We start from the raw sequence: 72,089 nt of genomic DNA on the forward strand, positions 1-72,089 counted from the left end.
AGGTAAACAGATGAAGTCATAACTAATTCAGATGGGAGCTGTCTGTCTTTGTATTAAATAGAGTCTGGTTTTGGTGATCAGTGCAATGGATATCATTCTGATCTTTTTTATTCTTTCTACCACACATCATCTTTTACTCCTGAGACTATGCCTTGAAAAGTGGTACCAATCTTGTAGTAGTAATAATGTAATACAATAACATGAACTGGTTTAAAATGGTATGTTTTGAATGATCAGGGATACAGCTAAAAGCACAGCTTCAGAAAATCATAAACACCTTTCTCACCTGTACTTTTATGCAAATGTTTAAAAAAGTGTTTCCAAAACCCATCGTTTCTGTTTTAAAGATCCTAACGAACCTTTATCACTGCATCTGAAACTATGTTTAGAAGTCATCTATTCCAACCACAATCACCTTCAGGGCTTTTTTGTCAATGATATCAAGTCCTACCTCAAGTAAGTGTTCAGAGGTTATAACTCTTAAAAATTTATATGCATTAGTTTATACTCAGAGATGCTGGAAATCTTCCTTACCTTTTTGTCAGGAAGAGAAGTACACTTTGCAGTCAATTAACAGTTAAACCAACCTGGCCCTTTCAAGATAGGAATGAATTTTCTGATGATGACAAGTGACTGAAACTGTGACTGCAGCCATGTAGTGCAGGACACAAGGGATAATGCCCTATCAAATCACTTCCAATACTGGAGCTTATAGAAGCACCCAGGGCTGAACTTCCATTCAGCAAAAGTCATCCAAGAAAAAAGGATATGATGAGACTTCATGTTAATGCAGTATGCTTCTCATCAAGAAAAGACTGAAATTTATCTAACAGACTGCTGCTTATTTCCTGGGAGATATTTGAATTTACTTTAGTGATAGGTGACTTGTTATTCCACTGCAGAGTAGGACATAGAAAACATTGAAACCAAGCCAGAATGAGAGTTAAAGGGGAAGAAATACTCCATTTTTTCTTTGTCTCAGAAAAAAAAGCAACTGCTTTCTTTTTTTTCCCCACTCTTGGTATTTTATTAAAATAAACTTATTTTACTTAAAAATTCACCTTAGTGCTGCCAGACTGTCAATCACCAAACAGTCTAGAGCTGAAAACAGGGAATGGATTCTCAGCTGTGAAAATTTGCATCTCAGGAGTGAGACTTCTGTAAGATTCTTGGTCTGTGTTCACTAGGATGAAAGTATGCGATCGCTTTGTCTGATTCCACACGTGGACAAAGAGGTGAGTGTACTCCTGGCAAGTGTAAACTGGGGTATTTTTGAGACTCTATGTATCAAATATTTGTGCATCACCTGTTCTTTAACAGGAAAGGATATCACCAAGAGAGTGACAATAAAAATAAACTTTCCAGAAACCTGGAAACTAAGAATACATGTAGAGGAAACAGGATAACATCTGTACAAACAATAGAAAATGTAAATAATAGAAATGGAAATAATACTGGCTGTTGATGGTCCTATGAGGAAAGAAGGTAACCCAAAGGCTTACACGATCACCAGAATGTTAGTAAATGCTTACATCTGTTTACAGAGACTGTTGGTTCGTCTCCCTCACATTCTGGAAATGTAGCCTGGATGGTGTCAGTGATCAGCTGATGTTGTAAGGAACTGGGGACCCAGGTGCCAATGGCCGTGTGACTTAGCAGTGGGACTCATGACATGAGCTGAGATAAATGTCATTCACAAGAGTTCATAATAATCTTGCATGATAGCTTTGTTCAGTTGAATATACATCATGCAGACCCCTGAACCTAAGAAAGCCGGGACACAAAGTGGTTGCTGTAGGATTTCTTCCAGTCTTCTCAGAAGCTCAGTACCAACACGCAGTGGAGTAGATTGCAGCAAACATGCTGACTTTTGCAATAGATCATAGAACAATAGAATAGTTTGGTTTGGAAGTGACACTTAGAGGTCATCTAGTCCAAGCCCCCTGAAGTGAGCAGGGACATTTTGAACTAGATCAGGTTGCTCAGAGCCCTGTCCAACCTGACCTTGAATATTTCCAGGGATGGGGCATCTACCACCTCTCTGGGAAACCTGTGCCAGTGGTTCAACCTATTGTGTAATATTTCTTCCTTTTACCTAGTCTAAATTTGCCCTCTTCTAGTTTGAAACCATTGCCCCTTGTCCTATTGCAACAGGCTTTACTAAAAAGACTCTCCCCGTCTTTCTTATAGGCCACCTTTAAGTACTGGAAGGCTGCAATAAGGTCTCTCTGGAGCCTTCTCTTCTCCAGGCTGAAAAACCTCAATTCTCTCAGCCTTTTTTCATATGAGAGCTCCCCCAGCTCACTGATCATTTTTTGTGGCCCTCCTCTGGACCCTCTCCGACAGGTCCATGTCTTTCCTGTGCTAAGGGCTCCAGAGCTGGATGCAGTATTCCACGTGGGGTCTCACCAGAGCGGAGTAGAGGGGCAGGATCACTCCCTTGACCTGCTGGCCATGCTGTTTTGGATGCAGTGCAGAATACAGTTGGCCTTCTGGGCTACAAGCGCACATTGCCGCCTCCCGTCTAGCTTTTCATCCACCTGTACCTGCAAGTCCTTCTCAGCAGGGCTGCTCTCAATCCTTTCATCCCCCAGCCTATATTGATACTGGGGCTTTCCCTGACCCAGGGGCAGGACCCTGCACTTGGCTTTGTTAAACCTCATGAGGTTCACATGGACCCACTTCTCGAGCTTGCCCAGGTCCCTCTGGATGGCATCCTGCCCCTCAGGCATGTCAGCCACACCACTCAGCTTGGTGTCATCTACAAACTTGCTGAGGGTGCACTCAGTCCCCCTATATCATTGATGATGATCTTAAAGAGTGCTGGTCCCAGTACAGACCCCTGAGGGAGACTGCTTGTTACCATCTCCATCTGGACATTCAGCCATTGACCACTACCCTCTGGATGATACCATCCAACCAATTCCTCATCCACCCAACAGTCCATTCATCACATCCCTATCTGTACAACTGAGAGAAAAGGGGGGAGTGTATCAAAGGCCTTACTTACAGAAGTCTAAGTAGACGACATCCGTAGATCTTCCCTTGTCCACTGATGTGGACACTCCATCACTGAAGGCCACGAGGTTGGTCAGGCAGGACTTGCCCTTGCTGAAGCCATGCTGGCTGTCTCCAATCCCCTCCCTGTCCTCCACGTGCCTTAGCATAGCTTCTAGGAGGATCTGCTCCATGATCTTCCCAGGCATAGAGGTGAGGCTGACAGTTGCCAGTAGTTCCCAGGGTTCTCCTTTTTACCCTTTTTAAAGATGGGTGCAGTGTTTCCCTTTAGCCAGTCACTGGGGTCTTCACCTGACTGCTGTGACTTTTCAACTCTCATGGAGAGTGGCTTGGCAGCTGCATCAGCCAATTCCCCCAGGACTCTGGGCTGCATCTCATCAGGTCCCATAGATGTGTGTATGTTCAGGTTCCTCAGGTGGTCTCGAACGTGATCTTCTTATACAGTGGGAGGGACTTTGCTTCTCCAGTCCCTGTCTTGCAGTCCATCCACTCAAGAGGTGTGGGAAGAGAGGTTGCCAGTGAAGCCTGAGGCAAACAAGTCGTTGAGTATCTCCACTTTCTCCTTGTCTGTTGTTACCAGTCTGTCAGTCTTGCTCATTGCAGGGGTTATGCTTTATTTAATCTTCCTTTTCTGGCTGACATACTTGTAGAAGCCCTTATTATTCTTTGCATCCCTTGTCAAATTCAGCTCTAACTGCACCTTGGCCTTCCTGACCTCATTCCTGTACAACCAGGCAGCGTGCTTGTCCTTTTCCCAAGATACCTTTTCCCTGCTTCCACTGCCTGTGCATTTTCTTGCCCTCTAGTTTGATCAGCAGGGCTCAACTCATCCATGCCAGTGTCTTGTCTTCCTTTACTGATTTCTTATACCTGGGCATCAAGAGCTCTTGTGGTCTGTAGAAAGCATCCTTAAAGGTCTGCCAGCTCTGTTCTGTTCCCTTCTCCCTGAGGGCAGTTTCCCAGGGTGGTCCTATTGACTAACTCCTTGAAGAGCTGGAAGTTTGCTTTCCCAAAATTCAGGGTCCTGACTTTATTCTTTTCGTGTTCCCTATCCCTCAGGGCTGCCAAGTCCACCAGTGCATGATCACTGCAGCCCAGGCTGCCTCCAATCTTGACATCACCAATTAGCTCATTTGTATTGGTGACCAAGAGGTCCAGCATTACATCCCTTCTGGTAGGGCTGTCTATTACCTGGCATAGGAAGCTATTCTCCAGACATTCCAGGAGTCTCCTGGATTGCTTGCATCTTGCTGTGCTACTTTTCCAGCAGATGTTGGGGTGGTTGAAGTCCCTCAGCAGGACAAGAGCCTGCGAACGCAGTGCCTACTGCAGCTAGAGTGGGAAGGCTTTGTCAATAGGCTTCCCTTGATTGGGCAGCCTGTAGTAGACACCAGCCACAAGGTTCCCTTTTTTGCCTTGGTCTCTGGTTCTTACCCATAAGCTTTCCAGCTGCTCGTGACTATTCTTCAGAGACAGCTCTTCACACTGTACCCATTTCTTGATGTAGAAGGCAATGCCTCCACCCCTCCTTCCTCGCCTGTCCCTTCTGAATGGCCTGTAGTCATTGACAGCCACATGGCCAGTCGTTGGATTCATCCCACCAATTTTCAGTAATGGCAACCAGTTTGTAGCTTTCTAGCAGCACAGTGGCTTACAGCTCCTCCTGTTTGTTGCCCATGCTGTGTGCATTGGTGTAGAGGCACTTCAACTGGGCTGTTGGCCATGTCACCCTCTTGGACAAAAAACCCTTAATTCCTTTGAGGTCTTTCACTGGTGTTTCCCTGTTGGCTCCTAGTACCTCGGGAGCCCCTGGCTCATCTCTGTAAGACTTCAAGTCTGCTGCAGTGTAGCCAGGATATCTCAGAGCAACAGGCTGAGTGCCTTCGCTGGCACCCTGTCCCTCTAACCTTGGCGTGTCATTCCACAGATTGTCATGAGCGTGCCTGATATTACCCCTCTCATCCTTCAAGCCTAGTTTAAAACCTTCTCGGTAAGCCCCATTATCTTGCGAGCAAAAACCCTCTTCCTCCTTTGAGAAAGGTGAATCCCATCTGATGACAACAAACCAGGTGCCGTGTAGGCCATCCCATTATCAAAAACACCAAAATTGTGGCAGTGAGAGCAGTCATGGAGCCATGTACTAATAGACTGGGTCCATCTCTCTCTTCCAGTGTCACTGCCTCCAACTGGAAGGAGAGAGGAAAAAAATAACCTGTGCACTAGATTACCTAACCAACTTTCCCAAGGCCGTAAATCTCTTTTGATCACCCTTGGACTATGTGTTGCAGCTTCATCGTCCAAGGGCAACCAAAAGAGATTTCAGGGCCTTGGGAAGATTGGTTAGGGAATCCATCTGTGCCATCGTACTCCTGCTCTGTCTGCTGTGATTCCCTGCTGGCTTTGGATGCTTGTTGGGTCCTTTTGGTCCCTACCCATAGGCACAAGCCTATATGCCTAACTTCTGCTTTAACCTGATACAGAAAATGTATGGACACACTTTAATGGTCTTGCTACTCACAAACTCCTTTCCAACTGTATATTAATGCAAGGATGAAAGACAGGTATGTGTGGTGTCCTTGTTTTTGTACTGGTAGTAAACTTTCAGTGACAGTTCTGCAGTGCTGCCTCTGACTACCCACTACACCTAACTGTGATCCAAGCTGAACTAAAAGGACTTTCTGGACAGTCTGATTCTATACCTCTGGAGAGAGGGACAGCACTGTCAGCGTGACAGATGCCTGTAAAGGGAGGGGGGGAAAATAGTTAGCAATGGATCCTGAATATGAGGTATAGAGTTTGAGCATGAGATGGAATAGAGACATCTAAATCAGGAGTTAAATGTTGAGAGGGTATCACTATAAGGTGAGACAGAGCTGCCTAAAAGAGAAAGAACAGGCTAATAGGGCAAGTACACCAGCAAATGACTGCACTGCATACTCCAGGAGATGTCTTCCACTCATACTGCTACAGAAAAAAAGCTAACCAATTCACTTTAACACTTCTGCATGAAATGTATTTTTTTCCCCATGCTTTTTAGGGGGATAGTACTAAATAATTTTTTTTCTTTCAGAATTTTATTACAGTTTTGATTTTGGAAGGGATTATAATCTTCCCGTGATTAACATTTTTATTTGAACTACTATTTAAATAAATTGAATATTGTAAGTAGCATTCCGAAATATATTTGCATATCATGTTGAAGTCAACTAAATATTTCAGTGTGTCATAAAAAAAGCAAGACTTCAGTTTAAAGAGAAATAATGTAAGGATTTTCTATTATCATTATTTTGACACTCTTGCTCTATCCAAGAAACCATTTAGCAAAAGTAAAAGCTCAAACAGCAACTTTATTAGTCTCTGCCTGTTACTGAGTAGATATGTACTGAGCTATACCAGCATAATTCATAGAAATAACTGTTCATGAAGAATGTTGATACCTTGTTATTTCTGCTTCCATTGTTTTATTTGCTTTATGCTGGTTAATAATCCTTGTCATGTTATTTTTCATTTTTTGTAAATGTGATAGAGCAGGCAACATATTCTATTCTATGGGGTCCAGCTTTCACATGGTACAGTAAGCCAGAAGGAAGAAAAAAAAATAGATCATGCACACATATAAAACTAGAAACTGTTGCAAAATTAGACTGCTTATGTTCCATTCTTGTCTCTTGGTTCTATTTTTAGCTGAAGGATAGATTCATGCCACTCCATTTTATTTCCGTGTTTCATCACTTGTATTTTAGGATTGTCTCATTTCTGGATTTTTTTTTTTCCTTTTATAGTGATGTATTAAAACAGGATGTCAAAGCTACTAGTCCGTGAAAGATAACAGAGGCCACCCTGCTGCATTCACTGGCAAATCTACAGTGACTATCATGGTTCAAAGCAAAGGGAGCAGAATGACCAGTAAATCAAACAATTTAATGCTACTGATAGTATTACTCTACTGGGAAAATACTCATACAGAGATAGTATGTCTTCAGTAATTTGAAATGCAAAGATTGTATGGGTTTTCTTGTCTAAAAATCCAAGTACAATGGAGTATTAATCATAAAATCATAGAATAGTTTGAGTTGGAAGGGACATTTAGAGGTCATCTAGTCTAACCTCCATGAAGTGAGCAGGAACATCTTCAATTCAATCAGGTTGCTCAGAGCCCCGTCCAACCTGACCTTGAATGTTTCCAGGGATGGGGCATCTACCACCTCTCTGGGCAACCTGTGCCAGGATTTCACCACCCTTGTGAAAATTTTCTTCCATATATCTAGTTGAAATCTACCCTCTTCTAGTTTAAAACCATTACCCTTTGTCCTATTGCAACAGGCTTTACTAAAAAGTCTGTCCCCAAGTTTCTTGAAGGCTTAAAGCCCCCTTTAAGTACTGAAAGGCTGCAATAAGGTCTCCCTAGAGCCTATATGCACATACATGCATGTGAATATATGCACAGCCCATATCTGCATGTGTACCTATCATGTCAAATATGAGAAATTTTGTAACTGATGTGAATACCAAACTTGGTCACTTAGTTTGCTCATCTGAACTTCTTATGTAATGTAAAACTGGGAGAGAAATTGAGAGGTTTTTAAAGTATTTGTTAAAAAAAGACATGTAGACAAACCTTTACTATATTTTTCATTATATCAAAATCTACCTGTGCTCATCACTATGAGGGAAGTTGCCTATTTGTAAATGCATCTGCACAATTTGAAATATATATTAGAGCTCTCTGCTTTCCTATCCCCAGTACTACTGTAGCTGAAATATAGGAGGCAAATCCTGCAGTGACAATGTTCACAAAGTCAAGAAGTTGTTAATCCCCTTCTCTTGGTTGCATGTTTGGGAAATGTTAGCCTTTTTGATAGACAAACAGAAATACTCAATCCATTTGTTACAGGTAAGGTATTAGAAACAATTGGTAAAGTAACATAATAGTAAACGGTTATTTAGTTGCTGGCTTGGAGTGGTTTACTTTATGTGTTATTTAGTACCATTGTACCACTGTTTCAGGAGAATGCACAACAAAAACAAGAGCAGTGAGTGCCAAACCCAACCATATGTTGGGAGATAGGGACATCAAGTCCAGAAAGGACGGCTTACAGGGGGGCTTCCAGCATCATTTCCCATTAGCATAGGTTCGTATAGTAGGAACATCCATAGTACACGGTACAGTTGCACTGCTGCCCAGTCTTGTCACTGAGACTGATGCTGGAACTTTCCCACTCCAATGGGGGAGTTAATTACTTTTATCACAATTAATCTAAATCTGCATTAATGTAAAGTTTAGCACGAAGGATAGATAAAGCTTCAAGTAGTATTTCACATGTCTTAGACTCATCGGCCTAGCGCAGTTTTAGCAACTGAAGTGATAATTGGTTCTTATGAGAGCAAAATATGTTGCTCTCAGCATTGCTGAGCCTGCAAGGTACTTCTGGAGACCACCTAGTCCAACTACCTCCTCAAAACAGGGTCAGCCAGAGCAGGTTGCTCCAGTTGGGTTTTCAGTATCATCAAGGATAAAGACTCCACAACATCTCTGAGCAACCTGCTCCTTTGTTTGATCACCCTTACAGTTAAAAAGTGTTTTCTTAGGTACAAATGGATTTTTCTGTATTTCAGCGTGTGCCTGTTGCCTCTTGTCCTGTCACTGGGCACTATGAAGGAGAGTATGGTACCCTCTTCTTTACTTTCCCCATCAGGTATTTATACACATTGATAAAATTCTCCCTAAGCCTTCTGTGCTTATGTGCTCCAATCCCTTAATCATCTTTGTAGCCATTCAGTAGACTCACTCCAGTATCTCCCTGTCTCTTGTACAGGGCGGCCCAGCACTGGACTCAGCATACCACGTGTCTCATCAAGGCTGAGTAGAGGGGAAGGATCATCTCCCTCAACCTGCTGGCAATATTCTGTCTTAATGGAGACTAGGAGGCTGTTAAATTTATTTGTCACTGCTGGATCACAGTCAGCTTGGTGTCTATGAGGAGTCCAGGTACAGGACTTTTCATCTCTCTCTGTTGAACTTCATGAGATTCCTGTCAGCCCATTTTTCCAGCCTGTCAAAGTTCCTGTGAAGAGCAGCACAACCTTCTGGTCTATCAACCAGTTCTCCCAGTTTTCTGCAAACTTGCTGAGGGTGGACTCTGTCTGATCATACAGGTCATTAATTGAGATTAAACAGTATTGACCCCGGTATCAGTCTGTGAAATACACCACTAGGGGTTTTTTAATTTTTCTTCCTAGCACCCTCTCTGCATGGTGGAACAGTATCTCTATATTCCTCCTGGATCACATGCCCCTACTTCCACTTATTGTATGCTTTCTTTCTATGGTTGGGTTTTGTCAGGAGCTACTTGTTCATCTATGCAGGCCTCCTGCCACCTTTGTTCAGCTTCTTGCACATGAGGATGGACTGGTTTTGACTTTGGAGGAGGTGACCCTGGAAAATCAACAAGCTGTAATTATGAATATTGGGTGTCTAAAAGCCCAGTCTAAAGACATTCTTAAATTTATATTTGCATTATATATTTCAAACAGTGAGGAAAGAAACTGGTTAGACTATTTTTTGCATCCATTGATACCAATTGGCACAATAATCCTCTACATTTTTTCATGAAAAAATAACTAGGAAATTTTCCACTTCCCTGGCAGAAAAATCTGGTAATTTTATTAATCAATAATTAACATCAATATCTGACCTTTTAGATCTTTCTTCATAGTAAAACTAAAACCTCTGGATTTTAAGGGGATTAAATAGGTTAATTGAACATTTTTATGTTTACCTTTGGCCTTGTAAGTTCTCAAAAGAAAAAAAATCCTCATTTTTATATATTCGCTGTGCATGTCATTCAGTATTAAAGTAAATGTGTGAATTTACTGAAGTGAAGTTTTGTATTTTTCAAATATTTGCTTTCAAAAGCAAAAATCTTAGGTTTGTGAATAAGTTTCTTGTAAACAACATTTTGACAAGATTAGACAAAGATTAACCTTTTGCATTTTTTTGGGAAGTGATTGCCAAAAAATACAGTTTCATTGTTTTTTGACTAAAGGAATGAAACTTATGAATGAGAAGAACAGTAAATGATGAATAACAAATGCATAAAATTGTTCAAGAATGCTGAGGGTTTTACATGCAAAACTAAATATTCATACATAGAACAGTAATTTCCTAAATATTCATGTTGAACAAAAACTTCTCTGCATGAGTGTTTGCTAGCAATGAATATTAAGGAGTAGGAACACGATCTGCAGAAACAGCTGTGCAGAACTGAAACAAATGTTCACTTAATCCTATTTAGCTATACAGCTCAATTTATCAGGAATCTTCACTCCTTACTTATTTGCTTCTTCAAGATGCACATATACATAGAGATAGCTCTTCTATTCCTTCTACACAGTTCTGCCAGCTACTGCCATAAATCAACGTTCTACCTCTTTGCCCACCCCAGTGTTATACAGGACTTGAGGTCTCAGAAAAAAGCAAGCAGAGTAACTGATTTTTTCCAAACTGCTAGGTTGGAATTAGATGAAGCATTTTATAACATGCAATGATTTTCACTTTCTTGTCACAATCATTAAGGACAAAGGTCCTCAGTGCATGGTTATTGAGTTACAATATTGAAATACTTTGTCATTTTTTGTGGGTTTGAATTTGTAAAGGGAAGTCAAACTCTTGGTATTACAGAGGAAAGGATTAACTCAAGCTAGGTGCATTACAACACTGATCCTCCAAAGAGCTTGATAGAGCTACATTTCATTTGGTTGAGTGATTTCAGCAATTTAACATGGAACATGACCTTAGAAAAAGGAAAAAAAAAAAAACCAACAGCCACTGAACAAATGGATTGACCACACAGTATATTTGAAACAAACTGAAGGAGGAGTAGATAACTGAAAGGATAATTGTCCCTTTTATAAGCGAAATATTTGGTGGTCATGAAGAAAGCACCCCAAAAAACTTGTAAAAGATTTTTTTATGACTTTGGAAAAGTAGCCTAATGCTTCTGCCTTAGCCATCCAATACACAGAGTTTAAAAAAAAAAAGTGGAATCTGACACAGGCCTATTGATTTGGTATATGATTGCATGTGGTTTTTATCACTGGATTCTTGGATAAAACAAAGTCTTGGTAGTAGTCAAGGTTTTCAATCAGCTAATAGGATGGATTAAGTGAAAAATAGTATCTTAAATTACATATAGTTCCATTTTGCATGTAGTTTGATTTTAAGCAGTTTCAATGATTGCTAAAAATTACTATCGCCAGTTTACATTCTCCATTAAATATGTTGGTTACACCAACAATTTTTAAATATTCAAATGCACATTGTGCTATCAATCTACTGCTACAGCTGTTGGTCAGTGTCAGTAGCAGAAAAGTCATAAAGAAAACGTGGTACTTCCAAACTAGAACTGAGAAGTGTCATGGTGGGAAGGATCCTGCTGGACCCCTAGAGGAGATGAATAGAGAACTGTGGTTTCTGGGATCCAGCCTAGCTAATTTCCCTAATCAGTCTACTGATTTCACTATTTTTACAGGTAACTATCTAGGGTACTTCTAGAAGGAAACACTCTTAAAATAGAAATTTTATAAGGACTTAATTTTTTTAAAAAAATCAAAGAAAGCATAATGTAGTTACACTGAAAACAACTTTAATAACTTTAATAATTCCAAACATGAACAGAGGATTAAAAAATATTCCTTGTATCAAAGGACTCAAAAATTATCTTGCTTCAGATCCTGAAGTGGTTAATTTTTTAAAAAAATATGATGTATCTAATTTTTTCTTTCTACTTTGGTATTGAAACTCTTCAAAAGATGCATTGTGAAATGTTTTCCACATGTATTTCCTTCTGTAACATGTTTGTTTAACTAATTTGCTGAGAATGGTCAGTTTTCTTGCCTGCAGAATGTTTACCTCACCTTGTAAGTCTAATTTTGTCTACACATACATCTAATTTATTTCAAATAAAGGAGAAAATGGTAGAAAAAAGTTAGAAATACACTGCAAAATGACAGAAAAGAGTGAAGAAGGTTTTTTACTACGTCTTCCCCTTTTGTGAATATTCTTTTTAACACTCTATTCTGTCTCTACATTTTGTTAAAATACTACTGAATGTTATAATACAATTGCTTTTCAGTCACGTTTCAATGTTACTATTTCAGATTGGCCCCTAAACATAAAACCTATAATTATTTCTTTCATATTTTTACTTGCAGCAGATTTTTTTAAAATTATAATGGCCTTTTATAGTATGAAAGAACATTTGCATTTCACAGTTTGAGTAGCTCTGTGAATTTTCTGCACTTTACTAGATTACTTTTTCATGGTCCTGGAATGATAATCCAAAATTTTCAAATAACTATTTTAAAGCATGTGACTGCAAAAATCCATTTAAGAAAACCAAATTTATTACAATACAAGAGGACTTCCTGTGTTTTTCTTAGTGTATATTTAAAGTTGAGAGCTATGTCAGGTTACTTTTGAGAAGATGCAGATCAAACTTTCTAGAAACACATTAATAAGAAAGTGATTAAATTATTTGGTTTATTATTTCACTTCTGAAAATACCAAGAAGCTCTATTAATCTACTACAAATACAGATTTCATCCTACTTTTAAACAGTGTACTCTCAGCCAGGGGACTGTTAGCTCTTTGTCAATAAAAAGACACCTAGACAAAAACTTTCACTAAAATGTGTCCATGATATCCTTTATAGACATCAATATGATATTAATTACAGAAAATGCTTAAAAGTCTTAAACTGATGGAGAGGAAAGAATATCAACTAAACAGACAAGCTGGGTGGGTCCATTTTAAAGATTTTTGCACACATGTTCCAACACTATTAACTTCTTTTGTAATTCATTGTGAAGAGTCAACCATCAAAAAGAAAATTTAGTTTCTCCTTGCTTAGGTGGTGTTTACATTAAATTATTTTTAGCACAGAATAAAAAGGCATTTTGTGCCAACCTACATGCTCTAAACAAAGCAATTGTTGGAAAATTTAAAAAGGCAGCACAAAATGCAAGTGAAGACCTCAATCTATTTAATCATGCCTACGGGCTGCAAAGTCACCCCACAGACTGAATGATTGCATACAAACAGATTTTGACAGGTAATTTCACTGATACTCCACCCACATTTTAACTTTACGGGTACAGTCCTACATCCAATGAAATTAAGTGGCAGTTTGCAGCTGGTTAGCACAGGAATGCGGTTCACTTGCTTCTGAGAGCAGGGGAAAGTAAGCAGATTTAGGGGCATTTCAAGGTAAACTGTGGGGATATCAGTCCTTGTTCCTATGTGTTCAGCTCCAGCTGATACGGAACGCACAATGGATTTGGGAACACTGTTTAAGCCTGCCCATGTGTAAATTAAATTTCCAGACTGGAAGAAAAATGAAAAACAAATTGGAGAAAGGCCACAGAAAACCTGTTGAATGTGTATCCATATAGCAACTGTGATGACACTATACAAATGGCAGGACAAAATGTATTGGGGGGGGGGAAAAAATCAGAGGAAGGAAACACATCCCATATCTTCCATTTCATAGCCTCTGGGTTGTGTCATGTCTGCCTCCTCCTCACCTACTTTCCAGAATGATTTGATAGACTTTTACTTTTCCAATCCTATCGTGTTAGAGGCCAGTTGTACTGAATTACATAGGGGTGGCAGGGAGGCATTGGTCTCTGCCACATGGAGACCTTGATGCTCAGCCCCAGACACACCAGTCCCCACAGTCCTGCAGCAGTACGTGGAACAGTCATTTAAATGTTTACAGATGTGTTGCTAGTACTTGCTGTCTCCTCTTCAGCTATGTAAAAGCTAAGCCATAGGTTTGGGTCTGAAATGAGGCTTTTACCTAGACAGTTTCAAAACGAGAAAAAAAAATGCAATTAAAACTCTTCAAGAGGGAGAAAAATATTCTAGATCTTTAAAAATTTTAATATTTTCTTTTAAGACCTCTAATTAACAATGAAACCTATTCTGCACTCATAGCCCAGACAAAATTCTATTGGACTCTATCTTTAGTGGCTGTTAAATTACATCTATAATTAATATACACAGAAAATGTGAATAAGATTTAAAATGTCAGCATTTGTTTGAAGTGGCAGAAAATTTAACATGCATTTAAAATTACATTCTTATTCTGTTTTATTATAAAGCTGATTGTTTATTAAAATATATCTTGAGGCTCTATTGAGGCAGATTACTGATTTCTGCAAATTTTGACACTGGAGTCTTACTCAGGATTGAAGAGCAAACACTGACTGTCTTGTTTCTAAAGATTTTACAGTTTTCAACAACCCTAAGAGTCAGTTGCCTTCTCTGTACTAAATAATTGGCGGGGGGAATACTGTGGTTTTTTTACTGGGCATGCATAATGAGACTACTGGCCGTGGTGGAACAGTATCCCCCGGCCACCTCAGATGAATGAAGTAAGAGTTCAGGTTTGATTTTGCAAAGCGTAAGAGAAAGCATGTTAGTTCACTACTTCCACTGCCTGAATAGCTTTTTGTGCTGGTTTACTGTAGAACTACATGTACACCAGTATCCCCCACAATCATGTGATTTCATGCAGTACTTGCAATGTCCATTAATGGACCCTTATATTAATTATTTACTGTAATAAAAAAAAAAAAATCTAATCATAGCAGAAGGAGTTAACAAGAGAAAAAGGTGGCTTCCCTCCCCTGCTGGAATTATCATTATTGGCTGAAAAAATTATAACTTTGCGTATATTCATAGCAATTTTTTGCATAGTCTTATAAACTTAATACCATTAATCATTAATAATCATTAACGACATTAATTGCTGAACATGATCCCATATTTTCTGCTAGAACAAAACCCCTGATATTATATCCAAAACTGAGCAAATGAATAGATAATGGCTCAGACGACAGGTTTCCCCTGGTGGTAAATTATTACTTTACTTTATGACTTTTTCTCTTAGTCTTGAAAGCAACAGGGTAAAATAGAAATATAACTGCCTTTCAGTTCTGCAGGTAACATGAAAGCTTGAACAAGTATTTAGTGATTTTATTCACTGCAGGTGACATTTTGATATCTAATTAAATTGTTCTTTAGAGAAAGAACATCATAAAGCTGGCTTCAAAAGACCATGAACCATTATTAGTTAAGTACTTCCTCTTTAAAAAGTGCATATTTTATAATGCAAAAATGTTGGGGGCCACACTTTCAGTACAAGCGAATATCTGATATGAATTTGCCAAACTGCTCAAAAAGCTGCAGACAGTAGCTCATATGCTACATCCAGTTTGTTTTCAGAGTGTATTATTTCAGAACAAATAGCCATCATAGCAATGTCATTTTCCTGATTAAATATTTTTTCTATTTAATGATATCTTCACCTCATTACATTTAATTTTCTTTTTTTTGTTATATAAGAGAATCCCATTAAGTCCCTTTAAATAATCTATAAAATCCAGCAGAATGTTGATATTCATTTTTTCACCCAGGAGAGTTCAGGCCACAGAAAAGCTTTATTTGCTCAAAACCTGACAAAAATAAAAGTATTCAGTTTAAAGAGTTATGAAAGATGAGGCAGCAAGGGGAAGATTACAGTACTCTCTACTTCATTGGCCTTCTACATCTCACACTAGCTTTTGTTAAACATGCAGTTCAAATAAAGAGAGAATTGTAATACTTTTGTTATTTTCAGACAAACCAATCACAAAATCACAAACTCCTTAACTTCCTCAGAAGTCTTGCATTTTCTGACTTAGATATTTCAATTAAATCAGAACTTAGTATTCATTTTCTATACCCTCTGAACTCATACTCTACCTCTTTTTTTTTTTTTTAAGTCTATACATTGTTTATAACTGCAAAAGAACCATTTATTACATTCAAAGTGTTTTATTTCAGTGCTTACCTGACAGGTTCTTGTGGGACATCCAAAACACTTTGTTTCTACTACAGTAGGCACTTGCTACAAAAAGAAAAAAAAGTTTGCTTTCTCATTTTCTGCCTTGCTTTCTCCACACTAAATCCAAAATACAGGTCAATCTCTTATATTTTAGATACAAAGAAAGATGAAATCTATAGATAAATTCAGATTCTTGATTTAAATTGAGATTTGGATATAGGGTTTATTTTGTGGCAGAAACCCATCACAAAGATGGTTCAGGGTCAGGCTGGATGGGGCTCTGAGCAACCTGATCTAGTTGAAGATGTCCCTGCTCATTGCAGGCAGGGTTGGACTAGATGACCTTTAAAGGTCCCTTCCAACCCAAACTATTCTATGATTCTATTTTCCAAGTCTTCTGATATTTTAGGTTTCTTCTGACCTGTATTGAACTGCTTATTTTCTTTTTCTTTTTTTCTTTTTCTTTCAGAAAAAATATATATGAAATATCTAGCTTTTGGCAAAACCAGCAATAGATCAGAGCAATCTTCCTTCATTTTCTTATGTGATAATCCTAATGCAGCATATCTCAATGTTGTCTTCATTCATTTTAATCCCTGCTCTGTGATACAACTATCTAGACAGCTTCTCTCTTCTACCTTTGTACACTTGACACTAACCTATTACTTAAACCATCTCCCTTTCTTCTGCATGTCTGCAGAATTTAATCCATTTATTTAATTTAGCAAGATAGTGCTGATTGTAGATCCTATCTTCCAGAACAGCTGTGATCCTGCTTAGTCTGCAGATGAAAATTAAAAGCCAAATGACTCAGAATGAGGTTTAAGATTTTGCTAGGACCTACTGTTTTGCCTTTTTTGATTATTATTTGGGGTTTTTTGTTTCCATTTAGTTTGGGTTTTGGAGTGTTTCTTTACCTCCTTATTAAAATAAATTGAAATGAGTTACACCTATGGATAAAATATTTTTTTGGGGGTAGGATTCTAATAAAGTGTAGCTCAGGATGTCTCAAAGTGCACAAAATTACTTTTCCTCCTTATTACATACATGCAATATCACTGCTGGTGACAGATCTTAACAACATGGGTAAATCACAGTCAGTTGCTCACTGGGAAAAAATGCTACTTGTCACAGACATTGTATTTTTATTTATTCAGAAGCACCATAATCAGAAGGAAAATTGCACCAAACAATTCTGCCTCTTCCTAAGTCCTCAGGTGTACAAAGTTCACCTTCAGTAACTCCACCCTACTTTTGTCAGCTAAGCACACAGTTTGGAGTGATTTTTGTCTATTTTTGAAACAGACATACAGGGTCAAAAGTCTAATCCCATGGTCCGTAATACATACTTAAAGAAGAGTGTAAGGAAGAGAAAGCATTTACTACAATAAACTGTGTCTTCAGCCACCCTGAGGCTTAGATATTTCCTGAGTCAGGTGTGTTATCTTTGTGTTTAATAGCCTTCAATGGGTTTTACATCCATGAATTTATTTTGGTTTTTTGAGCTCAACAGTAAAGTTTTCATAAGCTGTAGCTGCAAGTTCCACAGTGATCAAACAGGGCTGAAAAGAGGAAAATATATAATGAGGAGCAAATACACAGGGTTAAAAGGAATAGCTAGGTTCATCATTGGGCAATTAATAGTTAGAACTTATTTCACTAATTTTCATCATACTTGGCTAGCAGTGCCAAAAAAACCCTACGCAATGCAATGGTTTACAGTCTAGTTATGGTATTGTAACTAGGGAGAGCATGGGTTTATATGCAAATTATTATTACCTAATCAATAGAAAAATAAAAAGTAGATGATGTTAGAATACTGTCATAAAGTAAAACTAGCACTTAAGTGTCAACAGATCTCAAATCTAAATGCTAGTGCTAAAACAGCAGTTGAATTTTATTTTGAGAAACATATATAAGCTCAAATTTTCAAAAAACCCAAATATCAAAACAGTCTCAAGACTGCAAGTAACATACTGGCTCATTCATCTTGTTTGAGACATTCTGCCCCTTAATTATATTTTGGAGGTATTCCCTCTGAGTGCCATTTCTCTTCACATTTTCTGTTTTCTCCATCTGGAGTTTGTTTACAGAACTTGTTCCACTTCTCCCAGGCTTGAGATTCCACTAAAATGGATTACTGACATTCATTACAACATATAATATTTGCAGCCTTTACCTTCCCCTATGATTTATCAGAGAGGGCATAATGCAGAACCTTTCCTCAGAGTTCCTTTCAGTCTGTTCTTTCAGGTGTAAAGGAAACCAGTCACAAACCATTGCAAAAGAAGGAAGTGTAATCAGAGTTTGCAAAAACAATCTCCATTCCTTCATTTTAGAATATTTTTGATGACATATCTAAAACATCCACATATATGCAAATATATTTGTATTAACTGTTACTCTTTGACTTGATTCTTGTTACTCTGCTTGAAGCAGCTTATTGAGTAGAAAGAAAATGACATTATTTCTGTGTAACATTTCTACAATAAGAACAAGTTTTTCCAAGCCCAGAGCTTAAGTGAAGATCCCTTTTTGTCACTTCCACATTCTTGCTGAAAAAAAAAGGGTCTCACAGCAGTCTAAAAAAAAATCCAAACTACAGCAGAAATTTATGAGAAAAACGCCCTAAGACCCTCTTGGTAATTCTTTTTATCTTATTGATCTGCTGAGTTATAGCAGAGTTTACTCCCTTACTGTTTATTCTAACTGTGGAACTTTTCCATAACGCATTTTCCATTACTTTGGATTCTAAAGATATCATGTCTGTGTTCAGTCACCCTGTCCATATGAGTAATGTGGGTATATGGGGGAGGGAAAAGGGAAGAGAAAGTGTGAAAGGAAAAAAGAAATAGGTAAACACTCTCTGAACTGTTTCTTTAAAAGTCTAAAAGCCTAATCTCCATTAGAAAATGCAGGAATGGATGAAAAGCTGAGAGAAGGAAAATGGCAGAAGAGTTGACTGAAGACCTTTCCCAATATTAACCAGATTATTTAATATGTCTGTGTGAACTCAGACAGCTCCATAAACACAGGCTTTTTTTATACACACAGGAACATGTGATGGAGAAAGGAAGACCAATTTTCATGAGGTCTTTGATTCTATTTTCACTGAAATCTATTGTTCTATCCTACAATCACATTTTGTCATTTTGTGGGTACTTTTTTTTTTTCATTATCAGTAAAAAATTATCATAAAATTGCAAACATGTCATTTTTAACGGCAAGTCAAAGTGTCAGGAAAAGTAAATATGCCATTGTGTTAAGATCTTTACATGGGGCCCTCCACGATAAATTGTAAATACATGCCACAACCAAGTCAGTAATGATATATTTTGACTTACAGTATACAGATCAGTTCCCACAGCCTCCCGCACTTTGGATACTTACAGAGGTATTAGCCTTCTTCCCTGAGGTGTTATTGTAAAATAATAAATAAGCATTATCATGCTGCCTGATGTGTCAGTAGTCAGAAAGTGGTTATTTCATCAGGAGTTGCTGGGTTGTTTGCTGAAAAGTATGTCTGGCTGCTAGGGATACCAGTCTTTATATAGCATATATGACTGCGGTCATTAAAAAGTCCTCTGAGCAGTTTCAGTTTTCAATGAAATTGTACCCAGCTATATACTAATGGCTGATTCTACAGTTTCCTCATAGTTTTCCCACAAGGTAAGTCATACTTCACATTGCCTACAGACCTGTTGAGTAACATTTTAATGCATAACTAAAAACTACCTAGCTCCATTGTAAAACACAGTGCAATTTGCCAATATGCAGAATTTTTTCTATACATCAGGAGCCTAAGCCTATAGATTATGTGCATTACAGATGATGTTCCATCACTGAAAGAAGAGAATTGCACTTGCCTAAGGACTAGAGAGTTAGAAGCACACAAATTCAAGGACGTTGCACTGGAAATGTATTGACACTTATTGTACTTTTCCTTTAACTCAGTAAGGTTTTTCTATATTTTAAGTGAAGAAAGAAAGTCTCCAGGGACTCAGATGTGCCATATTCTATCAGAATGAAGGAATTTTTATAGGCCAAAATCAGTGAAGCTTCTTAGAGTAATGAGTGCTCTCTGGAAGGTGGCACAAAATGGCCGTCAGCAAAGCAGAGTTACTCAGGAAATAATAGATTGAACTCCAAACTACTTGAACACCAAATGAAAGAATGCAGAGAACTGCTACCTGCAAAATATGAATGTAAGAAATGTCCTGCTATCTCAGAAGCATGGGCCATCTATTTTGTCTCCTCAGGTGGCATAAGGAGATGCTATTTAGAAATTGCAGAGCATGCAAACCAAATCATCTTCTGCTGTGTATTCTCCTCACACTCCCTGGGCAGCCATAATTGTGGTAGGGTTGTTAGTATGTTCCTGCCTAGTCCTGTTAGTATTCATTTCTGGTCCTGCTGCCCAGGGATTTATATAATCCCTCGAACCTGGTGCAGCTGGCTCCCCCCCGCAATTTCCTGTGGCAGCAAGTCACACAAGTTAATTGTCTATTGTGTAAACTATCTGTCTCAAATCAATCTCACTAGTTTCATCAAGTGCTTCCTAGTTTTTCTGTTGTGGGTATTGAAAGGCAAATCCACATCCAGTTTATATGCTGCTTCATGACTTTACAGACACCTACAACTTGCAGATTTAGAGATTTCACTGTGCCTGCCCTGCCCCGATTTTGGCAGGCTGAGACAGTACTGCCCTTTACAGAAGCCATATTATCACTTTCCCAACAGGCTGTTTCTGCATGCACTCAGTCCTCTTAATTCATGTGACAGACTCTGCCATCTTACCTGTGACAGAAATCAGGCTCACTGGACTGTGATTCCCAGAACCCTCTCTAGATCTTTGGAGTGGCAAGATACACACAAAGAGCCTCTTAAGCCTACAGCAATAAAAGAATAGTATATTGATTGCCAAAAAGTCTTAATTCCACAACATAAACAAACAGATATCCTACTACATTCAACATGACCTAAGCATAAACTCCTATGTGCTTCATTGAATAGAACTGAATAGAGCATGTGCTTAAAGGCACTGCTGACCTAAAGTAGAGACAAGTATTGCCAGCTCAGGAGCCTCCGCTAGTCTTAATATTCTCTTGGCACAACAACCAAGCAGCAAGTTCCAGCAGTAAATATAACAAGAGTTATACCTACAGTAGTGCCACAAAATAGCATGTTATTTACTGCCCCTCAAAATTCTTACAGAATAAGTCATTACAAGCAAATGTCAAAGTGTTTCTGTGGAAAAGTATAGAGTGAGGTTGAAGCCTCTGAAAACCTAGCATTACAACTAGTTTACACAGACTGCTCATCAGGAGAAATCACAGAATCACAGAATAGCTGAGGTTGGAAAAGACCTTTAGGATCATCAAGTCCAACCATCGACCTGACACTGTCATGCCCACTAAACCATGTCCCAAAGTGCCATATCCACAAGTTTTTTGAACACTTCCAGAGATGGTGACTCCACCACCTCCCTGGGCAGCCTGTTCCAACATTTGACCACTTTATCCGTAAAGAAATTTTTTCTAATATCCAATCTAAGCCTCCCCTGGTGCAACTTGAGGCCATTTCCTCTCGTCACGAGTCATTTGGGAGAAGAGACCAATGCCCACCTCGCCACAAACCCCTTTCAGGTAGTTGTAGAGAGCGATAAGGTCTCCCCTCAGCCTCCTCTTCTCCAGACTGAACAACCCCAGTTCCTGCAGCCGCTCCCCCCAAGACTTGTGCTCCAGACCCCTCACCAGCTTCGTTGCCCTTCTCTGGACATGCTCGAGCACCTCAACGTCCTTCTTGTAGTGAGCAGCCCAAAACTGAACACAGGATTCAAGGTGCCTCCTCACTAGTGCCGAGTACAGGGGCAAAATCACTTCCCTACTCCTGCTGGCCACACTAGTTCTGATACAGGCCAGGGTGCTGTTGGCCTTCTTGGCCACCTGGGCACACTGCCGGCTCATATTCAGCCGGCTGTCAACCAGTACTCCCAGGTTCCTTTCTGCCGGGCAGCTCCCCAGCCACTCCTCCCCAAGCCTGTAGCATTGCATGGGGTTGTTGTGACTCAAGTGCAGAACCTGGTACTCAGCCTTATTAAACCTCATACAGTTGGCCTCTGCCCATCGATCCAGCCTGTCCAGGTCCCTCTGCAGAGCCCTCCTACCCTCCAGCAGATCAACACTCCTGGCCAACCTGGTGTCATCTGCAGACTTACTGAGGGAGCACTCGATTCCCTCATCCAGAACATCAATAAAGATATTGAACAAGACCAGTCACAGAACTGAGCCCTGGGGAACACCACTTGTGACCGGCCGCCAGCCGGTTTTAATGCCACTCACCACGACTCGCTGAGCTCAGCTGTCCAGCCAGTTCTTTACCCAGTGAAGAGTAAACCTGTCTAAGCCACGAGCCGCTAGTTGCTCCAGAAGAATGCTGTGGAAGACACTGTCAAAGGCTTTACTAAAGTCCAGGGAGACAACATCCACTGCCTTCCCCTCATCCACTAGGAAGGTCACCTGGTCATAGAAGGAGATCAGGTTGGTCAAGCAGGACCTGCTTTTCATGAACCCGTGCTGGCTGGGCCTGATCCCTTGGTTGTCCTTCATATGCCCCGTGACCTCTCTCAAGATGAACCTCTCTATAACCTGCCTCGGTACCGAGGTCAGGCTGACAGGCCTGTAGTTCCCAGGATCCTCCTTCTGGGCCTTCTTGTAGATGGGCATCACACTGGCAAGCCTCCAGTCACCTGGGACCTCCCCTGTTAACCAGGACTGCTGAGAAATGATGGAGAGTGGCTTGGCAAGTTCGTCCGCCAGATCCCTCAGTACTGTCAGGTGCATTCCACTAGGCCTCATAGACTTGTGGGTGTCCAGGTGACTTAACAGGTCCTTAACTGCTTCCTCCTGGATTATGGGTGGGTTATTGTGCTCTCCATCCCCGTCTTCCAGCTCAGGGGGCTGAATACCCTGTGGATACCTGGTCTGGCTATTAAAGACTGAGGCAAGGAAGGCATTAAGAACCTCAACCTTGTCCTCGTCCTTGGAGACAATGTTCCCCCTGATATCCAGCAAGGGATGGAGATTCTCCTTGGCTCTCGTTTTGTTGTTAATGTATTTCTAAAAGCATTTTTTCTTATCCTTTACGACCGTGGTCAGATTGAGTTCTAGCTGGGCTTTTGCCTTTCTGATTTCCTCTCTGCATGACCTAACAAAAACCTTGTACTCTTCGTGAGCTGCCTGCCCCTTCTTCCAGAGATGATAAACTCTCCTCTTTTCCCTGAGTCCCAACAAAATCTCCCTGTTCAGCCAGGCCAGTCGTCTTCCCCGCCAGCTCATCTTACAGCACATAGGGACCGCCTGCTCCTGCACCTTTAAGACTTCCTTCTTGAAGACTGTCCAGCCCTTCTGAACCCTGCTGCCCTTCAGGACTGTCTCCCAAGGGACTCTCTCAACCAGCGACCTGAACAGGCTGAAGTCTGCCCTCCAGAAGTCCATGGTAGCAGTTTTGCTGATCCCCCTCCTTACTTGTCAGAATCGCGAATTCTGTCATGTCATGGTTGCCAAGCCCAAGACGGCCTCCAACCATCACATCTGTGACCAGTGAGACAGACACAAGTTGATTTTTATCTAGAACAAGAAAACAGAGAGAAAACGTCTGTAAATAATTAGCTGGCATCCTCTGTTTTGTGTATGGTATGTATAAAGACAGAACTCACCACTCGAAGTCTTCACTGGGGCACATGCACACAAGCACAGGCTTTCAGTATGTGGTGACATCTCATTAATTCTTAATGGTCTTGCTTGTAATAATAATTTCAGAAAGTATTGCGAGAAACAATGCCAGTCCAACTGAGCTAGGAAAACTGATTTGAAAAACCCTCCCTAAGAATCAGACTGAAATTTTGCCCATGGTCTGTTAACTTGCATTCTATCAGCAGTGCTAGCTTGAAGTAAAATGGGTTGCTGTGAATCAAACAGCAACTTAAGTAAATATAGAAACTTCCAAAAACTTTTTAAAGTTAGTTTTGTATCATCAGGAAAAGTTAATGTTTTAATCCACAACTCCTGCCCAGTCTACTGCTAATGAAAGATTCACTAAATTATCTTCATAAAGGTCAAAATGCTAATTAGGAATTTCTCTTCAGTGATAAATCAGAGATGTGGAACAAATGATTAGATCAGCTTTTTCTAGAGTTCAATTATCCTTCTCTTCATTTTAAAAACATTAGAAAATTCAAAATAAGTGCTGAATTTTGTATCATTAAATATTTCTTCTTTTTTAATTGGATGAAAACTGATCTTGGAAGGTTTGAGTTTACATAAATTACATTGTAGTTACATTTATGTACATTTTTACATGTACCATTAATTGCATTCCTGCTAATAAGTAAATACTAATGGCTATAAAATAGTTTAAAAGACATCCTTCAAGTTAATAACTGTACTAATAATATAAACTATATGCATTTAAATAACATGTGTATTTCTGAACTACACAGAGTTAAAATGCAGCAATATATAAAGAGCAAACAAAAATATAATCTAATTTAAATGACAAAATACTATTTCCCTTTTCAATCAGACTTTTAGAAAGGAAGGATCTACCAAGAATTTAGAGATATAATGATCCATCTATTTTCCTGAAACAAACAATAATTAAGAAAACACTTGTAATACCACATCAAACTGAAATACTAGCATTTCTCATTCTTATTTGCAACACTACTGTAAGGGTAAGGCTTGTCATATATATTGAAGATGCGTACTATAGGATAAAACACAATCCTCCCAAATTCCAAAACTGCAGGACACTCACAGTAAACACATATACCAAAATCCTGAAGTGAAACCATGACGTAGCCTGGAGCCTGCAGTCATATGCTCATCTATCATCTGATGAGAATTTACTCAAGTACTCATTTTTCAGTTCTCCCAGGTATTGTGAGGTGTCTAGGAATTAACTGAGCTGATAATGAAAGCTGATTAATTCATGTTTCATTAATACTTGCAGGATACAGAGTCAAAAGACATACTCATACAGACTTCATGGTTTTGGTCTTTTATGTAGATATAGACAACATGCAAATTTTTGCAACAATTTTATTGAACAGATATATGCTTTCCCTGACATCTGAGACAAATAACAAATTTAGAAACTTAATAACACCTCCTTGTGTCATGGTTTAGCCCCAGCGGGCAACTAAGCACCAGGCAGCCGCTCGCTCACTCCCCCACAGTGGGACGGAGGAGAGAAAGTGAGACGAAGTGAGAAAACCCATGTGTTGAGATAAAGACAGTTTAACAGGTAAAGCAAAAGCCGCGCACGCAAGCAAAGCAAAACAAGGAATTCATTCACCACTTCCCACAGGCGGGCAGGTGTTCAGCCATCTCCAGGGAAGCTCCAGGGCTCCATCACACATAATGGTTACTTGGGAAGACAGATGCCATCACTCCAAACATCCCTCCACTCCTTCCTTCTTCTTTGTCCCAGCTTTATGTACTGAGTATGATATCGTATGGTATCGAATATCTCTTTGGCCAGCCTGGGTCAGCTGTCCCGGCTGTGTCCCCTCCCAGCTCCCCGTGCAACCCCAGCCTTCTCGCTGGCAGGCCAGCATGAGAAGCTGGACTGTCCTTGACTACTTAGCAACAACTCAAAACATCAGCACGTTATGAACATTTTCTCATCCCATATCCAAAACACAGCCTCACACCAGCTTCTGTGAAGAAAATTATCTCCATCCTGTCTGAAACCAGCACATCTTGTAAATCTTTTTTAATGGAGTTATATTGGTTAATCTCTATTTTGGACGATGTGAAATGAAACGTGAGTACTTAGGAACTATATTCCTGGGCTGCTTTTAGAATGATAGAATCATTTAAGCATTTAGGTTGGAAAAGATGTTTAAGATCATCAAGTCCAACCGTAAACCTAACACTGCCAAGTCCATGACTAAACCATGTCCTTAAGCACCTCATCTACGTGTCTTTTTGAATATCTCCAAGGGATGGTGACTCAACCGCTTCCCTGTTCCAAAATTTGATAGCCCTTTCACTGATGAAATATTACCTAATATCCAATCCAAAACACCCCTGGCGCACCTTGAGGCCTTTTCCTCTTGTTCTATCATTGGTTACTTGGGGAAAGAGACTGACAGCCACCTCGCTACAACCCCCTTTCAGGTAGCTGTAGAGAGTGACAAGGTCTCCCCTCAGCCTCCTCTTCTCCAGACTAAACAACCTCAGGTCCCTCAGCTCCTTCTAATAAGTCTTGTGCTCCAGACCCCTCACCAGCTTCGCTGCCCTTCTTTGGACACACTCCAGCACCTCAACATCCTTCTTGTAGTGAGGGGCCCAAAACTGAACACGGGATTCCAGGTGCGGCCTCACCAGCGCCAAGTACAGGGGCACAATCACTTCCCTGCTCCTGCTGGCCACACTATTTCTGATACAGGTCAGGATGCTGTTGGCCTTCTTGGCCACCTGGGCACACTGCCGGCTCATATTCAGCCGGCTGTCAACCAGTACCCCCAGGTTCCTTTCCGCCGGGCAGCTCTCCAGCCACTCCTCCCCAAGCCTGTAGCTTTGTATGGGGTTGTTGTGACCCAAGTTCAGGACCCGGCACTTAGTTTTCTTGAACTTCATACAACTGGCCTCAGCCTGTCCAGATCCCTCTGTACAGCCTTCCTACCTCCAAGCAGATCAATGCTCCCACCCAACTTGGTGTCATCTGCAAACTTACTGAGGGTGCATTCAGGCTTGTGCAGATCATTCATAAAGATATTAAACAGAACTTGCCCTACTGCTGAGCCCTGTAGAGCTGTAGTTCCCCTGTCCCTGGGGAACACCACTTGTGACCAGCCGCCAACTGGATTTAACTCCCTTCACCACAACTCTTTGGGCCTGGCCAACCAGCCAGGTTTTACCCAGCAAAGAGTATGCCTGTCCAAGCTTCTCCAGGAGAATTCTGTGGGAAGCAGTGTCAAAGGCTTTACTAAAATCCAGGAAAACAGCATCCACAGTCTTTCCCTCATCCACTGAGTGTGTCATCTTGTCATAGAAGGAGATCAGGTTGGTCAAGCAGGGCCTGCTTTTCATAAAACCATTCTGGCTGGGCCTGATCACCTGGTTGTCCTGTACATATTGTGTGATGGCACTCAAGATGACTTGCTCCATTACCTTCCCTGGCACCAAGGTCAGACTGACAGGCCTGTAGTTCCCCGGATTGTCTTTCTGGCCCTTCTTGTAGATGAGCATCACATTTGCTAACCTCCAGTCAACTGAGACCTCCCTGGTTAGCCAGGACTGCTGATAAATTATTTAAAGAGGCTTGGTGAACACTTCCACCAGCTCCCTCAGTAGCCTTGGGTGGATCCCATCCGGACCCATAGATTTGTGTGTGTCTAAGTGGTGTAGCAAGCCACTAGCCATTTTCCCTTAGTTTATGGGGGCTTCATTCTGCTCTCTGTCCCTTTCTTCCAGCTCAGGGGCTAGATGCTCTGAGAACTGGTCTTACTATGAAAGAATGAGACAAAGAAGGCATTAAGTACCTCAGCCTTTTCTTCAGCCTTTGTCACTGTTTCCTGCTGCATCCAATAAAGAATGGAGGTTCGCCAAAAGGAGGACTCTCTTTTTGTTGCTAACATATTTATAGAAATTCTTTTATTGTCTTTTATGGCAGTAGCCAGATTAAGTTCTAGTTGGGCTTTGGTCCTTCTAATTTTCTCCTTGCATAACGTCATGACATCTTTGTAGTCCTCTTGAGGTGCCTGCCCTCTCTTCCAAAGGTCATAAACTCTCTTTCTTTTTTCCTCAGTTCCAACCAAAACGCTCTGTTCAGCCAGGCCAGTCTTCTTCCCCAGCTTGTTTTCGCCTAGCTTGTGAAATGGTACTTGAGCATTCCACCAAAGAACAAAAAGTTTGAGAAGAACAGCACATTAACTTTTGAAACAGTAGGAAATCAAGGGAAAAATATCTAAGGAAACAATTTGGCTTTTACTGATACCATTCAGAGATGGGGATCTACCTGAGGCATGGAGAAAATCCTAACTGACAACACATGGAGACAGCTTTGCAAGGACTGACTCTGAGTTAAGCTACACTTAGCTACATTAACTAAAGAATCTCATAAGTAAAGTTTTCCACCGTATTCTGAAAACACACTATCCTCAGTGATTTGTAATCACTCTTTGATGGCATATCACCACTAAAGAGATATGATCCTTGATCAAGAAAAGGTAATAGCCCCAAAGCCCAGTCACAGAGGCAAGTGTCTACACTCAACACTTAATATGGAGATAATACGTCTGGTTTTAGTGTATGTACGCTGTATTTCATGTAAGTTGTATGTAGGTTGTAGCACTGACTCAGAAAGCGTATTATTACAGCTGTACCCAGAAAGAAGTGACATGTTTATCCCATGCCCAGGATGAGGATAACCCATAGTCCAGCTGACTGTGAGCCAAGACCCAGCACTGTTGTTAAGCATTGCTGTGTGACTTTGGCCCAGCTGATTGAAAAAAATAATGCTGTCAAGCTGTGAGAAATTACATAAACTAAAGATAAAACTATGCAATAGCAAGGACTCCAGGAGAAAGTGAAAAGTCCCAGTAAAAGTGCAGGATATTGGAAGACAGCAACTCAGCAGAACTGAGGATCATCCTGCACCAAGGTGCAACAGAGCTCACTTTCCCCACCTGACTACCACCAGCTGTATGCAGTGATTCATCAGATGCCTACATCAGAAGTAACAAACATACAACTGCTTAGCCTATTATATCAGCCCAGCCAACCTACTACACATATTAGCCTAGAAATAATTGCTGTGTAAACATAATTTTTCTATATTCCTGCTATAACGCAAAAAGTTCCCAAACTACCTATTGAAGGAATACTATGGGACCTCTGTCTATGGCAAGGATTAAGAGCACTTTGAAGGGATTACATGTCAACCTGTTATTTAACCTCTGAATCTATGTAGACAAAATAAGGTCAAACTTAAGTAATTTAAAAAATGTAGCAGACTCTATGTGCCTTAAAATAGGTATAAGTCCTTTGATAGATTCTCTGTGTAGTCTGAAACATAAAACTGATAGCAATACATAAACTCCCAGGCATTATATCACCAGCCCAGTAAAGAAGCACTTCTATGAACAGAACACTGAGCAGAAGCATGTCACAGGTGTGCCAGAAATGATCTCTGAGAAGATTTACAAATGCTGGAGTAGAAATGCTAAACATAAACATAGACAGGCAAACATCCTTGATGAAACACGTTGTACTACCGCCTCGTATTTGCCATACATACTCATGTGTTTTCTAAGCTGAATGTGAGGTGCCCCCAGTGTAACAGAACTGTTCCCAATAACTCAAGCTTCTATAACTTAAATCAATTCTCTCCCCACATTCTGTTGAAAAGGATGCCTTGAGGCCTAGAAATTCAGTCTTTAATGACTAGTGCTGTCAGACATTGATAGCAAGTATCTGCTAGGTGGATGGAAAACATTGATATGATTTCATTGGAACCAATCAAGAACAGAACAGTATTTGGTTTTAATGGTCCTGAAGCTTCCTAGACATCTGTCGTAAAAGAAAACAGACAACAAAGCTACACATTGATTGTGCAGCAGTTGTATGACAGGGTACCTCCTGATACCCTCTTTTACTGACCTTTTAATCTATATGCCCAAGGTTTCCCCTGGAAATCAAAACATCATGGAAAATACTATACACATACAGAGTCAGGACGCAATTACAGTTTCAGAAAGTGCTCTGCCAACAGTAACACTCCCAGGCCCCACATGTGAGAAAAGCCAGAAAAATGCTAGCTGCTTCAAGCTATGTTTCACAGTGTTTAGTCAGTTTGGTTTTAATCATCTAAATCCTGTTAAACCTAGATGCCTTCAATAGCTTAAATATTACATGTAACCACCAGACACTTCCCCATCATATTTTTGTAAGCTGAAGAAAGGTTTGCAGCAAACAAATACCTAAAAATGCCTGTCTAGCAGGCTGAATTCAAAATTCAAGGATGGCACAAACTATGAAACGAAACACTTGAACGTTCTTCAGAAAAACTTAAGAATTACACTGGATGAGATAAAGAGTCTATCCAGTCCCACATGTTTCCCCAGTAATATCTAACAAAGGATGCCAAGGGAAGAACAAGAGTAGGCAGGGATACCTGATGTTTCCGGTAAAAATATATTTTGTCTCCAACTATTTTCATTTTAGTAAGTTCTCCCAGACCAGGAGTATTCTTACTCATTTAGCAAATCTCTGTGGATTACTCCTACATGTATTTGTCCAGTCTTGCCTGCAATCTTCATTAATTTAAGCATCTCTGTTACACTGTTGTGATGAGTTGCACTGACTTGTTCTCTGTTATGTGAAGAACCACCTCTTGTGTTTTTTGAATCGACCCTGACTTTTGAGTCTCACTGAATGCAGTGGAAGGGAATGTGAACAACTAATATCTATTTCATGTCACTTACAATTTTGTAGATCTTTATCTTATCCTCTTGTAATACCAAGTCATCTCTTTTACAGTCTCTATTATACAGTTGTATATAGAAAATTTACAACTCTTCTTATCTCTACGTAATTTCTGCATAATCTTAATGCCTCATAAATAAATGCCCCAAAGCAAAATCAAATTAGTAGCTATTGAGGTTGCCATAAACAGAGGTGCTTACAACTGATTGCATTAAATTAACTGTTTAATTGAATGCATTTGCTTGGTTGAGTAAAACAACAATTGTGTCATTTTTTTTCTAATTGTATTGGTTTCTACCTTTGGTTCACTGCCCTTTCTTAGGCTAACTATAGCTGATAGTAACAATTAATTTTATTGTTCATGAAGGTCTGATGATAAGCAGATGATTTGAGTTTTACATTATCTTCCACATTGATTGGGAAATAAAATTGATTTCCTTCTTTCCTTTCAACCTTAAAGTTGGAACTATCCTATTTAAAATTGGCATTGTCATCCTGCAATACCTGTGGATACAAGAATGGTAAGGAAATGTTATGCAGGTTGCAGAAGAATAATTTTCATTCATTTTGAAGAGCTCAGAAGACTTACTTTTAGAGATCAGTGGAAGATATTTTCTCATCCTATAGAACATCCTGAATTATATTTTTTCTTCAGTTTCTATTGGGATGAAATCAAGAGCTCTTAAAAAATTCCCCTAAAAATGGTGGGGGGGAGGATGACACTTTATACAACTTGTTCTATTCACTCTGTCAGAGTCCTCATGAAACAGAGTAGAAGTCAAACCTTTCGTCTTCACACCAGGAACTAAACTGCTTTTTTCCCTCATAGCTTAAATAAGTATCTTATAAGAAATAAGTAACTACTTAACCACTGGGTAGTTGACTAGTCTGCAGAGAGAAAAAAGGAGTTCTTTTTATCTCTCCCATTGAAAAGATTCCTACTCAGAAAAGTTAATTAATGAGATTTTATATATTTAATTAGGTACATATTAATTAAGACAAACATTTTTACTCCATACTCCAGACACATGAATAGCTACATAAGACACACAATACCAAAGTTCAGTTCTCTCTTCCTATGCTTATTTAACTAGCATACAAAGGGGCAGATTAGTTTGTTACACCCTAGGAGAGCTCCCCATTGTTGCTGTCTTTGAAGAGACTAGCTGACCTTTCTCTCTCTTGCCTTGACCAGAAATTTTCTCTAAATTTCTGTTTGTAAAAGTTGCATATATGATGCACAAAAAAAAAAGTGGTTTTTCATAAGTTATCATACCTAATGAAAATGCTTTATGTGAGAAGAATTCAGACCATCACTCCTTTCTTTTTACCTGTGTTAAGTAATAGGGTTGTCATTCAGAACTTCTACACAAGTCTTCGTGGGAAAAAAGAAGATAATATCCATTTAGAAAACCTCTGCAACTATACCTTTTCCACAAAAGCTAGCTAAAGCAGTTACTTCACACCATTAGATAAATCCTGTTTCTGAATCAAAACCCAGATGAGCCAGTCAGACAGCAAGTGTAGCACAAATAATTTTTTGTTGTGGAAAATGAAATGTTTTTTAATATATATATGTCAATATATGTTGCTCTGTTTGTAAACCATAATTTCTGTAATTCTTTCTACTCCTGCTGATTATGTTACCTCCCACATTGGTGGTGGAATTAATAAACATTCATTATACTTAGATTTTTCTGGCACATAAGGTTCTAAATAAATAAGCAAAGTCAGTAACTTATGCCACTGCTGGAAATGTACTATTAAAAGTCAGCCAGTCCCTTGACTCAATCTACAATACAGAACAAATGAAAAATGATTAAAATTATGCCCAGGGCAATGTCTATTACTTGTTCACCACGTGGCAATTAAATCCTCTTTAAAATTTGTAGTTTTTAATGAAATGCATTAGCAATTCAGCTATAAGCTCTTCCCTGCACTATTTCTGCTGTTCTCCTTTCCCTTTGTGACACAGCTCAAGACCTGAGATAGGGACATACATGGGTTTCACTTAGTGAAAAGGCAGGGTGATTTTTTCTTGGTGAAACACCTCTTTTTGCTTATTTACTTATTTATTTCCTTATTGAAATTCAGAATACTGAACAACAAAACTTGCAGGTATTTCTCACACCCTGTGAAACAGAAGAGAAGAACTAAGCAAACAACCCACAAACATGACTACTTTGATGTTTCTGGTTTATCAGACTGCCCACATCTCAGCTCTTCTCCAGCTGATAGCACACAAAACGAACTAATCTTTTTCTCATGTGGTTTTCTTTTTTCTTATTTGGTTTTCAGATACCCAAGCCTTCCCACTGAAAAATTGATACATGATTTTCTGTTTTTTTCCCTCCCTTTCAATCTAGTGATATGGTGACTTATTTTTAAATAATTGTTGCAGGGCCCATTCACCACTCTTTTGCTTTAAGCTCAAGTAATGTGTATGTTCTGAAAATCAGAGGCATTTCAGTGTCTTGTATTATGTATACAAACACAAGTATAAGATGCTGAAAAGGTCCAAACACTGCAGGAAAATCTTGTGTAGGCAAATTTCAAGTGTTCAATATAAGAAAAAAAGGTACAGTAAGACTGTTCAAAAATCTGTAATAAATGCAACATATATTATTATCCTATCTTAGAATTTTTCAAACTTACTTTCCGCAAAATATTTGGAAACTTATTTTATTAATTTCTGTTTCATATGTTCCAAATATGTAAAATATTATATTTTTCTGTACATGGCTGTTCCAGGAATCAGAGTGCAATGAAGGTTTTCTATTTATATTGTATAGGAAGAATAAAAATGTAATAACTCCATGCAAAAAGATTCCAGAAAGTCATATTAAAAAGATGTAAGTACATATATACATATATTTATGTAAATTGTTGTCTCCGCTTATGACTCAATTTCTCTTTTATTCCTCATCAGTGAGGGGAGGTTCAATTATAGGAGGTAAATATTGCATTCTTCCCTTTAATTCTTTGTGTGGGGAAGTCAATTATAGGAGGTAAATATTGCATTCTTCCCTTTAATTCTTTGTGTGGGGAAGTCAATTTTAGCCCTCAAAAAACAGAGAAGTTGCCTCTCCAAAATAAAAAAGGCTTTTTTTAAAATATATTTTTCCCTTTTTTTTTCTTCCTCCCTCCTCTATTTTCTTCATCCATAAGGGTAAGAAACTTGCCTAAACTCCTCTCTTTTGTTAGTTCCTGATCATCATTACCAACACCAGAATTTTTCTCTTCCAGTGATACCACCTCAGTTGGAGGCTGTCAGCACAGTGAATACGACTATCTTGTCTGAGACGGATTTTATATTCTGTTCAAAGTATCTGCAATTTTCCATTGTTGGCTCCAATCGGAATGAGAAGACAGGTCGAGACAACATATCTGAGGGTCACAGAAATTCCAATATAGTATATGAACAAATATTAGCTGCTTCAAAGCCCAGAGAAACTTCTAATAAAGTTGAGTTACTGAAATCCCTTAGGAAGTAACTCATTCTGTACATCTTTCTGTCCATGCCAGAAATACTGAGTAAAAACATAGATCCTTTGGCTTTACAGGGAAAGCAATACATTTTCTCAGTTACATCTTCCCAGCATTTAAGACAAGGGACACTAATTTTTCTGTACAGCTTTTTTTTTCCATTTTACCATTGCATTATTTTACTGGATATTCTTCAAAATATCAAATTCTGTATCTTGTTTCCTGGTAGCCCATGATTTTGCAATTTACATTGATAATAATGATGCTAACATGACTGATCTCTCTGAAAAGTCTATGCAAAACTTTTTTTTTTTTTTTAATTTGGGTTAGTCATCCTCAAAATATTTAGAATTGAAAAGCTTGGGAAAGCTCTGAGACGTTCTGTAGAAAAATCAGGACATCAAGTAAAAATGAAAAGAGATTGATACTCATTTTGAATTGTTGAAATAGGGTGGAGGATTTGCTGAGCTATTTTTTATTGGTTCCTCATTTAATCATTCTAATTTTCATGGGAAGAAATGAACCTAAAACCAAGGAAGATTTGTATGCTCCTCCAAGCTCTATGGTAAAATGTACTACTGAACTACATATATTCTAGCTTCAAATACAGATTTATAAGACTTATTATCTTATTATCTTTTAAAAAAAACACATTTTTAATTTTTGTTTAAAAGAGAAACATGTAAGATGATGGTGAAAAAAATCTGTAAAATTTAGATTTAACCTTCTCTGATCCTTCCACAATGACTTTGAGGATGTCACATCATCTTTATTTCAGTTCCAATCCAATCAGTCATAACACAAATGGAAGGTGTAGCAGTACATATAAGTCATGTAAGTTTACAGTATTTTCAAATAAATTTTAAGTGTATTTTTACAGGTTATGTCTGTTGTATACTATGCATATTTGTGCTTGAACATCAGTTCTTATCATCCTAGTTCCTAAAACCAGGTTTTTAATAATGCAAAATGTGTTGACTTTGTAATTACTGTACAATTTCTCCTGTCGTAGCTACCCAGCTTTGCAAACTCTTACATCAGTTGTCCTTACAGTGACGGAAATCTCACCGTGATTCTAACAATTTGCAGGCATGCAATCTATAGAAAATTACCTGTATAGTATACCTTAAAATGGCTTATTGTGTAGGATATCATTATATACAAATATATCTATATAATTTTCTTTCTCATCTACTTTCTAAGCACTCTCTGAGAATGTCACTGTGTCTTTGGGAAGAGAAATTATCCCAGGGTAATTTTCTGCTATTTTTATATAATAATAAACAAAACGTATCTGTTAAAACAGATTTGATTAAATTTTTTAAATATTTGATTAAAACACAAATACCATCTGTTTGTATTTGGTAAGCAAGTGACCAACTGCTAGCAGTGACAAAACATCAGACGACTTATACAAGCTATGTACTACCAAATCACTTATAAAGTAATGCTTAATCCTTAATCAATGAGCCACAAAATTGCTAGGCTGTCTCCAAAGTTATCTTAGACTGCAGTTGTCTTGCTACCTTCCTTTTCCCTCCTTTCCCCTTTGCAGACATTTACATCTCCGATTCACTGATCTGTTCCTCAGTCTCCTTCACTACCTTCTGCGTTCCCCTACTCATCATGCACATCAATTTTTGTTCTTTCAGACTTCACTTTCAACATAACTAGAATAGAAAAATTCCACAAATAGAAAAATTTTTCCAGAAATATTTCTTCAAGATACATGGAATTTCTACTTCTCTTCACACATATGCAAGCTTTTGTGCTTAAAAACCCCTTCCACTCCCTGTCTATAGTCTATGCCAACTCAAACCCAGCTGTATTTGTCTACAGAGAGTAAGCATAAAAAAATACTGTTGCTAAGAGTTTGCAAGAAATTTTATAAACTTACTTTCTTCCTAAGACAGAGGAACATCTGCATTTTACTCAGAGGAGTTTCTCCTAGTCACTTGCTTTCTATAAGCCTCAACTACCTGAGGAAATGGACTATAAAAATATATGCAGAGTGTTATGACAATTCCTGTTACCACCTGTTGTGAAACCAAGAAAGAGATAAGAGAACTAAGAAGTATCTTTTATAATGAAATAGCTGAAAAAAAAAGGTGACTTTGGCTCTAAACATAGTCATACCATCATTTTTTACCGAAGTACATTAAAAGAGTGTGTGGCTGGAAAGATCCTATTAGTTACTCTTTTGAAAAGGTGTGTATGTCCATGTCAGACAAAATTCAGCTGTAGCACCAAAGCTAAGTCTACTTCAATGTTTAAGGTCAATTTGAATTTAAAAGGTGATATACCTCTTAAGATCTAAACCCACCTGAATCTTACATAGAAACTTAGCTGAATTTCAGTGACTGAAAGCATTCATGCATTTGACATTACCTTTTCTGCCATGGATTTAGAATTTATTCACACATTGCAAATTTGCAGGTCTTTCTTACGCATTAGTAGAGTCAAACCTAGAAGTACATGCCACATGGATTTTTTGTGTGTTCTGTAGTAGAACAGAGAACAGAGAAAGAATAATCTGAATCTAATCAGACAATTTTCAGAACTCTTGGTAAAGGAAAAAAAAAAACAAAATAGTTGATTAAGCCTTAAACAGTGTTGTATGTTCTTTTGGATTATTCCTCCTTTTCCAATACTTTTAATGCAAGTCACATTTTTTGTTGTTTAAAGAGAGGCCCTTACAAAAGGAAAAGTTGAAATCTTTAATTTCCAGATGCCTAAGTAAAGATTTTATCACATACTAGATAGTATATTTTCCTGTGAAAACAACAGAACAGAATATTTCAGAACAGAGAAATTCTATGCTTCAAAATAAACCATCCCCTTTCTATTTATTCCAGCTAAAACGATGCATTGGCTTTGATCTAGTTTTGAGACTTTAAATGGTTTCCAACATCCTGCAACTCAGTCTCTCCTCAGCCTCCTCTTCTCCAGACTAAACAACCCCAGTTCCCTCACCCACTCCTCATAAGACTTGTGCTCCAGACCCCTCACCAGCTTCGATGCCCTTCTCTGGACACTGTCCAGCACCTCAACGTCCTTCTTGTAGTGAGGGGCCCAAAACTGAACACACGATTCAAGGTGCGGCCTCACCAGTGCCAAGTACAGGGGCACGATCGCTTCCCTACTCCTGCTGGCCATGCTATTTCTGACACAGGCCGGGATGCTGTTGGCCTTCTTGGCCACCTGGGCACACTGCCGGCTCATATTCAGCCGGCTGTCAACCAACACCCTCAGGTCCCTTTTTGCCGGGCAGCTCTCCAGCCACTCCTCCCCAAGCCTGTCGCATTGCATGGGGTTGTTGTGGCCAAAGTGCAGGACCCTGCACTTGGACTTATTAAACCTCATACAGTTGGCCTCTGCCCATCGATCCAGCCTGTCCAGATCCCTCTGCAAAGCCCTCCTACCCTCCAGCAGATCAACACTTCCACCCAGCTTGGTGTCATCTGCAAACTTACTGAGGGAGCACTCAATCCCCTCATCCAGATCATCGATAAAGATATCGAACAAGACCGGCCCCAAAACTGAGCCCTGGGGAACACCGCTTGTGACCGGCTGCCAGCCGGATTTAACGCCATTCACCACAACTCTCTGGGTTCGGCCATCCAGCCAGTTCCTCACCCAGCGAAGAGTAAACCTGTCTAAGCCACAAGCCGCCAGTTTCTCCAGGAGAATGCTGTGGGAGATGCTGTCAAAGGCTTTACTAGAGTCCAGGTAGACAACATCCAGAGCCTTTCTCTCATCCACTACGCGGATCACCTGGTCATAGAAGGAGATCAGGTTGGTCAAGCAGGACCTGCCTTTCATGAACCCATGCTGGCTGGGCCTGATCCCTTGGTTGTCCTGCACATGCCCTGTGAGCACTCTCAAGACGAACTGCTCCATGATCTGCCCCAGTACGGAGGTCAGGCTGACAGGCCTGTAGTTCCCAGCCTTTCTTGTAAATAGGTGTCACATTGGCAAGCCTCCAGTCACCTGGGACCTCCCCTGTTAACCAGGACTGCTGATAAATGATGGAGAGTGGCGTGGCAAGCTCCTCCGCCAGCTCTCTCAGTACTCTTGGGTGGATCCCATCAGGCCCCATAGACTTGTGGGTGTTCAGGTGGCTTAACAGGTCCTTAACTGCTTCCTCCTGGATTATGGGCAGGTTATTGTGCTCTCCATCTCCATCTTCCAGCTCAGGGGGCTGAATACCCTGCACATATGTGGACTGGCTATTAAAGACTGAGGCGAAGAAGGCATTAAGTACCTCAGCCTTGTCCTCGTCCTTGGAGACAATGTTCCCCGCCATATCCAGTAGGGGATGGAGATTCTCCTTGCCTCTCTTTCTGTTGTTAATATATTTGTAGAAGCCTTTTTTATTATCCTTTACAACTGTGGCCAGACTGAGCTCTAGCTGGGCTCTTGCCTTTCTAATTTTATCCCTGTTTGACCTAACGAGATCCTTGTACTCTTCGTGAGTTGCCTGCCCCTTCTTCCAGAGATGATAAACTCTCCTCTTTTCCCTGAGTCCCAACAAAATCTCCCTGTTCAGCCAGGCTGGTCGCCTTCCCCGCCAGCTCTTCTTACGGCACATGGGGACCGCCTGCTCCTGCGCCTTTAAGATTTCCTTCTTGAAGACTGTCCAGCCTTCCTGGACCCCTTTGTCCTTCAGGCCTGTCTCCCAAGGGACTCTCTCAACCAGTGACCTGAACAGGCCAAAGTCTGCCCTCCGGAAGTGCATGGTAGCAGTTTTGCTGACCCCTCTCCTTACTTTGCTCACAACTGAGAATCCTATCATGTCATGGTCGCTAAGCCCAAGACGGCCTCCGACCACCACATCTCTCACCAGTCCTTCTCTGTTTGTAAACAGCAGGTCCAGCAAGGCACCTCCCCTGGTGGGCTCACTCACCAGCTGTGTCAGGAACTTATCCTCCACACACTCCAGAAACCTCCCAGATTGTTTCCTCTCTGCTGTGTTATACTTCCAGCAGATGTCCTGTAGATTTGAAGTCCCCCACTAGAACAAAGGCCAGCGAATGCGCGAGACTTCTGCCAGTCGACTTATAGAATGTCTCATCTGTCTCTTCGTCCTGGTTGGGTGGTCTGTAACAGACTCCCAGCAGGATGTCTGCCTCGTTGGCCTTCCCCCTCATCCTTACCCATAAGCACCCTACTTGGTCTTCACAATTGTTGAGCGCTATACAATCAAAATTCTCCCTAACATACAGAGCCACCCCACCGCCTCTCCTTCCTTGCCTACCGCCTTCGGAAGAGCTTATAGCCATCCATTGCAGCACTCCAGTCATGAGAAACATCCCACCATGTTTCTGTGATGGCAACTACATCATAGCTGTCCCACTGCACAATGGCTTCCAGCTCCTCCTGTTTGGTGCCCATGCTGCGTGCATTGGTGTAGATGCACTTGAGCTGGGCTATCGATTTCAACTCTGGCACGTCACCCCTAGGCTCAACTCTAGTGAGCCTGGTTTTATCCCCTTCCCCCTTCAAGTCTAGTTTAAAGCCCTCTCGATGAGCCTGCCAGCTCATATGCAAGAATCCTTTTGCCCCTTGCAGTCAGTTGCACTCCATCTGTTGTGAGGAGGCCCGGTGCCATGTAAACCGCCCCGTGGTCAAAAAACCCAAAATTCTGACGATGACACCAGCCCCTGAGCCATGTGTTGATCAGGTGTGCTTTCCTGTTCCTTTCAGCGTTCTTCCCTGTCACTGAAAGGATTGATTAAAACACTACCTGTGCTCCCGCTCCACCGACCAGTCGCCCCAGTGCTCTCAAGTCCTTTTTGACTGCCTTTGGGCTTCTTAGTGCAACCTCATCACTGCCAACCTGTAGGACCAACAGTGGGTAGTAATCAGTGGGCCAAACCAGACCGGGGAGTTTCCTGGTGATGTCTCTCACCCAGGCTCCGGGGAAGCAGCAGACTTCCCTGCAAGTTGGGTCTGGTTGACATATTGGGCCCTCTGTACCCCTCAGAAGGGAGTCACCTACGACAATTACCCTCCTTTTTTTAAGAGAGGACGTCTTGATGCGTGGGGCTGGTTGACTCACCCTAGGCAACCACTTGGATGGACTTTCATCAAGGCCCTCATGTTCCTGTCCCTCACGTTCCAGAGCCCCATACCTGTTGTGTAAGGGCAGCTGGGACGATGAGGAAGTCCGGGAGGGGATTCGCTGGCCTCTCCGAGGAGGGACCTGCTTCCATTTCCCCTCATCTCTTAGGTCCTCTCCTTCTGCCCGGCAGCAAGAGGGCAGGGGATCCCCTGCTGCTTCTGGAGCCTCCACCAGCTGCCCCTGCTTCAGGGATGGCCAGGTGCAGCTCCACCAATCTCTCTCTCTCACACCCCCTAATGCTCCTCAGCCTCTCCACTTCCTCTTTCAGCTCTGCCACCAGGCTGAGCAGGTCACTCACCTGGTCGCACCGCACGCAGGTGGTGTCTCCGCTGGTCTCTGGTACAACCGACAGGCTCAGGCACTCTTTGCAGCCGGATACTTGGACAGCCGCGTGCTTGAGCGGGAGCTCTGTCTGTGTCACCACATTCTTTCTGGCCACGGTTTTCAGCCAAGTGGTGACCACGGCTGAGCCTTCTCTGCGATGATGATGGCCACTTGTCAGAGAACCTCTAGTGCTGGGGGGGACACTGCGCCCTGCACGCACGCCTTCCCTGCGCGAACTGACGCGCAAACCGACGCGCTACGTCCTTCTGACGCGCCACGTCCTGTTTGCCCACCCTGTTGGCCATGCTCGGGGTCGCTCGCGCTCCCTGGGGCTGCTCTTGTAGGCGAGGGGCTTTGGCTGCCGCCGCTCTGGGCTCCGCCCGTGCTGAGTCAGCGCTACCGCTCGCCAGGAGCCCACTCCACTGGCAGAGGGTGGGGGGGCTGCGGCACCCCCTCTCCCCCCGTGCTGCCGCCTTCGCTGTTTGGCCGCTTCAGGAAGGGTCCCCCGGCATGATCCTTCGCACCAGAGCCCTTCGCCTCAGTGGCTTCGCCAACATTGTGGTAGTATAAGGTAACATACAACTCTCAGACTGCTGTAATGTTTATTTTTTTGATCAGGGAATTTTTTAAATAGAGAAGAACAAACAGGTTATTGTATCCTATATATTGAATCCTATAAATATACCAGTTCCTGTTTGTTTGGGTTTCATTCTTCCTTCTCTAGGTTTCGCACTGAAAGGAAATAGCCTCATTTAATGCCTTACAATGTGTAAAAAGGTGTTTGAGATGTAACAATATTTTAACATCTTCTATAAAGAGTTCTGTGTTTTCTTCAGAGTTGCCTGTGAACTTCCTGTTTCCTCCATGGAATCAATCTCCTGAGACTAGTCGCTCCCTTGCCTTCCTCTCCTTCATGCAGTACTTCAGACTCAAATAATGATACTGTAAAAATTATGACATCAAGAGGTTTCTGTACCAAGTTCTCTAAGTTTCTTGGAGTTAGAAGCCTTTGGCTCAGTTGCTGGTCACAGCGAAATCTATCTTCAGCTTTCCAAACTAATTGCCTAACTAGGATTATCTAATTGTCCAAAGTGACCCCCAGTACCTCCCCTAGTTCTATCTGGAAAAACTCTTTACAGTAATTTATCTTAATAATGCTGTTGTAATCTTAATTACAGATGGGCATCACTTCTCACAATATATAGGGTGATAATAGGTTGACAGATTACTGACAATTAAGATCTTACTATCAATTCACATTACTCAGGCAAAGACCTCAGTTTGAGGTTTGCACCCTGTAATAAGCTATTTGTCACATAAAAGTAGATTAATAAGTCAATATTAATCATTACTTTATGCTTTATATTTGCTGATTTATTAAATCATAGTGCACAATCCTAAAATAGAGTCTCACTGAACTTCCCTTTAGGTTTTAAATGTTAGGTAAAGTATTGAAAAATTTAATAACATCAATATCTTGTTCTATTTCTAAAAAATAAGATAGCACAGCAGTAATGTGTTACTCATCATTGTAATAAAAGGAAACTTTATGGACATTCGCTATGAGTCAAGAAGGAGTTCAGGTCATCATTTGTGGATTAAACCTGAAGTAACTGTGGAGACAAATGTCTGCTGGTCCAGACATTGGACTGACTGCAACGGCACTTTATGCTGCATTCTTCTGTTAATTTTATTCCTATTTTGTTTTGTAACACTAGTAAGTAAAAAGATGAGTTGCTCATGACTGTGTAGTCAAGGTTCCTCTGAATTTTGTTACTGATCTTTTTAATTATATTAGTTGCAAACACAAGTACTCCTCCTAGTCATATTATTCATGTATCATTCAAGGAAGACTCAAAATTATTAACATATATTCAGCGCTGTTATCAGTGAGGTATTCAGAAGAACCACTGCTGGCATCCACCAAGGTAGTAATATCCCTACTAGGCAGCAGGTTTATTTTCTGATAGTCGTCTGGTGACAACACGTTAGGACTGTTCTGAGACACTGCCAGACAAAAGAATTTAATGGGTTTACTCTGCTCTTCTAAGAAGCCTGCAAACTAGCTCAATATGATGGAGGAAAGAAGTCAGAAAAAGTTCAGGATTAAAATACTTATAGACAGATGAATAAATTCATACATAGTTATTAAAACTACAATTTTTCCTGAGGGAAGTTGGCACAAAAAGAAAGCATGGGACACAGGAACCCATGGGATCATGCACAAAATGCTAAGCCTGTCAGGTTCACTCATGATCATAATACTTCAGGTATGATAGAGACACATAAATATTGATATTATAAACCCTCCTTTCTCTGGTTTTTTTCCCCTACTGTTAAATAAAATACATTGTCAAGACAGCTGTCAGTCACTATGCCACTAGAAACAGTTATCTCAAGGGATGAAGCACAGATGATTCCTAAAATACTCACAAATAAACAATTGGTTCAGATGGGCAGGTGTTCATGAATTGCAGCATGAAGGAATGAACTGCAAGATTCCACTCCAGTGAAGGGACAAATATGCAGGTAAGACCGTAAAAGCGATGAGAAAAATTCTGAGATAAAACCAAAAAAAATACAATTGGATTTCATTCTTCCAATACACACCATCTGATAAGTGCTTTCCTTTTCTTACCTGTGTCACATATTGCTTGGAAAGTTAAGCAAGAAAAAAGTAAAATGTGCTGCTGAATTTCATTATTGACGTGTCTATTAAAATAGTTGTAAATAAAGTGTTGCCCAGTAAATATATTACACTTTATTTATCAACATTTTAGGTGCTTTTAATTTTATGCATGGATCTCAAAAGATTCAGAACTCATACAATGAAGCACAGAGTCATGGCTTATGTTCACAATTAACTGGGAGTTATATGTTTGTGCGTGTGGACATGTGAATTACTGTCTGTCTAAGAATTTTTCTCCCAATTATAAGCAAAAAAATTTATTTGTCAATTAAAGAACACATTATATTACAGGTACCATCAGCTGCTATCTTCCCTTCAAAATTTCTCTTCTAAACAACTTTTTATTTCTTGCTGAGAAAGATATAATGCTAGATAATTAACTGAACACAGAAAAAATATATTAACATTGGAAGTACAGATGGACACAGAACACTTTTAGAAGAAAATGGAGAAAGGTAAAAATTCCTCATCAATTACTGAAAAAATGTGATTAATTCACAGATCAATAGTAAACTTATGTTTCTTTAGAATTTAGTAGTACACTGTTGTATGTTTTTTGCTGGGAAAGAGATCATTTTCTTCGTAGTAGCTTGTATGGTGCTATGTTTTGGATTTCTGATGAACACAGTGTTGATAACAGGTATGTTTTAGCTATTGCTGAGCAGTGCTTACACAGAGAGTCGAGGTCTTTATTGCTTCTCACACCACTTCACCAGCGAATACGTTGTGTTTCCACAAAAAATTGTAAGGGGACACAGCTGGGACAGCTGACCCCAGTGACCAAAGGGATGTCCCTCACCTTATGACATCATGCTCAGCATGTAAAGCTGGGGAAGAGAGAGGAAGGGAGGGATGTTTGGAGTTATGGCATTTGTCTTCCCAAGTCACCATTACGTGTGATGGAACCCTGGAGCTTCCCTGGAGATGGCTGAACACCTGCTCACCTGTGGGAAGTGATGAATGAATTCCTTGTTTTGCTCTGCTTGCGTGTGCGGCTTTTGCTTTACCTGTTAAACTGTCTTTACCTCAACCCACTAGTTTTCTCACTTTTACCATTCTGTTTCTCTTCTCCATCCCACGGGGAGGAGTGAGTGAGAGGCTGGGGGGCTGAGCTGCCTGCTGAGTTTAAACAGCTTTAAAGCAATGATTCTAAAAACTGAGACCACGTTTTAGTCTGGTGGCAGCCTGAGAGCTGGAGCGTTTGATATAGCTAGAGTTTTTCTCTCTCTCTTTTTTTTTAAGTTATCTGTAAAGCCCTGTAACCAGAAAAATGAGCAGTTGAGAGACATGTTTAGAAGGCCAAGTGTGCCCTCTTTCAAGAACAGCTGGTGTACAAGCAAATTATAAAGAATGGAAGAAAGTGTCCATTTTCATGTAGCTTACCATTCTCTAATCCAGATACATTTAATGCTTTATCTGTCAATCTCCTGTGGGACTATAGTAGTTATTATTTGTCTCCAAACTTGAGGAAACACTTGAACACAGTTTGTTTCTATCCCTTGTGTCATCTCAAATAACACAGGAGTCTTTCCTGGTCTTTTTGGGGAAAGGACGGGTCTTGCAGTTTGAGGGCTAAAGAAGGTGCGATGCAATTACCTTGCAGAAACTCTGCAAATACCTCATCCAATGCTGCAATACACTGTGTTTCTAAAGAGGGGTACATTTCCGAGGCAGGAGGTCAGCTTAAAGAGGAAGCAATGGAATAGAAGCAATTTCTCGACCATACGGAATTGTTTAACTAAAAAGCACCAGAACTGTTTCACAAGTTTACATTTGGAAGCAGCAGGATGATACATCTCTGTACTGATTTAAAGGGACTAGATATGTGCGGAGTCAAAGGGCATGTCTACACGAAATGATTAACGGCAGGCTCAGACACCTTTTGACCATGACCAGAGTATTCTTCATGGCAGTTGCTGCAACCTTAAAATCATACGGATATGTAACTGCCCAGTGATGAAACTAATATGCCCTGCTGAGATCACAGCATTGTTCTCATGCAGCAATATTGTTACCAGGTAAGAGCTGTCTGACTTCTAGACAGCTTAGACCACAGACAGCATATCATGGATCTTTCTGTACCCATCAGACCATCAACAGAGCCTACATCATTCTTTCTTTGTAGAGTATAAAATATTCAAACATTCAGAACACATCAAGGTTTGGAAATCATCAGTTACAATTTAAAAAAGAAAAGAAATAGAATAACAAATGTAAAAAAGACATTAAAATTAATTCTGAAATCATGCAAAAGGACAATCAATATCTGTTAATATCATGTCATTATTGCAAAAAAGAAGTTGAAAACAATTTACGAATCTTCCTTTCTCTTCAGGTATACTATAGTATATACTTTTGATATCTTAGACATGGAATCTCATCTTCTATGTGACTCTTTTAATCAGATAATACATTCTGCTTTATATTGTTAGGAAAAATGTTCCTGTCTTCCGACATCAATAAATCTTCTTTCAGTGAACAGTGTCTTTCAGAACTCAAAACAGTCATAAATTATTGTTTACCTCTGCACAGACAACACTTATGTGCCATTGGTGTTATTCTCACGTTATAGGATCTATCTATTCTTTTCTGATTCTTTAGACAATTTTCTGTCAGTTATCTCCCCTTCTGATCCTATTGCATGCTTCACATATCGCTCCCTGATGTGTTCGCTAATGCTTCCTAGTCCAAGGATGAATGTGGTTTTATAACTTTTTCCTACTGATGCAACCTATGTTGCCCTCTCACAGGTATTTTCAAGAGTTAAAAAATATGGTGCTGCAAATAGAAGGCACTTCTATACTCTGCACTTCAATCAATAGATCCTTCTTGTTCAAGCATTGTTTTGTTCAATTTTTGACTGTATTTGTCTGTGGGACGACAATTTTTTTGAGACATAGAGCTGGATAGGTTACAGAGTCTTGCCTTTTGCTGTTGCAACACTTTATTATGTGACTTTTCAACTGTATTTCACTCAGTTTTACTCCTAATGAGAATAATTAACATTAGTTACACTTATTCTTTAATGAACTGGTTTAATATTTTCAACCTGAGGTATCTCATCTTTCTGATCACATTCTTCCTTGGCTGAAACTCTTATGATACGTCATCAACTGCTATATGGACATCCACAATATCCAAAAACATCCTTGTATGAAACATTTCACTTGATCACTTTGCATTGCCTGGGAAGAGTAGCGCATGGGAAGCTCAGACAATTCCTAATCTAATTCAATTTGCCAATTTTTGCTTTTCCTAAAGGGAACAGTAAACTTGCTCTTACCTGAAAATGAGGTAGAGGATCTGCTTGGAATACAGTACTGCTGTCTCAGAACATCCTTGTGACAGTGTCTGGGATTCAGAAAGAAAAAACCCCTGCCATCTCTCATTGGGGCTGTTTACAAGCTGTTGACTCCTGGAATAGGCATGTTTGCTTCAGAGTTAACCCTTCTTTTGTTCTTACTGTACATCTCCAAGTCCAGCAATTACTATGCAATGGCTTGATCGTACCATACTTAGGATATCTCTTGAAATTCTGCTTGCCCTTGATGACATTTAAGCAATGCTCAGCTTGCTACTATACAGTGCTGGGTGCAAAGCTGTATATGTCATGAATAGACTGACATATATCTTAGCTGAGTAAACAAGTATAGATAGTTATGAACTACTGTATTGTGAGTGGAAATTTTTAAACAGAAGATGCAGAAAGAACGTGAAAACATTGAACCTGTATATAGTCTAAGTCTGAACAACCGATCTTGCTATAAACAAGTTGGAAAGGGGTAGAAGATGGAGTAATGGAAAATTGTAATTCAGACTCAGTTTTTTATCAGTTTGAGTACTATTAAAAGAAGTGTGCATTGGAACTTTATGAGGGTAAGATATAAGTAAGGTGTAATAAGCAGTCATATTTCTAGAGAAAATCTTAAGGGCCTTGTTGTTTTGGACAGATAAATGCTGCAGTAAAATAAGAATTATACCTATGAAGGGGGAATAGAATGGGATACTGAGTAAACTCTTCAGTTGAAATGATTCCTAACAGACAGCAAGTATACTAAGATAAGATGATTAAGAACCAAATAAAGAACTAATAGACAAAAGTGCTGTTGTGATTGGTAAAAAGTTTCAAGCCTGTACAATAACATAGGTCATCTCAGAAAATAACTAAACATAGTGAGTTACTATATTTGTATTGGTTACATTGACACATATACACATACGTTCAAATGAACAAGAATATTCTGGGTGCAAATTTCACTACAGTAAGTGTGATTAATCACTGTGACAAACTAGAAGGAAGCTCTGAATGCTCTCCTTTGATGTCTCAAATATACAATAAGGAAATTACATCTCCCAGAAGAGTAATCAATCATTGGTCATCTTTTAATTTGCCAGTTAATGAAATTAAATGAGTTAAAGTATAATTGTCTGTGATTTGACTTAAGTTTCTATCAGAAACTAAACAGATTTCCTCTCTTCTGCATCCTCCCCCACCTCTTTAGAAACCTACATTTAGGACAATCCAAACTGTGTAATTCAAGCCAGTACAAAGTATTTTGCTTTTCATAAACCCTTTACCTTCTTCCTTCAGTTCTTACCTTAATTAAGGGTTTTTCACAGAATCACAGAATCATTAAGGTTGGAAAAGACCTCCAAGATCATCAAGTCCAACTGTTAACCCAACACCACCATGTCCCCTAAACCGAAGTGCCACATCTACACATTTTTTGAACACTTCCAGAGATGGCGACTCCACCACCTCCCTGGGAAGCCTGGTCCAATGCTTGACCACCCTCTCAGTGAAGAAATTTTTCCTAATATCCAATCTAAACCTCCCCTGGTGCAACTTGAGGCCATTTCCTCTCGTCCTACCACTAGTTACTTAGGAGAAGAGACCAACACCCTCATCGTCACAACCCCCTTTCAGGTAGTTGTAGAGAGCGATAAGGTCTCCCCTCAGCCTCCTCTTCTCCAGACTGAACAACCCCAGTTCCCTCACCCACTCCTCATAAGACTTGTGCTCCAGACCCCTCACCAGCTTCGTTTCCTTTCTCTGGACACGCTCCAGCACCTCAGCACCCTTCTTGCAGTGAGGGGCCCAAAACTGAACACAGTATTCAAGGTGCGGCCTCACCAGTGCCGAGTACAGGGGCACAATCACTTCCCTACTCCTGCTGGCCACACTAGTTCTGATACAGGCCAGGATGCTGTTGGCCTTCTTGGCCACCTGGGCACACTGCCGGCTCATGTTCAGCCGGCTGTCAACCAGCACCCCCAGGTCCCTTTCCGTTGGGCAGCTCTCCAGCCACTCTTACCAAGCCTGTAGCGTTGCATGGGGTTTTTGTGACCCGGAACTTGGCCTTATTAAACCTCATACAGTTCAAATTTGAAATTAAAAGTCTAAATATTTTCTTTTTAAAACATTTAAAATGAACAGCTTTTCTTTGTAAAAAAATTATAATTAAAAAAAAAAAAGTCAGCAGTTATTTCCTAGCTTTGAAAAAGTATTTGGCCTCCTTGAATTTTATTTTTCATCAAATTTTGCTGTTTGTGGAATAGGATCGCAGGAGGTCAGAGAAGATAATTTAACAGTCCCTCTGGCCTCAAAAATGTTCTGATTCTAGGTCCTAAAGTTGAGAATTGAGTAGGAAGCCTATTCATAAACACAAAGACCAAAGTGCTTACAGACCATCAAGTTTGACCCTCCATAGCTGATGAAAAGACCTATATATTAACAACATCACATTTATTTTGAAGAGCACTTGTGGCACTGTGATAAGAGCATGACTATTTCTGATGAAAATCAGAATTAGAAAAGGAATATCTCAACTGAGACAGATGATCCAGGTGGTCTTATCCAGTGCTGATAAGTACCACAAGTTGTGCTGATGGACTGATGATTTACCCTTTTGGGATGCAGAGGTGGAAAAGAAAAGCTGTCAGAAGTGATTGAAGCAACTGACACAAAGGAAAAGAGGTCAATAAATAACATATTAGATGTCTTTCACTCAGACATTACTCTCCTGAATTATCTCGTAGTACTTGAATCTGATAAAAAGAAGAGGTAGAGGTTAAAGAAACACTGTCTGAAGCTAGTTAGAAATTAATAAGGTAAGTGGAGAGAAAGATTGAAAACCTTATTGCAAGAAAAGCATAAGTAGATTGTAAACTCGTTTTTTACGCTTTGAAATCTCACACCAAATCTGGCTCCTAGAGATGAATGTCTTGCAATGAAATGTGTATACATTAAGCTTGTTTTATTCTTAGCATTCAATAATGAGTGATATAATAAAACTAGGCTGTATTTTTGTACCTAAAAAAATGGTCAAAATTCTGCAATGTATTATGACTGTGCACCCACTGTGGGATAAGTAGCACCCATTTACAGGTTGGAATGGATGTAACTAACTTTTGATTTAATTACCTTCAAGTGGTAGCCCATCCCAAGTTTATTAGTGTATCACCAAAATACTACGTACTGAACTGCAAGACTCATGGCTATAAATTAGAGAAGGGTCTGGGGCTACCACATGAATGAACATGATCTCATCTTTTTCTTCCCTATCCCAAAGTTCTGGATGTTTCAAATAGCTCACTTTAATATATACCTACATTTCTGTCAAGCACCACTGTGATGGGAATGCTCCTGAATGACCTGAATGTCCTTATTTGTTCCAGCAAGGAAAAAAACTTCATCTTAATGAGTCTTCTATATAATTTAGGCAAATGTAGTCAGAGATTATGAATCTTATGTTCTGCCTCGAGAAAGATAGGGTTGTTATGTGCTGAAGAATTTTTCTTCCTACCTGAAGGATTGGTTTATATTACTACCTCTGCCCTCTTTTTGGTATCAGGCTTCAATGTAAGTTTATGAAGTCATACGTTTTGTATTTTTGGTATCCCACTGATAAAAGAGAGGTATAATTTTCTTTCTCATGTTTATTATATTAAAGCTCTGAGGAGCACTCCCCACAAAAATGTTTATTTACTTAGCTGTGAATTATAATTGTCACTGTAGACAGACATGTTCATAAAGAGTAACTGTTTTTAGTCCTGCTGATTGGGGTATAAAATATAATACTCATGAAAAGACAAGAGCAAAACAGAGGACATCATGTGTTTAAAGTGTGCAACAGCACATCCACTACTTCACAAATATCTAAATACTATTTGTCTTAATTCTGTCATGACCACCCATGTCAGAACCAGAAAGGGTCATAAACCCCAACACATTTTATCATGATTGATGTATTTGTTTACCAATTACATACATTTTAAATCTATGAATGTCATGCTTGAAATTATCTCCAATCTCTACAACTTTACAAGAGCTACAGAAAAGTTCATATGCCTTCAGTGTCCAGCAAAACAGCACTGCTATATCAAGACAGACCTTCCTCACATTGTTCTTACTTGTATTTGAAAGTAATTTCTGATCTGTTATACTAGGGACCAAGAAACCAGACATTACTCCTACCATGGAATAAAATGTTATCTTCAAAAGGATTAAAACACTCAATTGATTTTTTTAAACTCTCAACATTTTGCTACCATTAGTGAGAACTTACTGAACTCAATTTTATGATCTCCTAAGACCAAGTTAACTAAAAAAGACATTTCTTATTCCTGTCAAACATTTTACAAAATGTCATGAAACGTTTTGGAAAATGAATATGTTCATAAGATTTTTACTGCCATGACAGCTATTGTTGCTTACAACAGTTCCAGGTGACAGATTGCATTTTACAGCCTTTCACTTTTTTTTTTTTTTAATTAAGCTCCACTTTCTTAATCTCAGCTAAACTTGTTATTTAAAATAAGAATGTCAGTTTGGGACACTACTGATAGGAAAGAAATCTATCTAACACAGGAATACAAATAAAATTTCTTGAGCAATTTGGTCAAAATACAGGCAGTGCAATCTTAGGACCTGTAGTAGAACAACCCTCCATACTGTGGCCATTCTGTCTAGAGACCATCAAAAGTGAATGGTCATTAAACACTTATTGAATAGAGTTGCTAAAGGTAAGAAAATGACAGCAGGATTTGAATACAATATTAGCACTTGTTGTTTCCTTCTTTTCTTCACCTTTGTAATTCTATCTCATTACCTCTTCCTATTTTCACTTTTTTCCCCCATTACTTATTAACTCCTTAAACTTCAAATAATAGATCTTATGAGTCAGAAGCATATGCTGAAAGCTTTTCAGGGTTTTTCCTTGTCCTATTGCATTACCAGAATGAATGTATTACTATTCATCCCCTCAAGAATGCATTTTCTGCTGCTTCTGTGTATTAAAAATGAGGCATTTGGGCTTAGGATCATTGAAATGTCCCAAGCTGACAGCACAAAGGCACATAAAGCGAGTGGCTCTCTAAGTCTGATAACAGTGTCAGGTTTTGATTATGATTGTGATTCCAGGGATACTCACCACAGAAAAATCTTTGGTACTTGGTATTAAGAGGTAAACATTCATGCTTCCATTTAATTCTACTCTAATTATTTGGGATGCAATGTTAAATATGAAAATGTTTGGTTTTATGACATCCAGCAGTTTTTCTTTTTCTTTGCTAGCTTCCTGTATTGCTATGCATTTGCATCCATATTTAATATTTTTGGAAGGGGTAAAAATGGTTACTTCAGTTGTGTTAGTTAAACAGTTTAAAGAGGACAGATTGCAGGTGTTGTGTAAAGAATAAGAGGAACTAGAGAATAGACACTAGGGAACAGTTGGCACAGAGATATAAGGCTTTCACTAGACAGTCACTCTCCAAACAAGTAGGAGGAAAAAATATGTGGAGCAAGTGGGGGTCAAAAAAACCACAATACAAATAAAAATACAGAATGCAGTATGCAGTTTCTGTTCAGGTTGTGTCCTTTTTTTGCAAGACTCACAATCAGAAATCACAGTTGGCTTCTCTGTCTTTTTTTTTTTCTTTATGCTACAATTGTTCACGTGTTTGAAAATCAAAGTTCTCTTCACTGGGGAAATTTACCCCCCCCAGCCTCCTCTTAGGATCCTGACAGTGCTATATCCTTTAAAGTAGATGGACTTCAGGGAAAGTCTCATACCCTTTTGAAGAATTTACACATCTTTATTCCGTACAGCACTTAATTTCCTCAGCTTCACATCTAACACTAAGACTGTCCCTTGTCCTTTATTCCTGAATGCTTCATGGAAGTACATAATCTAATTCTTCCCATTCTCTTGCATTTTTAGGCCTATTATCATTTATTATTATTACTGTGTTGCTTTTATAGAATATATTTTATATAGATTCATATTAAATTAAGAAAATAATATCTGTTAAGTATGACTTCCTTTCTCTTGTTCCATCCCACTACAAGAAGGATGCTGAGGTGCTCAGTGTGCCCAAAGAAGGGCAACGAAGCTGGTGAGGGGTCTGGAGCACAAGTCTTATGAGGAGTGGGTGAGGGAACCGGGGTTGTTTAGTCTGGAGAAGAGGAGGCTGAGGGGAGACCTTATCGCTCTCTACAGCTACCTGAAAGGGGGTTGTGACGACGAGGGTGTTGGTCTCTTCTCCTAAGTAACTAGTAGTAGGACGAGATGAAATGGCCTCAAGTTGCATGAGGGGTGGTTTAGATTGGATATTAGGAAATATTTCTTCACCGAGAGGGTGGTCAAGCATTGGACCAGGCTGCCCAGGGAGGTGGTGGAGTCTCCATCTCTGGAAGTATTCAAAAAACATGTGGACGTGGCACTTTGGGACATGGTTTAGGGGGCATGGTGGCATTGGGTTAACAGTTGGACTTGATGATCTTGAAGGTCCTTTCCAACCTTAGTGATTCTGTGATTCTGTGATTCTGTGATCCCAGAAAGCCACATTTGGTTTTATGTGTATTTTCTTAATGGGGAATGTTAATGTTGATGTGATGAGAAAGCAAAGCTGACTTCACATTAAAATTGGCTTAAAACCTGATAACTCAGCCCCCATGACTCTTAAGAAAGAGGACTGATTCTGCAGGCTTTTTCTAACATGAAACTGCTTCCTTCCTCATGCACAAATCCAGACCCTGTGACATGCCAGTTGACACATTACTCTAAAACTGCAATTTAAAAATGATGATCAACATGAGGCAGCCTCTTAATTGCCATTAGAATGAGTGGAGCATCCTCCTCCTGAAAGACTTAGAAAGAAATATCCAATGGTGATAAATAGAAAATAATGCACACTGTTATAATGAATCATGTAATGCAAACCATTTAATTGTATGCACTGTCAGAGCAGCAAGAGCAGGGTGTTACTTAATGGAAGGCAAGTTTGGACCCGATGGCAACCATGATGGCAATGCCCTCACTGTCAGGGCACAGTCCCACAATACCAGAGGCAGACCAGGCAAGGGCTGCAAGAGGTCCTACCACCAGTCCAGCAAGCATCACGCAAAGGCAAAATAACAAGCCAAATCCAAGGTCAATCCAGGAAACACAGAAATTTGAGGAACAGTGCAGGGGGTAAGCCCACCTCAAGAATATAAGTAGGGAAGAAGTGACTGTTTCTCGGAGATAGCCACTGAAATTACCTGGCAGCACTTTAACAGAAAAAGTGTTTTCTTATACAGTGTGTAATTCAACTGCAGAAAATATTGTCAACAGATTTAATAGAGGCCAAAAGGATATGTATGTTCAGAGCAGATTTAGGTGAATTCACGGATTTTACGTCCACCAGTAGCAATTATAGGTGACCAATTGTCATTGGTTCACCTGTTCCTTAATTGCCAACCTGTTGATTGATGAATTGCAATGCCAGAGAAAAGATGACTCCACTGACTCTTTCTGAAAACACTTACTAGTCACTGTTAGGAGCATGATGCCCTGGTTTGATCCTTCATTTTCTTACAACAGCCTTAATATTCTTTCAACAGAAAGGATTTATGTCATAACCACAATGTCAAGGATATGAAAAACCTCATTACAAAATTAAGACATAGAGGAGTATGTATAGACAATACAGTCATGAAAGTAGATGTCCAAAAAAATCAATTTTAAAACTATTTACCAAATCCTCAAAAACTTTTTAAGCAACCTAGACAACTAATCTTTGTGTGAGAGGATTAAGCACTACCTATGCTAAAAATTGAAGAGCATAAACTAAAAACATGGTAAGAGTATTTCCAAGAGAGTCTGAAGAGAATAAAACCTAGGGTTAATCCTAAATACTCATCAAGAAGCCCAAAACTTTGCTAATTAGTTGTGACCTTCCACTAAATAGGAAACAATTGAAGCTGGTAAAAAAAAATATGCTGGAAGCTGCATGGCCAAGGCAAAATATTGGGCAGAATATGACTGCACAATCTGAAAGAAATGACCAAGCATCTGCCATAATATATTGAATACAAAAACATATCAACCTTAATTGTCACAGTGCCACAGAAGGAAGATGAGCCAAAATGTATTAAGCAGCTCAGCAAAACATTACTGTCACTTCCAGGAAACGTTCATAGCAGATTGATATTACAGCAAAGGAAATATAAAAGAAAAAAGAAGGTGAGAAAAGAACCTACATGTGTCAGAGAAAGGATATTATATACGAAATAAATACAGTGTTTTGAAGAGTCCTAGGAAGATACACTGAAATGCAAAATGCTAATCACTATTAACCTGTGTCATTCTGAAAAATCTTGTTGTTCTTGCAGAAAATGCACAGAGGATAACGGCTGGCTGGGGAACTCAAATGAAGTTAGTGAGTGTGGTGGGTTAACCTTGACTAGCAGCTAAATGTCCACCCAGCCACTGGCTTACTTTCCTCTTCAGTGGGATGTGGGGAGAAAACAGAAAGACCAAGAATGCCCATGGGTAGAGATGAAGACAGGGAGATCACTTACCAATTACCATTGCATACAAAGCAGAGTTGACTTGTGGAAAATTTACTTAATTCATTGCCAATTAAAATAAATATTTTATTACTGATTTGAGTAGTGGGAAACTACCAACAGCTTGCCACCTACACTGAATACAGCAAGAAAGAAAGTCTATGTTAAAATAGCATATTTTGCCCACTGTCAAGCCAAAACCAATGTATTATTCATTGACAAGAATAAAAAGCAAGCCATGCAATTGTTCTTACTTGTTGACTACATTGTGAGAACAAGACTTGAAGGAAAAAATATGCAATGCCGTGGACTGTGAGTCAGAAGTGTAAAGAACTAGATATTAAAGGCAAATACTGAAGAAACTTTCTCCCAGTTTCTGCACTTTTAGAAAGCATAAAGGGTAACTCTAAGGAAAGAGAACTAAAGTGTTGAACATTACAACCACTCCTTTTGTGATCATTGTTTTTAACAGGAAACCCAAAATTCCCATTAAGTAAACAATAGGCATTTTGTAATCTACTGAACTGGGTAACGATGGACAATAATCCAAAAGCAGAAAGAGTAAGAACCAGTAGAGTATCTCTAATGAACAAGTTACGTAACATCAGGACTACAGAAACCTTTCCAACAGTAACAATTCTTGAGGCAAACCTGCATGCTTTCTACTAAATATCTGTGAAGACCAAAAAAATGTTAAACGGATGGACCAGGTTATAAAACTGGACAAATATAAAAGATTCAGGAACACATAAATTGCTAAATTTCTATTATGGAAAAGGTGGGTAAAATAGTTTGGAAATGTCTGAAGAATAGAAGCATAACTAGTCATTACCGCTCCAAACACCGTAAAAGTGAACCACTAGTAGAATCACAGAATGACTGAGGTTGGAAGGGAGCTCTGGAGATCAGCTGGTACAATGCTCTGCTCTAGCACAGCCACCTAGAGCTGATTTCCCAGACCGTGTCCAGAAGGCTTTTGAATTTCTCCAAGGATAAAGACTCTACAAGCTCTGTGGACAACCTGAAAGATAGATAGAAAGCAAGATAGAAAGCTAGTGAGTCAGGGATCAAATAGGAAGATAGCTGAAACATTTGAAGGATTAATTTATTTTTAAAGGCTGTATTTGCCTTTTATTTCATAACATTCAAGAAGAAATAAGAAAATATAGACTTACAATATTAAGGTTAAATTTTTTAATTAAGTAGTTAAAAATGATGATATCGTATTATTAAACTGTTTGCATGTCTAGCTGTATGCAGAGAATATAAGACCTTGAATTTAGCTATTACTAATCAAACTACAATTAAGAAACATGATAGAATCTCACTGATTATAAGACACTTTTACATATTAAAAAATCATTCTATTAAAATATAGAAATGATTTATGGAGATATGATATATTCTTAGATCAAACAGAAGAGGAGATAAAATTAACAGACTTCAAAGGTGGATTTTTTAATCCTTTATATTAAAGCATTGTCACTGAATTGAAAGAAGATTACAATTAGAAGGTAGGTTTACAATTATAGGGGAAAATGCTGAATGTATCTGTTGATATAAAAGAGAGTAAGATGCCGATAGCAAAGTACAAGATGTGTTTACCTAAAACTGTTGAGCTTTTTCAGTTTCTTTTCGTGTCCTAGAGGCACACATTCTTGTTAACCTAAAGTGGAAGTTAATATTTCTCTAGCTTTATGACATGCCTGTGGTAATATGGAAGGCAAATGCAGGTGCTCAGGGAAGGTTATGGGTGCTTTAGATCCTCCACTAAAAGCACTAAGCACCCCATTTTATGTGTTAGGTATTACATGATACAGTTCTTGTCACAGAGCTGTGAATGCTCACCCAGATGTTTAGTTTTATACCACATGCAAGGCTTTCTATCTACATTGGAAATTCCTATCTGCTTAGGATATTCTGGGAACTTATAGCCCTTACATACCACAGAAAACAATAACCACAAGGATACCTACAGAAGTGAAATACCACTTAAAATAAAGAGACATGCATTTAGATTTTTTCCGGTCTTACATTAAGTGAAAACTAATTTTGCTTAACCAAATAAACAGCTCCTTAAATGATCAAGTAACCTCTTTCATGCTTCATCAATTCTATTTTTGAGTCCTCTTTACTAAGTCATAGCTTGACAGTAAAAAATGTTGCAGTTTTAGTAAGAAGGTATTGATGTCTTCTCAATTTATTAAAAATGCTTTAGAGTCTCAGTGGATTAAGCCATAGCATATGCAGAAAAAAGGCGGTAATTCTTTCCATTAGCACCAAATCAACACTTCAGATTTGTATTCCAAAAGGAGGATGAAAATCTTGCAAAGATTGCAGAAATGTGAAAAAGCTTGAATCTCTAAGAAGTTAAAAATCGAGTTGAATGAAAGTAAATGGATTCCTGCCCATGGAACAAATTACATTAAACGGTGTTGGCATATATGATTTGTGAAATCCTATCTTTTAGACATATCTGCATGCATGCAAAGAAGCCCTCAACTAGTGCAGGACCATGAGCAATAAAATGGCCTCTTGATGCCAAGACTGGCCCAGAAAACTGATCCTTCCCACAATGTAGCACAAAAGCATATCTTTTTCTGGAGATAAAAGATGGAAAAAATGACAGATGGGAAAAGTCATATTAAATCTAACCTACACATTGCCCAGTGCATCTTTATTTCTGTACAAGGAGCAGTAACCAATATTTGAAATTACGAGATCCTTGGGGCAAAGAAAACTTTCACAGGCTACCCTCCAGCCAGCAGCTGGGCCTTGTAGGCTTTGGATGATACAAAGAAAGAGAATCTTCTACAGTGTCCCACCAACCTGCCACTCCAAATTGAGATGTACCTCTCCACTGGTGTTCCTGCTTGCAGACTGAGATCATAAGTGCCGTGGGTTTTCATGGAGAGATTCACCACAGTAGGCCATATCCTATACTTGGTGCCTGCTGCTTCCCTTCCCACCCAGCCTTCCAATTTCTGTTGCAAGTGAAGAGCCTCCACAGAGGCACCTGTACCAAAGCACGTGGGAGGGAGCTTATGCCTCTCTCAAATGAGCTCATGTTGCACAGGGCAAAGCTCTGACAAAACAGCTACAGGCCCAGAATGGAGGGTTGCGCTAAAAGGCAGTAAAGATGAGTGTGAGGAGTATGTGCAGCAGGTGAGCATGAGGTTAGGGACTTGGCCTACAGTGAGAGCTCAGGATAAGAACAGGAAAGTAAAGGTACAAATCTGGATTTGTCTAGGCTACTGGAGAAAGATGCACAAAGCAAATGAGAAATTGCTTTAAGACCATATTCAGGGACTTTCATTTGAATCTTGCCTGGTACCTTGTATTATGTAAGGCTGGTTCTGATGATAGCATCATACAATCATACAATCATAGAATGATTTGGATTAGAAGGGACCTTAAAGATCACCAAGTTCTGACATTCCCTGCCATGGGCAGGGACAGCTTTCACTAGAACAGGTTGCTCAAAGCCCCATCCAGCCCGGCCTTGACCACTTCCAGGGAGGGGACATCCAAAACTTCTCGGGGCAACATGTTCCAGTGTCTCACTACCCTCACAGTAAATAGAGTAATTTAGGCTGGAAAAGACCTTTAGAGTCATCTGGCCCAAACACTTGCTCAGGGTAGGGCAGCTTGATCATCAGCAAATGAAAGAGATATCAAAGTTATTGCTTTAGTGCAGCAATACATGCCCCTTCCTTATGATTTGTTCTATATCATAATTGTCTTCTTTCTTTCTGTAAGAACATTTATCCTTTACCAGCTTCTATAAGACTAAAGGGATGTGGAAAGAATATTTAAAGACAGACAGATATCTGAAAAATATTACAAATAGTCCATCACCTATTACATATTTATTGTGACAGAGTGCTTAGCAAACAGTGGACATCTATATAAATTATCTAGATCCACTGAGGATAAAGTGGAGGTGATCCTTTAGTCTTGGAAAAGTTAAAAGAAAAAAAAAAAAAACAAACTGAGAAAAAGTGGTAAAGAAAAAACAGAAAACCATCACTTAAAAAAGACCAAATGCTCTAGACTAAGCAATTTTCTGAGTTAGAAATCTTGATAAGCTTCTTAATTAAATTTATGTATACTCAGTTGATATATTTAAAATATCATGGCTCCCTCAAAATATTTGTTTGTTCTTCATAGATCTCTGTTTGTTGATATCTATCAAATGTTTTAAAAATTAGGAGCTTGATTTTAAACATGAAGCCCCAGAAATGTTTTCCAGCTGACAGAGCATATACACCTCCAATTCAATACTCAAGAGAGCTGAAGCAACTGGAAGTTAATGGCACTGGAAACAGTCACAACAATATTCTTGTCATTCTGTGTAAAGAAAGAGGTTTTGACTGAAATTCAAGCTGCTGAAACACTAGGCAAACCATAAGGGAGTAAGACTGTCTCTAAAAAGTATCTTCCTGAAGATTTGAAAATACCATGAAAGGAAAAAAGATTGTAGAAACCACAATGTGCACTCACTTGAATAGATACAATTACAATATTCCTCATTTTTTCCCAGTCTCTACAGTTACTTCCCACAGTATCATAAACTTGGGAAATATAAAAAGTCCTCAAGGAACTCTTGAAGGTCCAGAATGTTAAGAATTCCATATTGTGCAATACCAGTAGGGCAGTACACAACTAAGTTGCTTGTATCTACAGCCATCCCCCAAAAAATCTAGTTTCTATCTGACCTTTATTCTAGAGAAAGTCTGCTTTCTTCACCAAAACAAATGCCTTTGCTCAGGACGAACAGATCTATCTCGTGTATGACTTATGAGGACAGACTTTTTTTTTCAGCTATATTCACATATGACATGAAATCCATCTCAGAAATTAGAATGGCTTTAAGTCCTTCCATCAACAAATCAAAGTTTACAATACACCTTTCTGTCTTGAGTTTCCAGAGTGAGAACTATAAAGAGCTAAAAGCCCTTTTGTAGCTCTTTGTAGCTCTTGGAGCTACAACTAGCTCCAATTAGAGATAAACAGAGATGTAAAGATAAACAGTTAGAGATAAACCTCCAACAAAATGTCTTCTTCTGGTCTTGCAATAGCACAGATATGAGTAAAGTATAAGGCCTGAATTCTTCTTCATTATTATTATTAGATATTTAAACTTGTATTTCAAACTATTGAAAGATATCTTCTCAGTAGAGGACAAACAGGACACATCTGGACTTCACAGTGAATGATTTGGACATTGTCCATTAACAAGCTGCCCCACAGACAATGAAGATACCGTATTTTATGTATTTTTTTCAGACATGATCTCAAATGAAATCAAGAATAGCAGTCACACACCTGTGATAAGATGCATTTCTATTAGAAGATTGGTATAATGAGTTCTCATCATCTATGAAAAGCCCCATTATCTGGTGACTAAACAGCACATTACCGGTGAAATAAAAAATTATCAGAATGAACTCATCTTAATTTAGCCTGAAAAGTTTATCATCAAGTGTATTTCCAGATGGTAAGACCTTTAAAAAAGTTTAGAAAAGAAAAATGTATTTGTGAAACATTACAGGGTTCTGGTGTAATAAAGACTAAAAACTCTAAACAAGGTGTCAGAAATATTTCACACTCCTGAAAATCACCATATACAAACTGGACATTGGAGGGACAATAAAAAGTGGTTATGTTCCTAAGCAACACGTTAAATCCCATTATGTTAATGAAGAATATAATTTGTTCAATTTCACTGCTCTGTTACATCACTGTCCCCAGAATACGCCTCCCTACAATAGGATTGCCATTGCAAGGAGACAAGGATTAAAAAAAAAGGCATTCCCTTGAGTAGGAAAAATACCTCATTATCTCCATCCATTCTACAACCTTATTAATAAGGCTTATGTAGTAATAATTTACTTTACAGTTTGAAAAATGTAACTATAATTTCTGAAATATTGCAATTAAAACCAGAAAGCTACAATGTAAGTGGAACTGGAAGGGGTAAACCCCTTTATTTATCTATGTAACTGAAAATATTACTGTAGCAATGACAGAAAATCTGGGAAGGTTCTGCAAATCTGCTTATCTCCCAGGTTTTCTGAGATATTTTATCTTCACAAGTCATGCAACAAATTAATGAAATTAAGTTTGTGTTTACTCAACTTAATATGCTGTTATTCCAAGCATATTTTATTGATTGACAATGTTCATCTTGGTATGAGGACATGCGCTAGAAAGAGTCACAGAATCATAGAACAGAAAGGCACCTCTGCATCATCAGAGGCATCATCTAGGCCAACTCCCTGCTCAGAGCAGGGTCAGCCAAAGAAGGTTGCTCAGGACTGTGTCCAGTGGAGTCTTGGATATCTCCAGCAATAGAGGCTCCACAACTTCTTGGAGCAACACGTAATATTGCAATCACGATCATGTTAAAAAAAAAAAAAAAAAGAAAAATCTTGTGTTTAGATGGAATTTTCTGTATTTCAGTGTGTGCCTGTTGCCCTTGTCCTGTCATTGGATACCACTGAGAAGAGCCTAGTACCTTCTTCTTCTTTACTACCTCCCATCAGATATTTATAAGCATTGATAAGATCCCTGTCGTGGCTTAGCCCCAGCCAGCAACTAAGCACCACGCAGCCACTCGCTCACTCCCCCACGGTGGGATGGGGAAGAGAATCGGAAGAGTAAAAGTGAGAAAACTCAGGAGACATTTTAATAGGGAAAGCAAAAGTCATGCACGCAAGCAGAACAAAACAAGAAATTCTTTCACTACTTCCCATCTGCAGGCACATGTTCAGCCATCTCCAGGAAAGCAGGGCTCCATCACATGTAATGGTTACTTGGGAAGACAGACACTGTAATTCTGAACATCCCCCTACATGCCTGCCTTCTTCTTCGTCCCAGCTTTATATACTTTATATATTTGACCTCAGGAATCCCCTGAGGGAAAGTCTGGAAAGAGGAAAACTTACTCTTAGTGGGAGAGGATCAGGTTATGGCACATATAAACAAACTGGACATACCCATGTCACCCCTATCTTCAAGAAAGACCAGAAAAAGGATCCAATGAATTACTAGCTGGTGTGGTGGGTTGACCTTGGCTGGACGCCAGGTGCCCACCAAAGCTGCCACCCAGGTACCCAACATGGGGCTTGAATGGTTTAAGATAACGACAGATTTGATTGGAATGTGCTAGATAGAATTTATAGCTCTTATTGCTGTTTAGCTATTAATTGCCAGGCCCCTGTGCTTGCCGTGGGGCTTGCTTGCCTTACTGTATATTAGAGACTAGTGCTCATCAGTGGCTGCTTTTTGGTTTTGCTGCTGTCGTGCTGCCGTACTGCTTATTGTCTGACTCTGCTGGGCCTGGGAACATTTTGTGGTGTTGGTTAATGGTTGGACTTGATGATCTTAAAGGTCTTTTCCAACCTTAATAATTCATTGTGTGATTCTGTGATTCTGTGATTTTGGTAACAGCAGTGGCGATGCACCTGGCTGGCAGGTGGCCGGGGCATCGCTGCTGTTCTGTGCTGCTGTACTGGACAGACTGGAACTCCAGTGTGAAATCAAGTCAAAGATCAAGACTGTGATCTGTGGATGAGTCCATGTGGGAGCAGAACACACTGAAGCATTTGAGGTCATGAATAAGTCCACACCAGAGCAGGTACATCTCAAAGTGTCTATGGCCATGGTTATGTCTGTGCTGCAGCGGGTGTACCTCTGAAGGGATTGTGGCACAAGGATAAGTCCACGCTGGAGAAGGTACAACTTAAAGCATCTGTGGCTGTGGATAAGTCCATGCTGCAGCAGGTACACCTTGAAGCTTCAGTGACTGTGCATGAAGTCATGCTGGAGCACCTCAAAGTGTGTGGCCACGGATGAGCTCACGACAGAGCAAGTATAGCCCTGGAGGGACTTACCCCATGAGTAAGGCCCTATTGCCGCAGGTTTACTTCTGAAGGGACTGTGGCCGTGGTTAAAGCCATGCTGGAGCAGGTATAACTCTGAAGACATTTTGGCCCATGGATAAGACGATGCTGGAACAGGTGCACCTCAAAGTGACTGTGACTGTGGATAAGTCTATGTATGCAGCAGGTATACCCCTGAAGAGATAAGGCTCCACTTGGAGCAGGTACACCCCTCAGGGACTGCAGTCTGTGGATAAGTCACAGCCATCACACACTAGCCATCAACAAGCCACAATTTGATGTTTCACCCATGGAAAAACTGCTGCTCCTACTCCACTCCTGAACAGACATCCTCGGCAACGACAGCTTGTAGCCCTGCTCCTATGTAAGACATGACTCCTCCAACTCCCACTAAGTCCATGAGTCATTAGGATTGCAACCTGCAGCACCCCTGAAGGAAGATATTTTATGTAAGGATCTCGTGGATCTCTCCCATTATATAATGGGAGATTCTGATTTGCAAGAAAAAGACATGTTAGACTAATCTGTCTGGTAAGGCAGCAGTTCCTGCAGAGTTTTAAACTCAGAGAAGCCAAGAGAGACTATGTCACAGAGAGGCAAGACCTGGTCAGACAGCTGCTCCTGGCCTTGCTGCTGCTCTCAGCTCCTATAGAGTTGCTTCAAGCAGTGTGATTGACCTGGGCATCACTGTTTGAAAGAAGATGAAGTTACTCACCACTGTACAAGACAACCTGAATTCAGTGGGATCAGGAGTTACTGCCTCATTGTGAGCAGCATATTTGTGCAAGACAGCCATTTCTGGTTCTGTTCAAATTCTCTCAGCTGCCCAAGATCTATCTTTTGCTTAAAAAATAGCAGGGTGGTGTATCAACTCACACTTGCAATGTAAATGGGCCTCATCTCAAAAATGAGGAATACAGAGTCCAGTCTGAACTCACTCTCACACAAAAAGATCATTGTCATGAATAATAGTACTTCCATCAATAAGCAAAAAGGACAATGTACCAACAGCATATCTAAGGTCTTAACTCAGATTTCCCCATTTTGTTTAAATAAGAAATATAGAACAGGACTATCTTATTAACATGCTTCTACCCATCATTCACATATGCTATACCTGATGTAATTAATATTTAGTAATTAATATACATGTAATAGTAATTACTATACATGAAGTAACATACATTGAGTATGTTATGCTAATACTTCAAAAAGACTTTTGTCCTCACAGCTAGTAGAGGAAAGCCACTGTGAACTGCACCTAGATAACTGAACCATAGTTTTTAAATGCATATTAATTTATACATATATTTAAATGTACATTATGTCCCAAACTTCTAGCATACTAGATCTAAATATACAGCAAATTGGTGCTTTCCCATTATTCTGCCATGTCTTTCAGATACTATTTAAAAACATTCTGAGCAGAGAGAACAAAACCACACCTTAAAGGTTTTCATGAATTGTGTTCAAACTCATAGATTTTTAAACAGATTGATGCATTTGATATTAAGCCTGGCAGGTCTGGGATTTTGTATTGTTTTTAACAGATCACATTCTGTGTGAAAATTTGTAATACTCACAGTTGGTGATATGTATGTCACGCTTGGCAAAGGCTTTTTAGTTTCATAATTTTGATGCCTAGAGACCATTTTTCTGTTTCCATAAGTCACAGAATCACAGAATCACAGAATCACTAGGTTGGAAAGGACCTTCAAGACCATCAAGTCCAACCATTAATCCAGCGCCACCATGTCCCCTAAACCATGTCCTGAAGCGCCACATCCACACGTTTTTTGAACACTTCCAGAGATGGCGACTCCACCACCTCCCTGGGCAGCCTGTTCCAATGCCTGACCACTCTCTCAGTGAAGAAATTTTTCCTAATATCCAATCTAAATCTCCCCTGGCACAACTTGAGGCCATTTCCTCTTGTCCTATCACTAGTTACTTGGGAGAAGAGACCGACACCCTCGTCGCCACAATCCCCTTTCATGTAGTTGTAGAGAGCGATAAGGTCTCCTCTCAGCCTCCTCGACTAAACAACCCCAGTTCCCTCAGCCACTCCTCATAAGACTTTTGCTCCAGACCCCTCACCAGCTTCGTTGCCCTTCTCTGGTCATGCTCGAGCACCTCAACGTCCTTCTTGTAGTGAGGGGCCCAAAACTGAACACAGTACTCAAGCTGCGGCCTCACCAGTGCCGAGTACAGGGGTACAATCACTTCCCTACTCCTGCTGGCCACACTATTCCTGATACAGGCCAGGACGCTGTTGGCCTTCTTGGCCACCTGGGCACACTGCCGGCTCATGTTCAGCCGGCTGTCAACCAGCACCCCCAGGTCCCTTTCCGCCGGGCAGCTCTCTAGCCACTCCTCCCCAAGCCTGTAGTGTTGCATGGGGTTGTTGTGGCCAAAGTGCAGGACCCTGTACTTGGACTTATTAAACCTCATACAGTTGGCCTCTGCCCATCGAACCAGCCTGTCCAGATCCCTCTGCAGAGCCCTCCTACCCTCCAGCAGATCAACACTCCCACTCAACTTGGTGTCGTCTGCAAACTTACTGAGGGAGCACTCGATCCCCTCATCTGGATCATCGATAAAGATATTGAACAAGACTGGTCCCAGAACCGAGCCCTGGGGAACACCGCTTGTGACCGGCTGCCAGCCGGATTTAACGCCATTCACCACAACTCTCTGGGTTCGGCCATCCAGCCAGTTCCTCACCCAGCGAAGAGTAAACCTGTCTAAGCCACAAGCCGCCAGTTTCTCCAGGAGAATGCTGTGGGAGATGCTGTCAAAGGCTTTACTAGAGTCCAGGTAGACAACATCCAGAGCCTTTCTCTCATCCACTACGCGGATCACCTGGTCATAGAAGGAGATCAGGTTGGTCAAGCAGGACCTGCCTTTCATGAACCCATGCTGGCTGGGCCTGATCTCTTGGTTGTCCTGCAGGTGCCCTCTGAGCACTCTCAAGACCAACCGCTCCATAATCTTCCCCGGTACAGAGGTCAGGCTGACAGGCCTGTAGTTCCCAGGATCCTCCTTCCGGCCTTTCTTGTAGATGGGCGTCACATTGGCAAGCCTCCAGTCTTCTGGGACCTCCCCTGTTAACCAGGACTGCTGATAAATGATGGAGAGTGGCTTGGCAAGCTCCTCCGACAGCTCTCTCAGTACTCTCGGGTGGATCCCATCAGGCACCATAGACTTGTGGGTGTCCAGGTGGCTTAGCATGTCCTTGACTGCTTCCTCCTGGATTATGAGGAGTACATTGTGCTCTCCATCCCATCTTCCAGCTCAGGGGGCTGAATACCCTGCGGATACCTGGGCTAGCTATTAAAGACTGAGGCAAAGAAGGCATTAAGTACCTCAGCCTTGTCCTCGTCCTTGAAGACAATGTTCCCCACCATATCCAGTAGGGGATGGAGATTCTCCTTGCCTCTCTTTTTGTTGTTAATACATTTGTAAAAACATTTTTTATTATCCTTTACGACTGTGGCCAAACTGAGCTCTAGCTGGGCTTTTGCCTTTCTAATTTCGTCCCTGCTTGACCTAACGAGATCCTTGTACTCTTCGTGAGTTGCCTGCCCCTTCTTCCAGAGATCATAAACTCTCCTCTTTTCCCTGAGTCCCAACAAAATCTCCCTGTTCAGCCAGGCTGGTCGCCTTCCCCGCCAGCTCTTCTTACGGCACATGGGGACCGCCTGCTCCTGCGCCTTTAAGATTTCCTTCCTGAAGACTGCCCAGCCTTCCTGGACCCCTTTGTCCTTCAGGACTGTCTCCCAAGGGACTCTCTCAACCAGTGACCTGAACAGGCCAAAGTCTGCCCTCCGGAAGTCCATGGTAGCAGTTTTGCTGACCCGTCTCCTTACTTTGCTCACAACTGAGAATTCTATCATGTCGTGGTCGCCAAGCCCAAGACGGCCTCCGACCACCACATCTCGCACCAGTCCTTCTACAGGCCCATATTCTGAATTGCTTTCAAGTAAATTTAGGTAGAAAAAAATCTAGTTTTCCCATTTACACTGTACTTGCCAGTTTATTCAGAAACTGATATCATTAGGAGTATGGCTGAATTTTTTCAGAAAATAACATTGGATGTGAGCTTAATAGTTCTGTATCCAGTTAAATAGTTTTGTGTTCATTGGTTATCTAAAACCTGTTTTTCTGTTGGAGGATAACTCAGTAGCTGGGTTAGAAGCAGACTTTAAAGTCCCAGGTGTCTGGATGGAATGAATAGTCCAGGTGATTTCTGATGAGTGTCAAGGGAGAAGAGGGAAACAAAATCCCAAGCTAAGCAAAACAAAATACAAACACAAACACACAAGACAAAGAACAACAATAGCAAAAACAACAAAAGGATCCTTCTAATTTAATGTCAGGTGCTATTATTATGAAATCATACAAGTTTCTGTGAGGTGGCAATGCCCTTCAGAAATAAAAAACCAGCCTAAAGTAATCTGCTTTGTCAAAAAAGTAAGAGCAAGTTCAGATTTTTTTCACATTCTACATCACATCTGCAATGAATGGAAGGACACACACAGATATTTTTAAACTGGATTATTTATCGTTTCTTTTTTTCACTTTTTTTTTTGCAATTTTAATAATAAATACCCGTCCTTCAGGAAATTGTAAACTTCTTATTTAACAGATTAATGGAAACAGAAGGATATTCTGTAGCACCTCAGCCCTGCATTCTCATATATTCTCTGAGGCATCCACCTCTGTCCACTGTCAAAGCCAAAACAGTTGGTAAAGTTGCTGCCTAACACAGACTGTTCTTTTGTGTACAGGATCAAACAGTTAATTTAATACCTTGGTCTCCTGATGTGTAATGAACTGTCATGACAATGGTTAGTCATCATCAACACATCCAATTTTTAAGATGATAAAGCCAAATAAAACATCATTAGATCTCTAGCTATAATAACTTGTAAGTGATAAAGACTAAAGAAATCTGTTTGGTTTTAGGACTGCTGTCAGCTGATTAGTCATTTGAGAACTTACATTGAAAATACATAAATGTGAAAAAATTTAAAGGAAGTGTATGAGACTATCAGGAAAAAAAGTGGGAATGTTATTTTTTATACTTGAAGGTGCAATGTTGTTACACCTTGCAAATTAGACATGGTTAATCACATTCATTGACTGGGGAAGAAATCTATAGGTCCTTCAGATGTGAAAGTTTATTCAGTTTACTAGTAAGAAAGTGGGCATTAATTAGTCTATTGTTGTATTTTCATCACTAACATTAGAGCATGGTGATTGCAAGGAAAAAGAGAGTTGCTGGGGTTATTTTTAAGGTTTCATATCTGCATGCTAATCAGACCATTGCCAAAACTAAAATTCCTGATTCCATTGGACATTATGTAAACTGTTTTTATCCCAAACCAGGACATGTTACACTCTTACAGTATCAAATGAAGAGGAAACACTGCAGACATAAAAGGATGGTGCTTTCAAACAGGAACTGATTATAGAGCTGCGTCTAGGTTTACCAGGACAGCCCAGTTAACCACTCTTTCTTTTACCTGATAGAAAATTTTCTTGCAATTTTTCAGGTGGATTTTCTTGATAATTAGACTATAAAGTGAGATCCTTATTATAAGATTAAGGGAAAAGATAAGTCGTTTTAGAACAACACATAATTATAAAATTCAGGTCATCAAAATTACAGAAAAATGTTTGCTGAAATACTCACTTTTTTCATAACATTTTTATTAACATTTCAGTTTAGCCTCTTTTTAAAACCTATATATAAACTCATGTATGAGACTAATGTAGTATGAGACTAAATGAAATGCAAAGTTCATCATGCTTTTTTAAACAATGTAAAAAGCCCTGTCAAAAAAAAAAAAAAAGAAGTGTTACTTAACAAACTACTTTTAAAAATACTGGTATTGTTAATCTTTTCCAAACTCAGTTAAGGCTTCCTTTTTTTTTTTTTTTTAATATTATGACAGAACCTTAAATACACCACCACATACTGTTTTTCACTATGTTTTCTGGGATTAAAAAAAAAAAAAGTTGGAGAAGAAAAGAATCAATCAAACCCTGAAGACCTGCCATGCAAACTCTAGCATCTCCTGATAATCAGTGAAGTCCTAGGCAAACTTCACCTTGAGCTAACGCAGGAATCTGCAGAAACAATAAATTACCATCTTCTAGATGTACCACAACTAGAGAGGATCAAAGTGTGTATTTTGCCAGTAGATTTCACTGATATTTACTGACAAGAGAAAGCAATCTGTTCAGCCTCATGTCATTCTAAGTACTAGTCTGTTGCTCTAGGTCCAATTCAAGACCAAGTCCTGAGAAGGATTTTCTCCCTTCTCACCTGGCACCACTATTTATGAAGTCTCCCTCCTCAGCCCTACAGATGAAAATACCAAAGCACTACACCAAAATATTGATTAAGAGCAAGAACACGTATGAAAGCCAACTCTAGATAGCATAACGCTGTAGTATTTTCGGCTTGCTTAATCCTCCCAGATTAAATATACATGCATACATGCATATTTCTATATTTTATACGTATATATACATACACAAAAACACAGACGACCTGCCTCATTCACATAGTCTTGGAGTAAATACCTGTCATTTCTTGTGCGCTGCGGGCAAACAGCTTGAATATGAGAACTTATTAAAAGACAGGTTTAAAGAAGATATTACACATTCTTATCTTGCTGGAGATAGATCCACAGCTGGAAAAGGCTATCCATAACTTTTTTAGTCAGCTAAATTTCATGTTACATACAGGATTATGAACTAATTATATTAATTTACTGCCTTTATTATAAGAAATAACAATCTCCTCTTAAATAATCTATTTTATAAAGCCAAACTCTGACATATAACTATGGCAAATAATAGCCAAGAGAAATATTCATGAAGTGTGTTTTTGTAGCTAATAAAATAGAGCAACCACAATAGCATGTTTCCAAACACTTACTTCTCTGATGACATTCTGACTGAGTTTTAGAGTTTAAACATTTTCTGACCATCAATACCAAATAATCTATGAATAATTCATGTACATGTTTACTTTTGAGGGTTATATGAAGTATCCTAGACTTACAGAACAGTTGCTAATAGGAGAGAAAACTGAAATACTTTTGAATTATCATTAATGTCACATATTTCAGTGAACTCAAATGATAAAATTTCCCTTTTTTTGGTTTTTTCCTTTTAATTTTTAAGAACCTCAATCATCATAGTTATTAGAATGTAATAAAATGGTTACTCTGTGAAAAAAGACCATCATAGCAATCATCAGTTGTCAAAATCCTATTGTTTGAACAGTAGTTTAATAGCATGAGTGATTTTAAGGAGTAATTCAGAATTTGCTAAGGTCTGACATGAGGTCTTTTTAAAAGTCTACCCTCAACTTTTTCTTCCCTTATGAATGGGAGAAGTTTAATTTTAAAAAGCTAGAGATTACTGTAAGACTTTATCAGTTTTGTACTACTTTTCAGAAAATGTGCATCAAGAATCCCTCTACCAAAATCACACTAGTTTTACATTGGCATAAGTGTTAAGTGAAATCAGGGTTAAGCTCCACAGGTTTTTTAAGTGATTCTGTTATATTTCATTTTCTGATTGATGGTATTGAGAAAAAGGGAATAAGAAAGGAAAGATTTTTTTAAAGTAATTTGCATTATATGGAGCAAAATGCTGACCACTTTTCCTGAGGGGGGGGTGGGAGGGGTTTGAGTGTTCAATACTGTTTTTTTGTGGGAGGGGGGTTTAAGATCAGGTGAATAGTTTCTTTTGTACAAAACTATCTTCTTACTTGATTACACTATTCTACTACACTATCAAGACTGAATCATACTTTATAGAATGCCATGACTTAATAAATAAATAAAGCATACTTAATGTACAGGCTGCAGTTATGCTCTGAAATAATAATATCAAATCCTGATATCCTTCTTTCTCTGTGTAACAAAATAATTCATGGTAGTATACCTGGAAAACTTTCCATCTTGTCATGTCACAGGAAAATAGTCACCCCTGAATACTGTGTGCAGATTGGAAGACCTGTCGCAATATTTATTGAGTTACTTACAACTAGTTACTTACAACTAGTCACATTGGTCATTTAGATTCTACTGTCACGATCATAGTTTTAGTTGACTTTAGGGATGATCCCTAGCTATGATGAAATTAAAGGCCAAAGGCAGGTCTAGAAAAGCATTTGTCTTTTAGTTATTTTATTTATTTTACCAGGCTAGTTCAAACACTGAAATTGCCTCATTTAACAGTTTGGTTAATGTCCTGAAGGCACTCCATGCTGCATTTCAAACTCTTTTCTCACCAACATAAAATAGTTGTATGAAATTAAACAGAAGGTCTATCTACCCAACCAAAAGTGAGCAGTAAGAGAGAAAACTGCCTTGTTTTCCTGAGAAGAGCTAAGTGCATTGTGAGATTATTTCCTGCTTTCCAGGAAGGACTATGCAGTCTGGCTCCTGAAAAAAACTTGCTTCTGCTATCAATACCACATGAACTGCTGAGCCTTCGACTGCTTGTGTGAATTTTGTTATCATCAAATATGCAAAAGAAGGTGAAGGAGTAAAGGGAGGAAGAGGAAGAATCAACATCTTCCTTACTACTCTGATATCCTTAATACTCTTCCTCCTTAGTCTGCATTCTCACATCTCTTCAATTTACCAGGCCGATTCAGCATCCTTTCCTCCCCAGTTATTTAATGGGTAGGTATTTTGACATGGTGTCTAACTGTCTAAATATTTTCATCTTTTTTTCTTCTTACTCCAGAATTCTTCCTGAGTTTTCCCCTTCTTGGTCCACCTGTTTCCCCCAGGATTTACCAGGGTCTTTTCTACCTTTGCTATTATCTATACCTAAGCCTACTGCAGGCTGGCTGCCTCCTCATCTGTACCCCATCTGTATCTGCTGAAAAATTCCCTCTTAACCATGAGGGAACATATGACCATGCTTACCATCTTACCAAGCCTGTGCACACCTTACCGCCTTATGCAAATCAGCCAAAGGAGTATCTCCCCTTCTTCCCTGCCAAGCAATGAGCCTCCTCTCCATTCATGTGATCCCCTTTCCCACCTCACATCATCTACTTCTTCCCTCTTTTGGCTCTTCCTCACAAACTGCTTTCATCAACGAAGGGAATAAGGGAAAAATATACTAGCCAAGATACACAGAAACTGAAGGAAAACCAAAATCAAACAAGCAGAATCATACAATACACACAGCTGGGGACCGTTACTGTGCTCTTAGCCTAACAGCATTCTCACTGCTCTGTCATCTGCACTGGTAACTACCAGTCACCATTGATTTGCATTATT

The sequence above is a fragment of the Phaethon aethereus genome (assembly GCF_964289735.1).
Source record: "Phaethon aethereus genome assembly, chromosome: 1".
In the NCBI taxonomy this organism is placed as follows: Eukaryota; Metazoa; Chordata; class Aves; order Phaethontiformes; family Phaethontidae; genus Phaethon; species Phaethon aethereus.